At 38.3% G+C, this 72089-nt stretch overlaps 4 protein-coding genes, 1 long non-coding RNA gene and 1 pseudogene across 19 annotated transcripts; 4 read left to right on the forward strand and 2 right to left on the reverse strand.

Moving 5' to 3' along the window:
- Window positions 1-5735: 5735 nt before the first annotated feature.
- Window positions 5736-27381, reverse strand: LOC131320752 (protein PHOTOPERIOD-INDEPENDENT EARLY FLOWERING 1). Of its 14 annotated transcripts, none has more exons than XM_058351592.1 (23): window positions 27272-27301; window positions 24319-24416; window positions 23478-23586; window positions 22602-22694; window positions 20253-20333; window positions 19903-20010; window positions 19675-19755; window positions 19498-19586; window positions 19236-19384; window positions 19084-19145; window positions 18031-18166; window positions 17535-17609; window positions 17385-17458; window positions 17166-17300; window positions 15411-15449; window positions 14659-14727; window positions 14430-14492; window positions 11268-14358; window positions 10843-10907; window positions 10687-10757; window positions 9239-10010; window positions 7833-8365; window positions 5736-6650 (listed from the first exon to the last, which is right to left on the reverse strand). In XM_058351592.1, exons 4-23 carry the CDS (start codon window positions 22659-22661, stop codon window positions 6206-6208), a joined length of 6198 nt encoding a protein of 2065 aa, XP_058207575.1. In that variant the 5' UTR covers window positions 22662-22694; window positions 23478-23586; window positions 24319-24416; window positions 27272-27301; the 3' UTR covers window positions 5736-6205. The 14 variants fall into 14 exon arrangements, with proteins under 14 accessions (XP_058207575.1, XP_058207581.1, XP_058207579.1 ...); XM_058351598.1 differs by lacking the exon at window positions 24319-24416 and adding an exon at window positions 27016-27175 and having other exon boundaries at window positions 23478-23566; window positions 27272-27290; XM_058351596.1 differs by lacking the exon at window positions 24319-24416 and adding an exon at window positions 27016-27175 and having other exon boundaries at window positions 27272-27290.
- LOC131320754 (uncharacterized) lies at window positions 16288-17082 on the forward strand. Its single transcript, XR_009198333.1, has 2 exons — window positions 16288-17013; window positions 17047-17082. It is a non-coding gene; the product is annotated as an uncharacterized LOC131320754 (long non-coding RNA).
- Window positions 27382-33786: 6405 nt separating the features above from the next.
- LOC131320755 (uncharacterized) lies at window positions 33787-38516 on the forward strand. Its single transcript, XM_058351602.1, has 2 exons — window positions 33787-34848; window positions 37832-38516. Exons 1-2 carry the CDS (start codon window positions 34105-34107, stop codon window positions 38183-38185), a joined length of 1098 nt encoding a protein of 365 aa, XP_058207585.1. The 5' UTR covers window positions 33787-34104; the 3' UTR covers window positions 38186-38516.
- Window positions 38517-40947: 2431 nt separating this feature from the next.
- LOC131320756 (uncharacterized) lies at window positions 40948-44914 on the forward strand. Of its 2 annotated transcripts, none has more exons than XM_058351603.1 (3): window positions 40948-41455; window positions 41578-42265; window positions 43576-44914. In XM_058351603.1, the coding sequence occupies exons 1-3, from the start codon at window positions 41109-41111 to the stop codon at window positions 44692-44694; spliced, it is 2154 nt and encodes a 717-aa protein (XP_058207586.1). In that variant the 5' UTR covers window positions 40948-41108; the 3' UTR covers window positions 44695-44914. The 2 variants fall into 2 exon arrangements, with proteins under 2 accessions (XP_058207586.1, XP_058207588.1); XM_058351605.1 differs by having other exon boundaries at window positions 41381-41497.
- A 16210-nt stretch (window positions 44915-61124) lies between these two features.
- LOC131320757 (uncharacterized) lies at window positions 61125-66292 on the forward strand. The gene is made up of 2 exons (XM_058351606.1): window positions 61125-62291; window positions 65587-66292. Exons 1-2 carry the CDS (start codon window positions 61922-61924, stop codon window positions 65952-65954), a joined length of 738 nt encoding a protein of 245 aa, XP_058207589.1. The 5' UTR covers window positions 61125-61921; the 3' UTR covers window positions 65955-66292.
- A 69-nt stretch (window positions 66293-66361) lies between these two features.
- The window catches only part of LOC131319334 (protein EMSY-LIKE 3-like), a 7965-nt pseudogene continuing 2237 nt past the window's right edge, over window positions 66362-72089 (reverse strand).

Genomic DNA, 72089 nt, shown 5'->3' on the forward strand with positions numbered 1-72089 from the left:
ATATATTTTAGAAGTTACTCTATCTATAACCTATTGGTTTTAAAAGAATAAACAAATAGAAAGTGACATGGAAAGTGGTTTGCTGTCTGGCCCAGAATTAAATATTAGGAAAACACTGACTTGGTTCTTACATTGGGGAGAGCCCCCTCCTTTTATAGGCATAAGGAGGGGTTAATTACATCATTGCTGACATCACTTACATAATTACAAGTTACTATCACTAGTTCACGGATCAGACAGAAGTCACACCTTCATACTATTATTTCAACACATATATCTACAACCTACAATCATAATAATAATACCTGCCACACCATATTACATCACCTATGAACAGTACACACCAATAATACGAATACCTGCCACACCATATTACATCCTGCAATGAATAGACTCGAGCCTCACCCTTCGTACTGGGGGGTACAGGAAAGGAGGACAAGGAAAGTAGACTCGAATTAACCTCACCCTTCGTACATACAGAAAAGGAGGACAAGGAAAGTAGACTAGCTCGAGCCTCACCCTTCGTAATATGGCAAATTTTGGAACCTATTCTTCTTCATATCGCAATCAGAATAGGATAAAAGAAAAGAATGAAGAAACAAACAAAACCAGAAGTATTATTGCACCTCTTATATCTATATAAATGTGAACCACAAGGTCAAAAGCCTTACAAGATCATCGACAGCTATTATCCTATTCTGATTGCCATATGAAGAAGAATAGCCGGCCATGGGAAGGAGAGAATATGATGATCTTAATTTATGCTAGCTCCATGTTGAAGAACAACTTGTATTTAATCTTTCCCCTCGATCACGGCCGAAACCATTCCTCGTTGACACTGGCTGCCGAAGGCCAGTTACATAAAAGCCTTTTGGACTTCGTGTAATAATAGATTAAATATCAAGTAGTAACAAATATAAACGACGTCTAACAAGTGTAGTTTAATTGGAGGGCCAAAATATCAATATTTTGATGAACCCCTTATGTAAACAAAAACAAAGAGATAGTACACGGCGTTTACCCCTCCCGATTATCAACCAGTAATGAAAAATGTGTTCGAACTTAAAGACTAGAGAAGTATTTTCCACTTCTAGGCCATTTCCAAGTACCACTAAGACTCCACTTATTGGCATTTTTAGTTCTCCCTAAGTTCTAGATTATCCTATCCCCAAACCTTCTGTACAATAGCCTATCTTTTTAAGCCAGCCGTCAGGCATCGGAGCTTCTCTCGAATAATTATGGAGTTATAGTGGTCCTTTAATCGGACGGAAGAAGTGATAGTCGTAAACTAGGCCCGCACACCTCTTACCGTGTTAAAAACTAATTAATTGTAACAATTTTTCGAATGCTAATGGGAAAAACTGAATTTCTATTTTCCTACTTAATCAATTAATCAAGACTGTCATCTATTTTCGAAGTGGTAAAACACTCCAAATTAAGCCTTTGTAAGTTAACCATCATCTCAAGTCTGGTCAATGTATGTATCCACTACTAATTAATTTCTCAAGCGTTTTCGCATACATTCAGTTTTCGCTAGATGCTTATTTTTTCAGTTTAAAAAATAACAAACTTTACATTCAGTTTAATCATATATACTTTAGCTCTCCTTAATGCATTTTCAAGGGCGTATCTATTCATAGCCATAGCCCGCTTCTTTCAAATTTTGACGTGTTGACCTGCCCATCGCAGTATCCTTATACAGACTCAAATGCGTTTTAGAGTTCAATACAAACAATAAAAAATTAGTCTATGGTCCATTATGGCATGTTGTAACCCATCAAGTCCACCTCCCAAATTTCCACTCAGATAAGGGCCTTGCTAAGACAAAAAAAAATGTATTTTCATTCTTCTTCATTTTTGTATATATACATGGAGCTGGTTTTGCAGAGGATAGATGTGGGAGAGAAAGAAGACGCCAAACCCTTTGCCTGGAAAGGGAAATGAGTATTAAATAATGTGGTTGCATGGGAGCAGAAGACATGAGTGGAGGGGGGGCCGTTCCATTCATGAATTATTGACCCCATCCCACCACATGTTTGCCTTGTGTCTATTCATGTCACACCTCCCTTTCTAAAATTGAAATCCAACATAGTGTAAAGATATTGTTTTCTGTATGCTTGGATTATAAAGTTAGGTGAGAAATGGTGGGAAGTGAGATTATTATAGGGGCCGGAAACGTTTGGTACGCACCATATTTGCACAGATCTAATCAAACTCCTCTCACATACATATAGTTGTTTGTAGGGAGGTCCACTAAAGCACTTTCACAACCCTTCTAGCCCACTTCTTAAGTTCCTAACCCCTCTAGTCCACTAACCTAATAAAAAAATTTCTATGACAAAAATACCCATCTTATATAATCACTCATAAAGAAAAAATCCTAGAATCAAATCTGTAACACCACCTCTCTCTCTCTCTCTTCCGGATCTGTAGCACCGTCTCTTCATCTAAGGTCCGGCATCCCACGATCGCCATCCCATGAAAAATCCAGTGGCGCCGGCTTGATCAACCCCGAACGCCGTTAATTCGTTCGGTTTGGAGGAATCATAGTTGATGGCTGCCATGGAGTGGATGATGTCGAGGGAGGCAAGGTCGAAGTCGGCGACAACGTCGTTGAGGAGGATGTCGTCGTTGTTTAAGTCGCGGAAGAAGCCGAAGCACTTGTGGTCGTCGAACCAACGGACGGTGCCTTTTGATCTTGTTTCGTCAACCATTGATGGATCTCAATCCAAGGATTTCTTTTTGTTTCTTTGTTATTTTTTCCTTCATCTCTATTTTCTGTAGCATATAACGTTATATATGTAAATCAATTATCTATGTCGGGGGCTGACGAGGACTGGATAATTGTATTTTTAGTTTTGTCTTTGTTGAGCAAAACACATATAAGCTTATATGTGGAATTCACTCAAAAAAAGAAGTTATATATGTGAAAAATAAAAATACATGTTTATAAGGTTATATGTGTGATCAGAGATAGCAGAGATATCATATAAATAAATACACAAAAAAAAAAATTAGATGTGACAAAAAAATGAGGTTATATGTGTAATCGGAGATGACGAAGATGTCACATAAATAAATACACACAAACAAAAGGTTATATATATGACAAAAAAATAAACATATAACCTTATATAAGGTTATATGTTTATAAGATTCTATGTGCAGCGACGGAGTGGGTGATATCTAGAAGGTAGAGAGAGAGAGAGAGAGTTGTCAAAATGCTAAAAAAAAAAAAAAATTAGAAAGGGCATTTTTGTCTTGTATTAATTCTTTTTTAGTTTTACAATGGCCTAGTTTGGCTAACACACACACATCTCTCTCTCTCTCTCTCTCTCTCTCTGTGTGATAAAGTAATCCGACAAATATCACGCTTTCCTCTCCCATCTCTGTCTCTCTCAAATAATTATGTAGTTTCTTTTAATCGGACCAAAGAAAGGATAGTTGAAATGCACGTAAATTAACCCACACACCTCTTACCGTGTTAAAAACAAATTGTAACAATCTTTCGAGTGCCAATGGGAAAAACTGAGTATTTCTATTTTGCCTACTTAATCAATCAAAACAGGTTATGAGCAGGAAATGAATAAGTACGTTGAACACACAGAAAATTACTGTTACAAAAGACTCGGTCGCAAATTGGCTTAAGTTCTAGTTGCCGAATTCACATCTATCACACCTTTGTGCTTGACTGCCCTTTGCTTTGTATTCTCAAGCTTTCCAGTTTTCCTTCGGAAATCACCAAAAAACTCTCTCTCTCTCTCTCTCTCTCTCTCTCTCTCTCTCTCTCTCTCTCTCTCTCTCGTCTTACGTAGAAAAGCGCGTACCTCTTGGAGATTTGAAAAGAAAGATCAAACTTCCAAAGATCTAATATATACTCCAAGATACACTCAAAGAAGCGCAGGGTTTTTCTGCTATCAAAACTTTCGATCGATCGATTTCAACACCCGGTCGTTGACCTTAAACCCAATTCATCGTTTTCTTAAAAGCTTTCTGATCAATATAGTCCACACGACATCCGACTAACGTCCGATCGATTGATCCAATTCCGCCCGATCGATTTCTGAATCCGCTCAATCTATTTTCAGATCAATCTACTTGTGAAACCTGTTTGACCCATGTTTTTTACTGTGAAGACCATCTTACACTGCGACCTCACACTCCACTCTTAGTTACAAAGATAAACATGATTCATTCCACTCTAACCTATAGAGATTCACTAGGCTAATAAGATATGCAAACAAGTATTACAACTCATCAACAAAGTGGGATACGAATAAATGTGTGGATTATAAATGAAATAGCTAAGCGAAAGGGAGCCTGACTTTTTAGAGCCAATCATAAAACAAGTGCCGGAACAAACTCGACCAAAGGGAAAAGACAGGCCATATTCACGAGACATGTCATTCTCTCACAATACATCACATTAAGTTTTTATTTCCTTTAGTGAAATGGAGCCTAAATCATTGCGTTTTGATTGCATTCCAAAGATGATCAACCCCATGAGGCTACTAGGGAACAACAATCATCAATTTTCCCAACAAACATTAGGGTCATGTTTGATGCGGGATTGGCTTAAAAGGGAGAAAATATTCACTTTCTTGTCTCAAAGACCAAATAAATAAAAATTAGTCTCATCTAACAATTTGGTAGGCCGAGATTGCAATCAAAGCAGGACAAGACGGCACACGGCGGTACTATTTCGAAAACAATAAATTCTAAATACCCAAAAAAAAAAAAAATACCCTGAAAAGATAAATAACGGTCTCAAATAAAGAGAGTCTGATCCAATCTGTTGGGCAACCACCTCCATTCAAAGGGAGTCCGATCCAGTCCCGAGATTGAGGTTACAACCCCTTTCTTCGAAAATGAATGTCAATCGAAAGAGCTACGATGGTTGGAAAGCAAAGATGGGAACACCTTTTTTTCTCCTTTCGTTGGTCCATTTTCTCCCTCCTGTTGAGATTTGTGTTGTTCTTTTCCTACTTCAATAATGCCTTCATGCGTGATAGTTTGTGTTTCTTCTGGAGCCTTTTTCCTCCCTCCATGAATCCCTTTCTCTCCCTTTCTGTGAATCTTATTGTACTCCGATGTACTTCAATACCCTACGTTTTTATAGCTAATACAACGAGATGCTAAAGAAAATTAATGTCTGGAGGAAACGCCAAAACACGTAGCTATAGGCATTCAAACAAAACTTCAATGCAGAAAAAGAAAGAACTCAAAACCCAATAACCACGAAGTACACCTCAAAAAAACAAACTCCTAGTGATGGTAAAACATAATCACACCCCAAAAATATAACATAACAAAGCAAAAAACTCATGGACAAAATCATAACTTAAAAACAACTTCCCGACAGTATTAAGTTTGCCAAAATTGAGGCTTAAACATTACTATAAGTCAGTTGAAAACACATTTTACTCGACGCAAAACAGTAACTTTGTCAGTTAGTATAATATTTGTACCAAAAAAAAAAAATACTAGTATAATGTAGCAATGGCTATTAGGTCAGCATCACCTTTTACTTTCGAGCCTGAGTATCCAATAACACAAGTCTTCATTGTAATGAAGATACTCCTGCAATTCTCATCCGATCCCCCCAGAAATCCCAAATCCAACAATACAATGTAATTCTTACTCTTGTCCCAGAATAGATACAATTGTGTGTGTTTGTGCGCATGAGAGAGAGAGAGAGAGAGAGAGAGAGAGAGAGAGAGAGAGAGAGAGAGAGATGCTCAATTTCATTTTGAATTAACACTATCTTCCTTTTCTCTATTCTACCTCTGATGGAAATGTGCCAACAGAAATAACAACAAATCATGAACCCGCCAAAAATCATCAGCACAGATTTCTCATCAGGCAATTAGAAATACAAAAGCTAAAGGGCCACTTGCTATACTATCTATATACGTCGTGTTCCCTTGTTTCCTATCCTCCTACCTACTGAAGATCACCCACATCCTCCATGTAAGACCACACTCCATCAAGTGTTACAGTTGGTACCTGCCGAATCTTAGCTTCTTCATTGCCAAGCCAAAAGAAATTTACCTGCTGATTTCCCACACAATGAGAGAGCATGGTATTGATTCCCAAGTCTTGAGCATTTAGTTACTTTCACTGACTGGGTATCGTTTGCCATGAACATTACTGTTCTCCAAAACTTATGACAAAGAATAAGAGGGTTTCAGTTTCCAAAACCATACTACCCAATATCAGTCAATTCAGGCAAAGAGGAACAATCATCTAGGCCCGAGATGAATCCGGGAAGATAGTCATGGGAGACCAGATCAATAACATCCTGCGACTCCAAAGAGAGCCTATCCATGTCAAAGGGGATATCACTGTCAAAAACATCAATTCTAGGATCTGTAAAATGGGGTGGTGTCAGATCAAAACTGGAATCTGCGGGAAACGTTATCGTTGGCCGGACTACTAGATCCGCAAAGGGCGGCCGTGTGATATCGTTGTACTCTGATGTCGTTTTCCTCAATTTTGATTTGGAAGTTTTAACCGATTCAAAAATAGATAGCTTATGTTTTCCCAAGGCCTGGGATTTTGATGGTGTTCGATAGTGGACATCACCACCTACTTGGAAGGCTGCTGAAGCCCAACTCAAAGAACCTTCAGTGCAATCTCTTGATGCAGTCCTGAGAAAAGGAAATAGAATATATAAGATTGTCTCAAGGTAAAAGACTTACATGCATGGTGTAGAATTGGTTTGGGATTGTAAACGGACTAGTTGAGGCATACTATTGCAATTGTCATACTTATTGTAATGGTCCAATTTGTATTTTTTCACACAATTTTATGTACAAATATCCTAGAATTATGAACGAAGACCAGTCGGATCCATCATCAATAATTTACAACAAGCGACGAACCATGGCTACGCTAATAATGCAGAACACCAGCAACACAGGAGAATTCACAGCTGAAGATCGCAAGTAATTACTGGACAAGATGGTCAAGGAGATTAGGGTCTAGCTTGAAAATATCTTAAATAAGGAGGAAGATCAAAACTCAAAAAATCTGAGCTTCTTGGAGTTCAAAACTTATCCTCCTAATTAGAATAATTACATCCTTCTTGTGTAACCTAAAAGTAGTAAAGTGAATCATTCTTTCTATAACTGAAGCTGTAACGAAAATAAAGCAGTTAAAAGTACAATGTTATAACCTCTGTTAGGCTAAAACAGAAAAGGCAAAAGCAGCTAAAGTTCAATGTCATAACCTCTGTTAGGCAAAAACAGAAGGGGACTTTTGCCCGCTTGGGTATCAGGAATCTTGTTGACTAAGATAAGGCCGCCACAATGACATGCTATGGGCATTAAGCAAATTAAAAGACACTTTATGGGCTCATTTGATTGGCCGCATTGGACCAATCTTACAAATATGGGATATAAAATACCTCGGGTGATGTAGTATTAGTAATACCCTCACTAGTAGTCTAGTCAAACAAATATGGCCTTGGGTACAATGGCTTGATACCTAAATGGCCTCTGATTTTTAAACTACCTCAGCTACACAAAACAGAAGTAATTTGAATTGCACTGTTCAAGAGATACCAAAATGCATGAACTCAAGAACATTGATGCTTGAGATTTCATTTCATATCAAAATCTCATGGTTCAGCTGAAGTTCAAGTTGAAAAAGAACAAAAGACCAACTAATCACCAAAGACCTGCTTAGCTCAGCATATACATTTATCAACAATGAGAGAGAGAGAGAGATTTGATTCTCTCGTTTTGACCATGACAACAATCCACCAAAAAGGGACAATGACATCATAACGTAGAGCCCTAAAAAGAGTTTAGCAGGACATGAGGCCATACCTGAAATGGCTCTCAGCCGAACTTTGGACGGATCTAAGATGCTGATTTGCATTTGCAGACATGCTTGCAGATGGACTTGGTGGATCTGGAGCGAATATCGAGAGATTTATGACAGATGGCAAAGGAATCACAGAGTCACCTCTTTCCCTCTGAAGTTCCAGCGTAATTTCCAACCGGTCCACAACACCAGATGCTTCTTCCCTCTGATTCAAAACGGAGACTCCGTCATCTCGTCGCACGCTATCGGCATCACAGAGTGCAGCTGCTACTAAATTGCTACATTGAGTTAAGTTAGTGAATCTCATTGGTTCTGATGACTCCCTTGTGGAATTCAGATCAATCTGGCTAACTATGGAAGTGACATGCCTTCCACCATAATAGAAGCCATTCCGGGAAGAAGAGAGAGACTGACGGCGCTCAAACCGGGATGTCATTCTCCAGACTGAATAAAGAACCGCAAAGAAGTGTTTCTGAAGTAGTGGCTCGTTATCAGGCAGTTCAGTGGCAACATCCAATAGCACCCGAATATTATCCTATCGCATTCATAAAGCTGGTTACCGCAAATGTTAATACAAAATATTGAAACAGGAAAGATGTTCAACTGCTGGATACAATAATCATGTTTTTCAAAGGTACTCCCTCAGTCCCACCATTTTTCCATTTTGGTACGTCCCATAATATTTGCCCACTTTCAAAAGCCAATGGACAAAACTTGACGTTATTCCCGTTTTATCCTTCAAATTTAGATTCAAATTTCAAACTCGCAATGAGTGACTAAAGGGTATATTAGGGTAACATCTAAAGTGCAATCATCTTGTCTCCTTAAACAGTTGAATTCCCCAAAATGGACCAACATTGGGGAATGAAGAGCATGTACATTCACGATTGATGAAATATGTTCCATTTAAAAGCCTGCAGCTACTGCAAACATAACTTTAAGGTTGGCGTACATTCAAAGGAAAGAAATCCATCATATAGCCTGGGATCAAGGTTCTAGGACCTTATTACCAAAACTAGTGGGCCCGACTTTGATTTTGTACCACAAATTTCTTTCAAAATTCAGTCAGACAGCTGGAAACTTACCCGTCCGCCTAGTTACACACTTAATCTACATTTTGCACTAAACCAAGGGAGTGCAGTTAAACATATAACCTTGCTGTTGAAAAATGTCTAAGCACCCAAAAAACACGTGAAAGTGATAATAGTTTGAAATCCCTGGTCAGCAACGACTTTTGGTTGCATTTACAGGAAACAAAGAACCACTTTAAACCCATCACACACTGACAATTGTCACTATACTTATTGCTTAGGAATAATGGTTTGTAACTCATTCCATATTCCCTATCCTGGATTTTTTTTTGTTTACCTACGTTAGGAGGGAGATTAAAGACTACATCTGGCTTTACCTCTGTCACTTTGAGAAGAGCCTTCCCAGAGCAAGTGTTGCCAGCTTTTTCATTGTTAGGATTGTCTGCTGCAGACAAGACATGTCTTTGGATGAGTTCCCTATACCTCTCACAGCAGTGGACAGAGTGGCGGTACCTCCCCCTATAAAGACCGCCTGCTACCATCCCATATAAGGTTTCACTAACCAAACTCCAATGTGGGCCATATTCATGTACAAGAGCACATAACATCGCATCCTCCTCAGGCATCCAAAAATCAGGCAATGGAAGACAATCTCTAGACCAAATATTTCCCTTCTTTTTCAACTTCTCTGGTTTTATCGTCAAGACCCGTTTTACGGGCATTGCAGTGATGGAGACTTTTCCAGCCATCTTGCTCCTGCCTATTGGCTTCTGCTCAAGATCAACACTTCCGCATAATTTTGAGTATTTTGGTTCATCAAGCTGCTCACTAGGTAGATCAGATTCCAAATCTACAGCACATAATTCAGGACGAGCCTTCTTGACCTTTTTGGACTTCCTTGAGCTGTTCTCTTCATCGCCATCTAGTGCTTCTTTACGTTTCTTCTTCACGGTCAAATGGCGCGATACCATTTCCGAAGAGGTAGTGTCGTAAGAGGTGGCCTCGTCATCAATCGACATATGCTCATTTGGCAGGTCTTCCTTCACAGCTTTTGATTCAGATGCAAGAGCTGCTTTCTTTAGAGATTTGAACTTGGCTTTCTTTGGTTTCTTCTTTGACTTGGGTTTAGAAACAGCAAGTACATCATTCCTGCACCAGAGAATAGAATCGACAAATGTCGTAAGTAGTGCATTCAAAATATAACATCAACTTCTCTATTGTACCCACTTTATGATAGATACAAAATAACTTTGCCAGTGTCAACATCTCTTGCCTATCTCAGAAATAAATACAACCCATGTTTCATCAAACTTTAGGTTTCCGAAGGTAACAATGTCATACACCCATTAAGTGCCATCCAACCTGTTACAGCTAGATGGGGAAAAGGTTTTACAAATAGATACAAGCAACGATAAGGTACATCAGTTTATCAGCATTTCCATTATACCATGCAATTTACATAATTTCACTTCTAATGTGAGACAATAGAATTTTCACTAATGTTTGTCAACTTTGGAACGGTCATGTCATGCGGTCGGCCTTTTGACATAAAATCTTATGGGACTCGGATTCCAGTGCTGAAAGAGGCAAATCCATTAAGAAAAAGTATTTCACGTGGATAAGACAAGGGGCTCCCAAATTGCAACAAACTACCAGACCAAAAGCTAAAGCTAGTCGAGATTGAAAAAATTATTTCCGTTTCAATTGTTAGCTTCTGAAACGCTAATGCCTACACCCCGCAAGCAACTAATAAAATCAGGACAACAAAAATGGGGTATGATAAGAAAAGCATATACAGTTAGCTTTGTCCAATGCATCATCTTACCTGATAGAATCAGAATTTTCACGATCCGCCTGTTCCTTCTCTTCAGCTTCACGCGCCAAGTCTTCCATCAGCTACGAGAAGATCAGCAAAACATTCAGCACGAGAAATTAAAAGTTGTGCCCAAAAAAAAAAAAAAATTCAACATATGGTACCGACCTGATGTTGAGCCAAGGCCTCAACTTGCTGTCGATATGCCTCAGTAGCAAAATCAGCATCCCATCCTGTACAAAAGAAATCAGTATCTTAAATGGTAGACTCAATTGGGTAGTGTTCGAATTATACAGTTATTATTTGACAAGCTCCAATCTCTCTCTAGAATTAAGTAAGCTTATCCCATGTCTGACATGATAACATTACAATATTCGCACTAGGAACGTTAGGAAAGCATGGTCCCCATGAAAAGTTTGCTAGTAATGATGAGAGTATGCCAGCTATTTCTAGTTGCAACATGGTATATAGGCAAACCGCAAACATTTGTTTGCCTTACAAAACAAACATTATCCACATAACACTAGTGCACACGGGGTTAAGTTAAAAAATTTCAAAAGAAACAAAACAGAGTAATAGTACTAAGTTCTTACTTTCATAGACGAAAGGTTCCTCATCATCATCAATCTCCGCTTCCATATCCTCCTTTAACTTCTCAATGCGATCCAGCTCCCATTCACTTTCTTCAAACCTAACTTCTGATTCCTTTGATGTTTTATCTATAATTGGGTCCCACAACTCTAGATAACGTATAGCATAGCAATCAATTGGACGTAACTGACTTTCAAAGGACAACATTGCTTGCCCGGCCGCCGCAGCTGCTGCAGCCATCTGTTTGACATCAGCCAGCATGTCAACATCGTCTTCCTTGGCCACAAGAGTCAGAGTTGTCTCTTCATTTACATCACTACCATTTATTATCACCCCATTTTCCTTATTTGAAGTTGAAATCAAGCCATTGGGATCAGCAGCCTCATCAACCTTCAGATCGTCCTCATTTATAAACTCATCATCTTCCAACCTCCCAATACCTTCTTCATTAAACTCCTGATTGTCCACAGCCTCTTCCTCTTCAACTTTCTTCAAAGCCATGTAGTCCACTTCATCTTCTACATGCTTCAAAGCAGCCTCCACATCCGCGTTAGATAAAGAAACCTCACTTCCATTGGTGCAATTTTTCTCTCTCTGCATGTTCCTTGTGGTAATTGCTTGATGGCCCGAAAACAATTCCACCGGATCCAGCTTCTTGAAAAAATCAGTGTTGTACCCTCCACTCTGTATAACCAAATCATCAAGGGCACGCTTCTGCTTTGCCTTCTTTAAAATGTTCTCTTCAATTGTGCTCTGACTGATTAAGCGGTATATATGCACTTCACGTGTCTGTCCTATTCTATGGCACCGATCTTGTGCTTGTTGATCCATAGCAGGATTCCAGTCACTATCATAGAATATAACAGTATCGGCCCCAACAAGGTTGATACCAACACCACCACTACGAGTCGACAATATAAAGAGAAAATATTTCGGGTTTGTATTAAATCGCTGCATCAAGGTTTGCCTCTCTTCTGGCTGGGTGGATCCATCTAAACGCATGTAAGTGTAACCGTATAAATTAATGAAAGCCTCCAAGATATCAAGCATCTTTGTCATTTGAGTGAATATCAGTGCCCGGTGACCTTCTGACTTTAATTGCCTAAGCAAAACTGAAAGCTCCTGCAGCTTACCACAGTCAAATTGTATGAGTCGCCTGTCTGGAAAATACAATTGCCTGCGGACGATTGCAGGGCGCAAAGGTGTTAGAAGGGGTGACAAAAATTCAGTGCATCTCTCCTTGTAAGTTGGGAGCAAAAACACGGAAGTTTTGCTTTTACTGCACCAGCAAACAGGCGGTGGGGCCCGTGCAGCTGGGATTGCAAACATGAAGGATTCGACCTGATTGATCATTTTTTGGAAGTGTTCCACTGGTGACAGTACAATTTCAGCAAGCTTAGAGGAGTTCAAGGGGTTTCCCTTCTGACGCTTAATATCATAAACAGGATTGCTTACGGTGACAAGCTCCTGTAGAGTAGTGGAGTAGACTGGTTTTCTCCTGCACCTCAAGGAATTCCACCATGCAATAGCTGCTGTCCGTTCTTTTGTTTCTCGTTGTCTCTCCTCCAAAATTGCCTTTCGGATATCCTCAAATATGTTTGTTCCATGGAATTTTTTCCAATGCTTGAACCCAGGCTCCAATTCATCAATGTTAACAAGGTCTGCACGCCCCTTGATCAAGCTTGATGGGGTAGCAATAGCCTGAACTTCCTCACTCTCCCAAGAATTCATGCTAAAATCTAGGTGGGTGAATAACAAACCCAAACCACTGAGGTCAATGGTAGAAAGTGAGTCAGGGGTAAGCATAGAGCAAACAGAGGAACTTAATTGGACTTCAATGCCATTCATATCAAAAGAACTAACAATGGGACGACCTTCAAACAAATCAGGATGATTACAAACTTTGCGAAGTTGCATTATGACACTGATCATCCCAAAAAAATTGGAACTCGCTAAAGTAGCCTGTGTTTCTGAGCTAGCAATGAAATCCTCATACAGATTACGCTGCCTCCTAGAGAGTCTACAGTAAAGCACATGCTCATGTTTCATAGGCAGCTGTTTCTCCACATCTCTTTTCAATCGACGAAGAATAAAGGGACGAAGAACATTATGCAAACGGTCAACAACTTCTTTGTTTACTTTTTCCTGCCCCTCTACCATCCCAGATATTGGATTACTGAACCAATCCTTAAACTCTTGATGAGATTGAAATATATGGGGCATCAAGAAATGCATTAGAGACCAGAGTTCCATAAGATCATTTTGCAATGGTGTTCCAGTTAAAAGGATACGCCGCTTTGAATTGAAATTCAAAAGTGTTTGCCATCTCTGGGACTTCCAGTTTTTTATAAGATGAGCTTCATCCAAAATCAAGTACTTCCACTTCTTCCGCTTAAAAATTTTGGAATCCTGTATAACAAGTCGGTATGTCGTTATACACACGTGGAAATAATTTGGTTTCATCCAACCTTGCCTCTTAATTCTCCTTTCTTTTGCACTTCCAAAATACGTTAATATTTTAAAAGCAGGACACCATTTGAGAAACTCTGTTTCCCAGTTGAGCATGACACTTGTCGGGACAACAATGAGATGGGGACCCCATATGCCCTTTTCACATGCAAGGTGAGCTAGAAGAGCAATTGTCATAATAGTCTTGCCTAGCCCCATTTCGTCAGCTAGGATCCCATTAAGTCGCTTCTCGTACATTGTAACAAGCCAGTCCAGTCCAATATGCTGGTACTCACGAAGAGGGTACTTTAGAAGAAAAGGAAATTTTGTACGCACTTTGGTAGTTGAGAATGTGTTGCCAGTTGGCTGTGCAGATCTTGCAGCAGCAGCAGCATCAGCAATTCTGCTCTCACTCTCTCTTCCTTCTTCCAGTGCTATCTTAGGTTCTACTTCTTCTTGATTAATGGGTCCCACAACAGGCTGCAGTTCACTAGGTTCTCCATCATCCTTCGTAGGAACATGCTGCTGCTTTGATTTAACTTCTTCCAGTGCGGCAGATTCCAAATGTTCTACAGAATCCAAGAAATCCTCAGAAGCTGACCCAGACTGAGAGTCATCCTCTGGATCTTCGTCAATATCGGATACCTGACGAATGGAAGTGTATTACTAAGAATATCAGAACATACTAGGAATCATCAAAAGCACCCACAACGTACCTTTTTATACCTCGCAAGCAATTCTTCTAAAGGAATTTCACTTTCCTTCTGCAGTAATGCAACCTGCAAAGTTACAGCTTAATTAAAAAGGAATGTAATTCCAAGTTAAACCCAAATCTATGGGGCGGAAAGGAAAACAACAATCAACTAAGCATCAACACATATAGTGGAAAAAAAACATGTGCATTCCTAGATGATTTGAATCATAGAACTAAAAGATGCAGTCTACCTCATCTACGGGCTCATGTGATTCAGTCTTTGCCAGTTCTTCCTCCTCTGACAACGTTGTCTCATCATCCTGAATAAAGAGTTCAAATGAATGTGTAGACATTACGACATACGAGCATATATTAAAACCATGGTCAGTATAGATATTTGTCAAACAATCTCAACAATGAGTTGGTTGCAAGACTCTTTAGTCACCAATTTCAGCAAGTAAAAAAAAGAAACAACACAAGAACCTTGGTCAACACAGACCTACACATAGCTAACCAAGTAGTAATAGATAATTAAACTGCGCCTGTATAGCACTTTCAACTAGCAACCCGCACAAACAACATATTTACCACAACTCCACAAGTAGTCTAAGACATTGAGTATGGCGCATCCAGAGTTAAATACTACTCCCTCTGTCCCACTTTAAATATCCCCTACGGAAATCCGTCCAATTTCAAACACAAAGAAATATATTTCTACATATTATTTTTTAAAATTTCTTACACCAAAAGCACTTTAATTTGGTGCAAGAAAATAAAAATAACAATATGTAGAAATATATATTTTTTGAGTTTGAAAATGCACGGAATCCCGTAGGGGACATTTAAAGTGGGACAGAGTGAGTACATGTGTGTGTGTGTGTGTGTGTGTGTGTGTGTCTCCCACAATCCCTGGAAACAAGTAATGGCATACCTTGAATGAAAGACAATAAACAGAATACACAACTGAGTTGTATGACATCGGCATGCTTATCAAAGTACATACCTTTTCTTCTCCAGCAGGTAGAACAAAATCACCATCCTCCTACATAAATTGAGACACAAGATGAATGCACTTATTATCAAACCAAAAAGGGACAGCTAAAAGATACCTAGCAGTCAGATTTGATTCACGTAAATAAGGATGACCAAGCTATAAAACCATGAAAGCACAAATATATGACGAAAAGCAATATGGATGACATATTTCACACGAAGAAACATATACAACCATGTGTTACGTAGACTCTTCTGATCTTCAGTCCCAACCCATGCCAGCAAAACAACACAACTTCAGAAATACGTATATATGATCCCACGTATCAGACATGAATCAAAATCAAACAATCAAAAGGCTTTGGTTCAAAAAGATGATATCATGCTCCTTGCTGAAGAGTGAAGATGGAAATATAAACACCTTCCTAACATAGCCTGCCACTCTATTTGTGTTCCATTTTCAATGAAGTAAATCCTTCGGATTACACCTATGTTCACACATAGGCAACCTGTCTCCATGCCAAATGTAATAGGCTCAACCACTCAAGTGCCTCCACATTGACATAGGGTGCCAGAGTGGCACATATGAAGAACTAAACTAACTACCAGCGAGCAAGGCTAGCAGAGCAAATTGCTACAAAATGGTGTACCTGGTGCCAGTTCAAATTCCAACCTCTTCAAATTGATCTCGTCAATATTTCATATCTTGGCATAGAACTGCCCTTGACTAGACCCCCAACTTACCCAAGAGGCTAAGACCACAGATGATCCTTCACATTGAAACCTCATAAACACCCAACTCTTACAGGAACATAGAGATACTTCAGCACATTATTCTGTCCAGTGCCCATTGCAGTATTTTCTTAACCCACAGCAACTGTGATATCACAGGTAAAGGGACAAATTACAAAGCTCTAATCCACATTACACCGTGTTTCATTTTTATAAACAGGAAGAAAAAAAATTCAAACAAGGAAACAATCATTTTCGAAATGCACCAATGTGCTAATCCTCAAAAATACTGCACCCAATCAATATAAGATCAACCAAGAATTCCCTAACAGTACCATTGGAAACTTTTAGTAACTTCAGAAATCTCAACAAGTACAATAGATGGACTTGACAACCACTGTTTTTTTCAACTCTAATTGACTGATATTTCTCTTCCAACAATGCTATGTTGGATATCAACAAAAACAAGATGAAAATAAGAAGACAATTGACATTCATAATCCAACACCCTCCATCGAGAAGTTTATAGGGCACATAGATGGTTTATTTTAGACTTCAAACGCCATAAGCACAGACGTACTGTTTTACCAGATAAATAGATCGATTAGGAATAATACAATTTTCAATTATTTGATACCAAACAGTGTTTCTTTCTTTAGGCAATGGTCAAACCTAATAAGGAAAACAAAGGTCACAGTCATCAAGTGTACAATGTTTAGTATCTTCTCCTCATAAGTGATGAAATAGCTCCAAAGGTTGCAGCCAAGTTGACAATTCGTTTCAGTTAACTCAAATGGAACGACAAAAAACACGAAAGACCTAATTATACCACAAATAGTACCCCATACTCATAGTATCTTTTTATTTCCCTTCTTTTTTTTGTTTGAAGAAAGCTGCAAACGTAACTAATGAAGGATTGAAGAAAGCTGCAAACATAACTCATGAAGGACAAAACAAAACCCAAAAGCAATCCAATAGAAAAAATTCAAAATGATAAAGTTAAAAAAAAAACTTGTGTGCTTATATCTCTAACCTGTTCATCAAGAAAGTCATCTGGAATATGTTTTTTTGCTGACCCTCCAGATCTTTCCGATAGGTTTCCTATTTCGTCTGCCTTAACTTCTGCAATATGATTTTCTAAAATTGAAATGTTACCATTACTTGGACCCTGTGACATGAAAGAAAAACAAATTCAGTTGAGTACAACCTGTCTCGCCAATCAAGACTACAACGACAAACACATACAACTTACACCACGACGACCAGGGACGGCAAGTGAGTGGCCTCTGTTATTCTTTGGGAAAGAAGAACTACCATCGACCTTATCTACAAAACCAATTAATGCACAATCTTAGGGACAAATCACATAGCTATCAAAATCAGGAGGTTGGCTGCTACATACTCTCCCTTTTGTCTTCCCACGCATGAGTTTGCTCAGCTGCAAGCACATTCAATTCTGGACTACCTTCTCTGCTGACTGAGAAATTTCTAATTGTTAGAACTTGTCCGACATCGATTAAATTATGATCTTCCGTACTGGTATAATGAGTTTGGGCAACCTCTCCACTCAATGCCAATTGGTCTTGGATTGGATGCTTTGTCACTCATAATTATCACTCATTGCAAATTCACCTTGAGTTGAATATGATGATCACAAGGTTCTGATAACAAACTAACTAATACACACACACACACAAGGATATGCGTGTGTCATATACACAGGTATGTGCGTGTGCATGCAGAGAGAGAGAGAGAGAGAGAGAGAGAGAGAGAGACTCTTAACTACTTTTGTCACATCCAAAATTAGCACCCTTAGTTGTTTCAATTTATTTGTACAGACATAAAATCATGATGACAATAGCGGGACTTCATAAGAACGTGAACGGAACACGATTCACCTTTCTCAACAGCATAACGTTTGATTAGCTCTTCAAGAGGTAGATCTACTTCATTTTGCAGAGCTGCCAGCTCTTCTTTCCTTTCTTCCTCAGTAATAAGAGCCTCGTCTTCCTCAAGTGTATGCTCATCATCTTCCTAAAGCAGCATCACAACACATGGAAATATTTGTTAGTGCATGCAAAACAGAATTACAAACATTATATGATCGTTCAACATCAGAGTTCAATTGTTTGACAGAAGCAGTTTAATCAGAGGGGACCGCAAGTCCACCTCCACAATTACAAAAGACACTAATATCGGGCAACAACAATAACAAAATCCAGCAGAATTCTATTACAGCCACACAGGGTCATATAGTTCAGACAGAGTAAGAAGTTTGAAAGATGGCATTTATAGAGAAGAATGTAGTATAGAGGACAATGTATGTCAGAATACAAGACATGCTACTACTGAATATAAAATGTGATATGTCACACACATGCACATGTTGAGTTCAGTTACAGGCCCTAATAACCAGGAACAAGGGCTCAAAGTCAACTTTTGTCCATCTCATAGGGGAAGAGCTCTTCAATTTCTTTCCTTGTTTCTAAATAGCTTCTACAAGGGAGATCTAGTAGCAGACAAGTCATTGCAATTGGAAACCTAATTAGCAGAAAGCAGGCCTAGAGAGATCATGCAAAATGCACCTGAATGTTTGCAGTAGCAACTGCTTAAAAATGTTCGCATTAGTAATAGATGTGTTGTATTTATTACGAGTATAGTACATTTATAAAGAAAAGGAAGAAAGATGATCAGAAGACCTTGTCACCGTCCAGTTAACCTCAAAAGTAGGACCTAGCACTGACAAGTAGCTAGTACATTGCTGCAATCAATTGGTCTCAGTCCCATAACCTCTCCAAAACCTTTTCCGGGCTTACCAGTATTCCAAAACAGAAGTGTATCTTTTTCCAATATTGGTTCGCATATGGTGTTAACAACAATCTAAATGTCAATTTCCGCAAAACAGGACAATGGCTTCCAGGGACAGTAAACAAGCAAAGAAGTCCTTATACCGATTCATCTCCAGACCGTACGTCAAAATCTTCATCGACTTCTGCAACATCTGATTGAGATTCTGGCAAATAAAATGTCGAACTTAGATATGAAATTTGCTAAGAAGTAGGTTTCAAGGAAATTGGGTAAAGAAACTGCAGTTTATGCTTACCAACTTCTAATCCAACAGAACTACATGTACCATTTTCATATCCTTCTTCGTGTTGAGTACCAAGTTGTTCCTGAGCAGCAATGCATGAATTTATCGGCTTGCAAGTAATTGGTGAGTTCACAAGGTTTTCTGCTAGCATTGTTGAGTACCTAGTCAAGATTGAAAAGATGAAGCACGGCTTTAGAAATAATGTGCATTACCAAACTGGGATCAAAAGGCCAATGTACCCGAAATAGTTGGAACTTCATGAAAGCAGCTGTACCTTTCAGTTTGCCCCAGAAGAAACTCGAGCTGTTTGTCAAGCGATTTTTTCTTTTTTTCATCAAGTTCTAGTTGATGCTTGTACAGAACCTGGAACGACAATGTTTTGAGAGGAAGGTTTTGAAATGTCACAAGTGTATGGTGAAATTACTAAAACCCATATCCTAAGTAGACTTGCCAGCTTCTCAATTTTCAGCCAAAATTTCTTCACATCTTTAGAAATATTGAGTGCAACTTTTCTCAACCGCTGCTCTTCTTCCTGAGTCATAATGCAAACAATAGTTAGTTGTAAACATAAATAAACAAGACCATGTAAGAAGGTACAATCCTTATGTGAACAATTTCCTATTCTTCTTCCACCAATATAGTATGAAGTGTTTTCATTTGTTGGAAGGGGAAGACGAACCTTCACTCTCTTTTCTCCCCTTGTGGCCGGGTCCAACATGCCCTTGCTGGCTCTTATAGCAACCTTCTTTGCCTGAGCCAATTTCCATTTTCTCTCTGACTCAAAGTCCTGTTAACAATTTCTACAGTGAGCAGAGTGACAATTTTAACCAACCTCTACCTCATAACACAGTGAACGGGATGATGACTGATGTTGATATTTAGTTTGAGTGTGTATCTGTATAGGCATATAATGGGCACAAAAACAACAGCAGAACCCATGTATTCCCCAATCATTGGGGGTAAGCATATAATGGGCAAGAGAATAAATTCGAACATACTGGTTACCCACTTATAAGACTAATTCACTACCTTCGACAACCAAACCATCTCTTCTAAAACATGATCCCAGTGCGTCTTAGGGCGTCGAGGCTCTTTTGGAGGTTCAAGTACCTACAACAGCCAAGTATCCATCAGAAAGGTTAAAAATAAAAAATAGCAGTAGACGAGTAAACTATAGATCTGTTCATGCTTTACCATAATAAGCATGAAGCAAAATGTAAAACCATAACTCGGAAAATAATTCATAACTCCATTCACTATTTTATTCTGTTCAACACGCAGGAAAACTGCAAATGCTTTATTCAACTAATAAGTTACTTTATAACACCACCAATTGCTACCCAGGTGTTATACAGGCCTACAAGAAAGCACGACTGTAAAACACATAAAAGGAAGATTACTAATTCCATGATCTCGGAGACTGAAGTTTGTAGTTTGAAACAATAAAGCAGTCGACTGCATAGGTGCAAGTTGCAACACAGCATGTGCAGCATGGTGCAGTACTGTCATATAATGCAATCCCTTTTCGCTGAACAAAATTTATAATCAAAATATGGCACAGAAGCTCAGATTCATGGAAAAGTCCCAGTATGCCAGTATGGTCATACCAGCATTTCTGCAGTCCAACCGTTGGGCAAATCCATTTAAGCGCATCACACTTTAAACATAAACATAAAGATGTCAAGTCCATGCTCCCTTCACCACAGAATGCCACACTATGAGCACCACAAGTACCAACACAAAGATCTCTAATAGGAACTGGTTCAAATACCCACTCCCCCAGTACCTAGAAAAATGAAGTTCCTCACAATATTGACAATTCTTCCTTCATCGCATCTTGCCTTGTCCTATCATCGTAACCCATTCGTCACAGAAATTGTCTTTGCATCATCTTCCTAAGAGTTAATATGCCATGTGCCTATAAATAATTGTGAGCATTGACCTGGTAGATGAAGTGCTTCAATACGAAACGTGATGCTCCGCCTCCAGTTTTAGAGATACGAGCTACAATTCCTTCTGAATATATAAGCTAAAGAGTAGTGTTATATTCATCAAGGTTCCTAAAATGTTGATAGAGGGATGACGCAATTTGACAAAGGAGCAAGGACGTGGGGAAACTCTGACAAACAAGAACCGATTGAAATGAGAAGTTACTCAAATGTCGCGGGCATTCGTCCCAACACAGCAACAAATTAGAGTGGTTCTTATGTACTTGGCGGTAGGTGGCACAAATTTTTGTGGCTACAAGGAAAGGGTTAGGGGTACACATCATGCTCTCCTTCCCATTAAATAGTCATGCACTTCAGCACACAATTTCATCATGATACTCCATAATGTTCCCACAAAACTTATGCTTCTCCCTTGACACATTCTCAGGCTTGCAAACTGAGCTATGTTGGCTTGAATGAGCTCATTTAACATGAATCTAAGCTAACATGAGGGTACACCTTGGGATTGGCTCAAGCTCAGGTCTGAACAGCAGTCCTAGCTCTTGAGTAAAAGAACTCAAGCTCACTAGGGTTTGCAAAGATATAAGGACAATGACAAATAAACTCCATCCATTTTTAACACAAACGACAAGTTTAAGACTAAATGGGAGGGGTAAAAAATATCTGAAAGCAAAAACATCAAGGGAGAAAGGTCTTTAACAGACCATCTGCATTTGTTTTTACCAGGGCCTTGCATAAACTGCTGCAACCTCAGCCTAACATGCATTCAAAGCAATGAATTGAGCTTCGTGAACAGATTAGCATGAAGTTCAAGCTTGACTCGATCTTTTGGGGCATCTCCAGCCAAAGATAAGAGGAATATACCTTAATGTAGACCAACTTCCAGGCCCTCATTACTAATCACCATCATTAGATACTTCCACGAAGCACAAATAAGAAGGATCGAAATTGGAATACTGAATTCTTCACACTCGAATGAGTGTAATGCATGCAAGAGATATGGAAGTTCAGAGAAAAAGGTTGGTTGTCATCTCGGAATTGTTTGGTTATATACAATTATTAACTGTTATTTTGTAAAAGTTCTTGCCATTTGGCAATATCATTAGAAGCCATGAGAAGCAGAGACCTAAACCAGAGGAGGATGACAAAAAGGACAGAATTTGTGCGAGTAGAGTTTGAGCAGGATGATGCAGCCAAGCTTGAATATTGAAGATGAGACTAAGCATCAAAAGGTGGGGTATAAGATGAAGCTACTACAATAATAATGGAAGGTCTTTCCCTAGCAACAAAGTTGATTAGCCAATATATTTATTCTCTATAGTGGAAAACTCAGCATTGGATGTCAACAGAAACAACACCCTAGAGTACTATCACAAAAACCAAAGGTGGACAAAAAACAAAATCACAAACAATACATCTCAAAACATACCTTCTGTCGCCTAGCCCTTGTTTCATGATCAAGCTTAGACCTTAGACCTTTGGAGGCCATGATTAACTAACAACGTGTAGCATAATGAAATGCCTGAGAATTTTAAAAAAAAAATACCAAAGATATTAGTTCAACCACTCATTTAAGTCAACAATAATAGCAGAGGAGACAACATTAAAAAGTGAAATATCAAGATACAAATGCAATGCAATGCAATGCAACTCTACCATCAACAAAATCCAAGTCTCAACATACTTGCAATAAATGGGGAGATTGAGGATAAGAATGCAAATACAAACATAGATGCGCCAATATGGCAAGGACATGATACCAAATATTTTCTTCATCTGCTGCAAATTCGAGGAATAACTTCTTCATCGTTTACATAGTAACCATATTTGTTGTTTATATTTTTGAAAGTAGTAACTGTGTTACAATCAAAAGGCCCCAAAGAAACGCAACCTTTATAAAACAACTACATTTCAATTTAACTCTTCCAATTTACACTAATTGCAGAAAACAATCGTTCAATCTATATGTTAGGAGAAGGTGTGATCAAAAAACCGGATTCTTATTCCATGAAGCTTATTCATTAATCAATAGAAAGTTAGCAACCTAGAATTCCCAGAAATATACAAGTGCATTGTCATTTATGAGTGTTGATTCATGAGTGTTAAGCAAAGGAAATGACAAATGTCCCCCAATTGTCTGAAGCGTGTCAATTTCCCCTAGAAAAAAGGATTACAAAGGGACAAAAGTTGTCATAAATTGCACAACAAATGTACATATCTGAAATGGACACACTCGAACTTCAAAGTGTTTTTGCTTCTTAGGGTTGAAGTGCAAAGAGAAACAAGCAGCAAAAGGACCACATACACATCAACATCTCCACTTGCCACCCACATGTCTGCTTACCACCATGACTAGATGCCACTGCTGAAGCAAGGTGCTATAAGATAGGACTACTGCAGTGGGCGAAGAAGTCCTTCATACAAATGTAAACTGAAATTTCAAGACATAACCATACAAAATTTAAGAAGCCACGAGGAAGTGCATATAGTTCTTAATTCTAAAAGCAAACAAGAAAAGTGCTTTATGTTACAATGGGGAAAAATTCTCAAAAGGAAAAGACAAAATAGAAGTTCCAAAAAGAAAAGAAAATTTAGTAACTCAACTAGCATGGATAAAAACCTCTTAACCTAATTTTTAATCCCACCAGACATTGAAAAAAGGTAATTGAATCTCTTTATAGTATGTTTTTTAGGTCATAGGTATATCTATGAAGAAAGCACCTTTTGCCAACAAAGGGAAAAAGCTTCAGGTATCAATAGCATAGTACTAGTAACACAATGAAAATATAATCGAACAATCAAATGCCACATCAATAAAAACCAGTGACAAGTGCGCCCATCTCAGGGTCCTAAAAATCGCCTATTACGTGTAGTATTGGCTGTCGTGTGACAAAATTTTGGACCTCCAATATCGATATTTACCTAAGTTAAGGTCATACTATCTAATATCAGTCAATATATGGCCATACAACCAAAAAGAATACGTCTCCTGATATCACAGTTTAGAACAATGGCTCATCTTAACTAGAATTGTTTAATTGGAAGGATGACAAACTAACGCCCCAATTGAGACACACCCATATGGAAGGCAAGGGCTTGACATTCAATCGCCCAATGAAACGAGATAGAATAATAGGACAACAAACCATGAGGCCAGTGAAGTCAAGTACAAAAAGTACTGGTGGGGGCAAGAAATAGGTTGGGCTATTCAACACCTCAAGAAGAAAGGGCTTTCATCTGCTCTCTGCAAGTTAGCAATGGCGTATTACATTAGGAAGGCAAAGAATGACACTGTTTTTGGCAACAAGCAGTACACTTCAGTTGCAATTTATGATATGATTGTCAAGGATGTGTTCTTGGCGGAATTTTAGTCGTAGCCCTGTTAATAGAGCTTTGTGTAGAGCAAGGAACATCTCAGGAAAAAAAATTAATTAGCAGTAGTTGGGCTTCTGTTTATTTTGTGGTTGCTTTTTCTGTCTTGTTTCCAGTAGGTGGCTGGACTTTTTCTGGGGTATGCCCTTGTTTCTTGTATTCATGTCTCTTTTTTTGGTAATAAAATCTCTTTACCCAAAAAAAAAAAAGTACAAAAAGTACCAATGAACTTAATACAACTTCTATGTGCAATGTTGATTTGTTTCCTCTCTTTGTATTCTTTAGCCATTATTTTGGAATCTGAATCAACAGAAACCTTTTCTTATAATCAGCCTCTATCTTTTCGGTGCAGCTACGCAGGGTAGGGTGGATTGGGGCTTGGATCTTCTAAAGGCGGACATGAAATACATTCAAAGTCCTTCCAGTAAATTCTAAATGGATTCCTGAAAAAATATACATGGATTGGTGCACTATGTTTATATCGTATGCAAAATGTAAGCACTGATAGAGCTGATCTTATGCTGCTAAATACAGATAGTTAACGGTACTCCTTGGATTACATAATACTCCGAGAGCCGAGGAGTGCATCCACTTCATCTGTCTATTCTATGAACAAGGTCAACTTCAATATTGCTGTATTTATGTACCATTAACCCAAATGATGTACCACATAAACAGCTCAAGGTTTACCCTTATTTCGAACAAAAAGAAACTCGTTCATTTAAGCATCCTCCGTATTAACTTAATACAACTTTCAATCTCTTATTTGACCATCAAAAACAAACTTTACACAACACAGACAATCAGCCTTCCTAAGTATGACAAGTTCGTCAATGTTACAAAACAGGGCTGAATGCAACTCTTGATGTCCACCTATAATGATTCATACTACAAATCTACCTCCTTCATGTTCCTGAATATGACAACTAAAGTTCACCAAAAATAACCAACAAAGAAGAACGGGCCAATTCGACTCTTGATGTCCACCTATAATGATTCAAACCTCAAACTACAGAACCCTCTCCTTCAATTTTACTCATCGTAACAGCTCCTTCACTCGAAATCAGTACCCAAAGATCACCATACATAACTGGGTACCCTCTTTCGTTCTACTTTATTAGACTTGTCAATCAACCATTTGGATAGAAAGTTAGAAACTCTCCTCCCTTCTATTTTGCTAGACTACTCAATCAACTAAGCGATGGGATAAGCCACATAAAAGGAATCCCTGCCAAGCATAAAATCACCTGACAATTTAATATCCTTGCTAACATGTAGAACCTTTGCTCAACGAGTCAACCAAAAATTCAGACAATGTCCAAACCATCCCAAGGAGATAAAGGAATAGCTTGAACATTCGCATTCAACAATTTGAGTGAAGTTTTACCATCAACTTTGATACACTTAGTCACTTATTCACAACCAACTCAAACATTAGCATGGTCACATAAAAATCCATCATTGAACCAGATACTATTATTTAGCTAATAACACCAAAACACTTGGCCGAGTTTCACCCCCCAAAAAAGCTCAAACTAAACTGCAAGTACTTTGACCATCCTTCATTAGATGTACAGACAATTAAACACAATTCAAAAGCAATGCCTTGAAAGCAATACTCTATCATCATGAGAACCCTATTATCATCTGAAAGTTAGTAACTCTAAGTCTCCAACAAATCAAGAGTATCCAACACCACAACCACCTTTCCCTCACGTGCAACCCCTCTTGGGCTTTGAGATGAAACTACCAAGAAGAGAAAAGCATAACACACATTCAGGAAGGAAGCCTAACATAAATGAGAGCAAAACACAAACAGTTTGACTCGAACCTAAGATCTTCTATAAGCCAAAGCTCCAATACTGTTCCAAGCTATCAATTATTCCAAAAGCTTAAGCTATATTTAGCCCAGCATGTTGCTTATCAAGCTATCCAAGCTAATGTCAACTATATCTCGTCTTTATTTTTGTTGAGGGTACTGCAAGATACAGTTCAAACTGGAAATGCAGCTACATGTCTAGATAGTTAGAATTATTAATAATAATAATAAATAAATAAACAAAACAAGGGTTTTAGAAGAAGCATAATGCAAGTACAATTTTGAATCCCTGAAAATTTACCAAAAATTGATCTCGCTTGAGTGTTTTTTGCTTCTTGAAAAGTTCTACAGCTTTTGGGGTTTTTTCACTTGGGAAGCCATGCCCACTTTTATGGGTACTTTTCTTTTCTTATTTTGAAGAGGTGGTATGGGTCAGGTGGAAAAACTGAATTGTGAGAAGCTCTTCTTCTGGCCTAAGACTTTAAAAAATAACTTCAAAAAAGTAGGGGGAAAAGACTAAATTCTTAGAAGCTCCATTTTGATGCTTTTTTGGCTTTTGTTCCGAAATAAAAGGAAAAAGAAAAGAAAAAAATAACAATCTTTAACACCAAAGACCTAGAGATGACTACTACTATCAGCTCAATGCATGTACCTATTTCCCAGGGCCGGCCCTGCTCAGAAGCCTAGAAACCCACTTCTTCAGGCCCCCAAAAAAAAATGCGAAAAAATAAGTGGGGCCCTGAATGTGCAATACTCCTACGTCTGCGTTGATTTGATTCACTCCTGGTGTGTGGATCGGACATTCCTTACTCCTGAAGGTGTGTTCTTTTAGTAGAACCCAAAAGCATTACGTTTGCGCATCTAAATTACCCATAGAGAAAAAAACAAGAACGGAGAGAGAGAGGTACCTGTTCGACTTGAGATTTCGGGCTGGCTCTGATTCTGGTCGAATGGAAATTGGTAGTACTCGTAATATCTTGCGACAATTACATAGAAAACCCTAGAATTTGATGCTTTATATTGCGACAATTACGTAGAAAACCCCTATAGTTTATACGTGTCACGCATTACTCCCCGTACTCCTATTTTTTTTCAAGTTCGAATCTTTAGACTTCTCTGAAGGACAATGTCAACCCCCCGGGGATCATATATGGCAATGTGACCTAACTTTTTAACACAGTTTTTTAAAAAAAAATTACTTTTAATTCTTGCTAAATTTGGATCAAATTTTCACACCACGTTGTTTGTCTTGATAGGAGGAATCGAAAAAGTATAAAAATTCACACCAAAATTGAAAAAAAAAGAACATATAAGACAACGGAAATTGTCAAAACAAATCTAGTAAAAATTAAGTAATAACAAACAAAAAAATCGTGCCAAAAAGTTAGGTCAAAGAGGCCATTAACTTCTCTATATGGAGAAATAGTATAAATTTTGCATTTTAGTTAACACACAATGTCACAATCAAATCATGTTTACTATCCACTCTACTCGGTTTTTTGCATACCCGATAAACATATTGAGACCTACCAAAGATAAGCAAGTTGGATTTACAAAGGGGATTATATCGGATTCCCCCTCGTCACCTGAGGAATATTAACATGAGATCAACATAATTCAAACCTTTGATCATATGTTTGAGAGATGATATTGGTATTCTGTTTTGTTTATAAATGCACTTCAAAATTTTATTTTTTAGTGCTTACGTGATTTTCAAAGTAGGTGACAAACTTTTAACATACATTTATAAACAATACAAAACTCTAGACGATATTCTCTTGATCAGCAAGTGAAACATATTATGTCGTTCTCTCAAATCCATCTAAACAATGGATTGCAAATTTGCAATACCCCTAAACATATTGCAAATTTGGTTGTTTTGATGGAATTGAGAAAATGCATGAACTCATTTCGCTTGTTGATCAAGGAAAGTTCATCCAACCATGTTTTGTCAAAATGATAGGAATTTTATTAATTGTAACCAAAACCATTAGAACAGGTGAAAGAAGTTGTCATCCTTGGCAGGGAATTGGTTAACCAAGAGGGTTTGGCAGGGAATTGGCTAACCAAGAGGGGGATAAGCCTCCCAAGTACGATAAATTTTTGGGTGCAAATAGGGTACGGCTGACGTGGTATTTGTGCAGCACATCCGAGCCATACAAACATGCAACCAACAGCTCGGATTAAAAGGTACTGAACGGATTTAAAAAAATAAAAAAGAAAATGGAAAAGAGTCCCCAAGTACAGACTCCTAACCATCCGACATCTTCCTTGCAAAAACAATGAGCTATTATTCGTAGTTCTTCTAACAAAATTAAACACACACACGCATCAAGATCTCTGGTATAGTTGAATACCTTGATCATCCAGCCATTTATGTAGGAATTTTGTATTGATTTCTAATGTCCAATTGATCCCAAAAGAAATTAATTTTAGACTACATTTTATCATAAATGTACTTTTCTTCTAACTTGTTTTGGAAATATGTATTATTTTAAGTAATTACAGATAAAATTTGAAGGGGATCTGTAAGAAAGTTGAGTTCGAAAAATCATTACTCAGTAGCTATACATATCATCCAAGATTAAATTAAATTTATCTCAATTCTCATGTTAATATCCCTTACGTAATACAAATGGGATCCGATATGTTTCTATTTGTAAACCCAAGCTGTTGATCTTTTGTAGGTCTCAATGTGTTACAGTCCATGTAAAATCAAGTTGAGTGCTAATAAAAATTATTTGATTGTGACATGGTTTGTTAACAGAAAATACATAAAACTATAATTATAACAAGCTTAAAAGGTTAGATGTAAGATGTCACCTAGTACTCCGTATGATATACAAAGGGTTGACATTGTCATTATATTAGAAGTCTAAAGACTTATCTTAACAAAGTAGAAGTACGAGGAGTAATATATGTGTGACACATATCAATTCCATGGTTTCTATATGTGACTTGCAAATTTGATTGTTTAGATGGATTTGAGAAAATGCCAATATGTTTGTATCGTAAATTAGCGAATTGTCCGTACTTATAGCACTACAATAACGATCCAAGTCACATTGATAGGATCCAAACTCAAATATAATCCAAATTACATAATCACAAGTAATACCATGTTGTGTTTAACTGGATCCACGTTCAACCACAACATCAAAAACACTTGGATAATAAAGTCAAACACGTACACCAAAGTAGCTAAAAAAGGGTGCTCCTAATTAATAAGTTGTGTTATGCAAAAGGATACGATTCCCTGTCTTCAAAAAAGCATGTCTTCATCACTCTTAATTGTTCTTCGAAAAGTATTTGTATGGTGATAGGAATATGCACAACCACCTAACGGCTAACACCACTTACAAAGATAATTGAATGAGTAAAAACCCTTTTATGAAAAAAGAGTCACTTGAAGTTACCTCATGTGAACATGGAGGGAGTGGCGTGCTTGTTTTTAAGCAAAGCTATCACTAAAATTTCACAATCACTTCAAGCAAAATTCAAGTCTTGAAAATGTTATAGTTTTTTCGTCATTGTTAGGAGCCTTAGAGTAAAAATAGTAAAGACCATCAACGAAATGAGTATTATTCATCCCAATCATTCTACCACCACAAACACATACACAAATACACTCACAAGCACTGTGGGCCAGCACAAACTACACACATCTAATTTGTGTGGGTCTTATGGAGGAAGCTATGGTACACAGGGTATACCGTATGCCTAAATTATGACAATTTGTGATTTTCATTATGCCGATTTTTGATTTTTTAATGCATATTTATGATTCTAGTTACGATTTGTACATTAAAATTTACCTGTTGAATAGGTCATTAGCAGGTTACCCATAATTAAAAAATATTGTTATTATGTAACCATAATTATTCGTACCGAAATCCATAATACTTGTTCCCTAACCAAATATATGCGTACAATATCAAAAATTAAATAATGTTACCCACAAATGTTATAACAACATCATAAATTGGCATTATCTTACCACAATGAATCGTATCAAATTTTTTTTGACTCGTATGATATTTCGTAACAAAATCAAAATATGTAGTACCAGAATCAACAATTGTTATACTCAAACCAAAATATTTGTAAAATGCCACAAATTTTATAAAATAACCACAATTATTATGACAACACCTAAAATTGTCATTTTCTTAACACAAGGTGTCGTATCAAAAGAAAACATATTTAAATACCACAAATTATATAACAAACCATAATTATTATGACAATACCATAAATTAACGTTTTCTTACCACAATGTGTCGTACCAAAGGAAATTAATTAAAATATTTCGTAATAACACATGTCTAAAATACCACAAATTCAGTAATATAACCAAATTTGTTATGACAACACCATAAATTGACGTTTTCCTACCCACGTGTCATATAAAAAAAATTCAATCAGAATGTTCAATTAACGATAGTTATAATCAACAAAATATCATACCACAAATTCAGTAATATAACTAAATTTGTCATGACAACACCATAAATTGACGTTTTCATACCCACAACGTGTTGTATAAAAAAAATTCAATTGAAATGCTCAGTTAACGATAGTTATTATTAGAAAAATACCATACCGCAAATTCAATAATATAACCAAATTTGTTATGACAACACCATAAATTGACGTTTTCATATCCACAACGTGTCGTATAAAAAAAATTCAATTGGAATGTTCAATAAACGATAGTTATAATTGGCAAAATACAATACCACTAATTATTTTCAATTCCCGCCACATTATTTTTTTAAATTTAAAATTTCCACCATATTATCTTAATTTTCGATTCCCTCCATACTAGTTTTTCAAATTCTTATTTGTCCCTACACAATACCTCAATAATTTAAACTAAAAATGAAGTTCTCGCCCAAAATTTTCATCCAAGAAATTCACCAAAAAGTAAATACTATACCTAAATTTTTGAATACAACTATAATTTCCTCTCAAAATATTGTCTAAATCAAATTCTTTCTCTACAAAATTTAATTCAAAAAATCAAAATTCCTTCGTGAAAAAATGAGAGGTCACTAAAAATATAATTATCCTATTGTCTCAAATGCATACACTTTTGACACTAAAATGGAGTACAAAAAACATAAGTGTGAATATCAAAAAATAGAGTGTGAAAATTACTCCCCTTTTTGTAATTGGTGAAATTAATTATATTAATATCCAATCTTATTAATATTCAGGGCGGTACACTTAACAATTGGCACTATATATTTGACACATAGATCAGTGTCAAACCTTCACCCTATGCATACCAATCAAAATTTAATGGTGGTCATTGGAACTAAATCGTGGAAGTAAAATCTAAATAACTTTGTAAATTTATTGCCATTGTACTTTCTTTAAAAAAAAATTTATTATAGTCGACATATTGATTTACACCAATGACATAGGCTATAATATGATCTACAAGTGTAGGCCTAACACTAGGACGGAGGCATTTGAGGTCTTTGTTTTCTCAAATTTTTAGCCTGAAAATAAAACCCCTACATACAAGAAAATATTATATAAGTAATTAATAGCCTTTAGAATTACAAATTCTCAATTATGTACCATAGTGATAAAGTGTTGAAATTTGGACATTTATCTAAAAGATCTGGGGTTCAAGTCTTATACCATTCGTTCCTATTTTTTTTAAAAGAATTTGTTATTTTTTAGGATAAATTACATAATTAGTCCTTAAAGTTTCATACTTCAACAAATCTCGTCGTTCAATTTCAATACAACATTAAAATATAATAATGCATCATCTGAGCCTCACGTAAGGTGTTTATTTTATTTTATCAAAATCGTCTATCTTTTACATAATATTAATTAGGTCATTCATACCAAGAATGAAGTTGATGGCTTATAGCTAGACACTATTGGATGAAAAATATCATTCTATTATTCAATTTGCGTGCCGATGATGAAGCTTTCTAAACCTGATTGAGACAAAAATTTATGTAGGTGACTTAATCAACAAACATAAAAAATTCAACGGATTTAATCGTTATTATTGTGTCACAGTCGCATGGCTGTATTATATTCAACTACAACAGAGGACAAGGTTTCATACCAAATACTATAAATTGACTGTACAGTCTAAATGTCGTTAGTGAGTGTATTTTTAAAATGATCGATCAGGACTGTTAGGATGTTAAGTTATACAATATTTAATTTGTGATATTTTAGATATGTATCTTGCTTGGGTATAATAATTATTGATTGTGCTACGATATATTTTGGTCTTGTATCTAATATCTTTTGATCGATTTCTTTTGGTACGATACATTGTGGTAAGAAAGTGTCAATTTTTTGTGTTGTCATAACAATTGTGGTTATGTTATATAATTTGTAGTATTTTACACATGAGGGAGAGAGAGAGAAAGTCAAGGAGAAGAGAATAACCTGTTACCTGCTAAGCCCTTTTTTATTTTATAAATTGATTTAATAAATGGATGGTCCGGATTATTTACTTTGAAATCCAAGGGTTTAAAATTATGATGCGTACGGTACACCCCCTAATAAGGGGCGTGTACCATAGGACTACCCGGGTCTTATAGTGCATGTTAATGGATTTGTGTATTTGTTTTGTGTAAAAATTTGTGGTGCTAAAATTATTCCATCCATCCATGTCAATGACATCTAGGAATCATAAATTAACCAACAATTAGAGATGCAAACTCCAAAACCACTAAATTAAAGGAACACTAAGTCAAACCCAAAACATGATACATGAAAGTCCCGAAATTGCACCATTCTATAATCCTTTGAGCCATCTTTGCAACTAAATAGAATCGATGAAATTACTGCAAAAAAGATGATTTCCACCTAAAAAAATAGTTTCAATGGTTATATCGAAGTGAAAGTTCCTAAGATGAACCCAAAGATCACATCCTATTTAAGTGCTAAGAATTGCAGGGTACATCCAACAACAATGATTGTAGTACTTGGCAATGATGAGTTTTGGAAGTACATAATTTTTCTTGAAAGTAACCGGTAGACTTTGCTCACCAATGTAGAGCACATTAAGATTTTACTCACCGTGAATCACTACTCGTCACTAGTAACATTTTTTTCCTCGAATAAGATGAACTTACACATAAAGTCACTTAAAAAACAATGGCGCTATAAAAAAATTGAAACAAACAAAATTTTGAAAGTGAAATTCAAACAAAACTGGCTAAATGCTGCCAACCAGGACAATGTATGACATAGACAAATACTCCATCCTCTTCAAATTTTAAATTTCATTTCCTTCAGAAAACTTTTGAATTTTGAAATTTCAAAGAAATGTCACTCCATTTCAAAAATCACACAATCTCATTTCTATTTTTTTTTTGGTAAACTTTCAGCCCCTGAAGAGGCCCATATACTTCCACATTATTACACAAAAACCATTCAAAACATTTCCCTCATTTTGCATAAGGTGAAGGGTAATTCCGTATCAACATGTGCTAAATTCAGTGTCCAGATCATACTACCCACAGCGGATACAGTTCATCTTAGCGGAATCTCCCCATGGCAGCGCCTTTCTTTCCCCCCAATCGCTCTAAACCGAGAAATTCAGTACTATAAAATCCCCTTCAATAAAACCCAAATCAAACCATCAAACCAAACCCAGATCAAATCTCTCTCTCTCTCTCTCTCCATTAAACTCAGCAGCGAGTTCTTCAATCCCATCCCCTCAAACCCAATAAAAATTCTCTACCACAATCAAGAAATGAAAGCCTCAATCAAGTTTCGCGAAGACCAAAAACCACTGGTCCGAGCCAAGATCCCTCTCAACATAGCAAACCTCCCGTTCCAATCCTCCATCATCGCCGGTGACTCGAAAGAGCTCTCCCTGAACCTCTCCACGTTCTTCTCCTCAGGCCCGTCTCTCAAACTCGCTTACAAGCCCAACGACTCGCTCAACCCCTTCACCCTCGTGTTCCGAACCGGAATCAGCCACTACGGTTCCCCTGTCAACAGCCCCATGAGCATGAGCGCCGAATTCAACCTGATAGGAACTCAAAACCCTAGGTTCTTCATCCACTTTAAGCCCAAGTTGGGCGATTTCTCTTTCAAGAAGTCTCAGTCTTCGGACTTTGTTATTAAGGGTGTGACGCCCAAGTCGAAGTTGAACGGGGGTAAGTTGGACGACGACGTTCTGGTTGAAACGGCGGAGAAGGGGCTGTTTTACGGGAAGAGGATTGGGGTTTTGCCGGAATCCGGGGCAGCCGGTGGGGTGTTGAGTGGGGCGGCCGGTGGGGTGTTGAGTGGGGCGGAGGCAATTGCGAGGACGGTTTTGCCGGTTATGAATAGGGCGGTGGTGAATTTCCGGTGGGGGGTAAGGTTTCCGAAGGGGGAAATGGCGGCGGCGGCGGCGGGGGGTGGGATTTCGGTTCGGGAGTTGCCGGTTCTCGTGATGAGCAAGATCGGGATTGAACACGTGGCGAATAATGGTGCAAAGGAATCTGATAAGGTGTGCGCTTGTTGTTCATTGTGGTTGTTACTTAAGTTTAAGTTCATAGTACATTATATATGTCCACTGCGTGTGTTTGGATGTCTCTGAAGGGTTTTTGTTGTTTTCTACATAGAAGAGTGAGGTTAAAAGAGTTGGTTTGGACCAAAGTTGTCAATACCGTACCGGCCAGCGTACCGTTTTCACTACTGGAATGGTACGTACCGGTACCGGGCTGTATCCCGGTACCGTTCCGGATTTACCGTAATTAATATTTTATATATATATTTAATATATATCTACCATATTTAAGTATAAACATAAATAAAATGTAAAAAAAAAAAAAAAAAAAGAGGGTAATTTTGTACCGGCCGGAACACCGGAATATGTCCGGAACAGGCCGGTATTGTCCGGTACACCCGGTATTGGCCGGAACAAGCCGGTATTTCAACCGGAACGGAACATGACTTTTTGTGTTCCGTTTACGCACCGGTACGGTACGTACCGGCCGGTACCGGCCGGTACGGAACGGATTTGACAACTTTGGTTTGGACTATAAAGTCAAGTTTTTCTTGGTAGGCTTTTTGAAAAGATTGGGAGCATCTCCAGCCTTGATCCATTTTAAGACTCTAATTTAAAAATGGAGCAAAAATCACAAAAATTTCTCTCCGATCTTTGATCCAAACCCTTCTCCATTTTGGGTTTTACCCATTTTTTTGCCCAAATTTGAGACAACTTTTGCCTTGACCCATTTCTCCAAAGGCTAGTTAGAGAGAGAGAAAGAGGGAGATGTGTAAAATTTGGGTTTGATAGTTGGAGATGTGTCTACCCAAAATTTGACTCAAATTTGAGGAAAAATATGGGTGAAGGCTGGAAATGCTCTTAGGGTCCGTTCCAGAACCGGAATAAGAACTTATTTTTTGTGTAATAATAAAGTGTGTTCCACAAAAGGGTGAATAAGTAATTATTTTTTAAAAAGATAATTTCAAGCTCAAAAATCATGTGCTTACGTAAATAATTTTTCTATCACTATGGATCTTGTTTGATAGATCTCATTGAGATCTTTAATACGATGCAAAAAAAATTAAAAAATTATTTTTTATTTACATTATTTTTTGAGTTTAAAAATGTGAAAATAAACTGTTTATTTGAATTTTGTGGAACAAAGCTTCAAAATAAATATTTATAAAATAAGAAGGTTTCTGGAACGGGCTCTTAGATTTGTGCTTTTAGGTTTCAAAGGCAGGTTTTTAAGGTAATAAGTAGAAAGATAGAGAATGAGTGTAAATTATTGGAGAGAGAACTTTTTGGCGACCGTGCTGAGAGACAGAGAGTGGTTCTGGAAACCTATACTGAATAAACTTGGGTAAATGGGAATAAGGGTACACTCTCGCTCTCTCAGTCCCAAAAGGGTTCAATTTAAATGGGTCCAGGTAAACGGGGGTTCTTTGCGAGGCAAATGTGGGCGTGTCCTGGGTTTATTTTGATGATTCCAATTCTTTTTTAGATCTCGTCAAATGTAAGTTACTAAAAATCACGTCGATCGAGATCATTTAAGAGCACTTTATCTTGAGAAAAATAGGTTGACAGATTGGCATACCAGGGGTTAACACCTTTTATGAGTTTATCTTAATACAGTATTACTTTTTGTTTATCCATGTTCCATCAACATGAATTTTTGACCGAGTTTATGTTTTCGACGGTATTTACAATTGAATGATTTTGGTCATTAAAGTTGGTTTGGGAAAGAATTACATATGCCTCCAAGAGGACTCAGAAGTTCCTGAGAGGATATTCTCCCCTTAAACTATCCATGTTCTTTGTTGTTTGGCGTTTTCATAAGACACGGTTAACAAAATCTTGGCCATTTGGACTTCCCTTTGGAATAAGAATCCATTGTGGTTGCAACTTATACAGTCGAAGACTGGGTCTTTTGTCCTATGATATGGGTCTTTTGTCCTATGATATCGTCTCCAGATTTTTTCTTTCAAGCCTGTCGTTTTGATGGTGGGGGCTGTAGATGATTGGGACTCTTGTTCTATGATACTGCTCCCTTTCTCAGTTTTTATCAAGCTAGCTAACATCAATTATGCTATGGGTTCAAAGCTTGAAGTTTCAGTTTCAATTCTGTTGGTTATGCTGTTCTGAAGGTCCCAAGTTGGTGGATGATTTGTATGTCTCAGATTTATAGCTTCCAGTTACAATATTCCTTTCAAAGCTGTCAAGTTTTTCAGCTTAGGTGTGTATGATTGATGAAGTTATGCTGCTGCTGTCGAGCTATGAATGGGTAACCAAGTGTTCTTGGTTCGGTTATAGCCTCAAAAGTTAAATCCCAGTTTTCATTTTGAAGGTCATTGGTCATACATTTAGGCAAGTTTTGTTAATCCCAGCATGTTTAGGGGATTTGGTTGTTTTGATGTTTATGATGTATGTTATTCGGTTGGTGTTTCGCCAACTTTCTTCTTAGGTAGCAGGTGGCATATAATTGTCCTCAGTCTGGGTGCCAACATAGTTGGGATGTAGGTTGTTGGTTGTGATGCCTCCTTTTCCGTTTCCTTTTAATCTTTGTAACTTCAGTTAGTTGATTAATAAAATTCTTTTTGCTGATCAAAAAAAAAAAAAAAAACTTGTACAGTTGAGGAACTGCGGAAGTGGTGTCTATTTGTAGGTATCCCCTTTTCAAAAAATCTAGGCTATTTTTGGCTCTGCACTTCGCAGCTGATTTTTTACCCCTTGCGTTGCAATTGAAACAGCTAATGCAAACTGGTTAAAGTTTTTGAAAATTTACCCAAAAAATGCAATCCATTTTGGGCTGCCCAGATACAGCGTGAATTCACGCCTCACTGTGCTTTGTACAAGCCATGTTGTTATTTTGGTTTACATTTCCGTGCCCATTGCTTTAGCTTCTTTCCATGGTATGGTCCGCACTGCTGTTATTTGGTATAGAGGTTTGGACATTCAGCTGTTGTTTTAAACTATTAATCAATGGTATTTTTACCTACAGGTTATTTCGGGCTTAAATTTTCAGGGGAGTGGTGGCGTTGGGGAGACCTATTTGCTAGTTAAGCGTCAGTTGGAGCTAATACAAGTTGAGAATGAAATGCTAAAAAAAGCTATGGATGATCTGAAATCAGAGTTTGCTGCGGGTAAATGGACTGTACCAGCAGGTGGTTGTGGCAGCAGCGCTGACTTGGGCAAGTACAGGGAAGGGGACAGAGGAGCAAAGCCTTCTGGTGGGAGAGTTGATCGGTGGAACAGCGGTGGTGATAAGAGATCATCGGAATACAGCGGCAAAGCAAGTGAGGCCGATGTTAATGTGGAGCTGAAGAAGGCGGTCAAAGATGCTACCAGTGCCTGAATATGACATCATTGCCGGAGAATCAATTCTCTTGTTCATTACGGTGCCGGAATTCAACGACATCCCCAGGGATGCTATTTTCTTGTCCAATATAGTGCTGGAGTTTGACGACCATGCCGGAGATGGAATTCTCTTGTTCAATAGCAATATTGGTTTGTGGGTTTTTAGGTCTAATGCCTCAGTTTTGTTCTGGGTTCTGGTTAAGTTTATTATGTAGAAAATGTGGTCTTGTGAAATTTACAGGAGTAATGTATATAGGCAAAGTTTGGGATATGGGGATGTTTTTGCTATTTGAACTTTGGTTATTTACAGGAGCTCAATTACTTGTTCTTTTTTTGGTACACCAGAAAATAAGAGAAGACTAGACTCTTTCATACTGACACTCCGGCAATATCGGCCTCTAGCAAGGGTATGATGTCCTCCAACGGAATAACAAGGGACACCATCTTCTCTTCTTGCGACACCCAAATGGGCTAACTTGTTAGCAACTTTGTTTCTTTCCCGGAGAGTGTGCTTCAACAAACCTTCCATACTGTCCGTCAGCGCTTTGCATTCTTGAGCCAACATTCTGTGGGGCGAATTTAGGGGAGAATCCTCGTTAATCATCTTGACTGCCACAGCCAAGTCAGAATCCACTTCAACAGCAGTCATTCCTTGATCATGGATCAATTCAAAACCCTGCAGGAGACCCCAGAGTTTTGCTTTCAAACTGGTGTACTCCTCCAATTTTCCGAAATACCCTAGAATCTAGTAGCCTCGTTCTTCTCTAAATACTCCTTCGAAACCTGCAGGGCCTCGGTTCCCCCGGCTGCTCCCATCCATGTTGGGTTTCAACTTTCCCGTTCCTGGAAAAGTTCATGACACCAATCTCAGGTGTCTAGGAATAGCACACGACCGCAATCTGAAACTATTCACAATAACAGTCATTGATCTAGCAATTCCATAGCAAATAGCAGCAGGTTCTAACATAACATTTTCAAACACTTTTCGGTTGCTATCAAGCCAAATAAACCAGAGAGTAGTGGTAATAATTAGAAGTTTCAAAGGATAACCCCCTGTTTGTGTATCTTCATGGACCTTTCCATGCATACATAACCAGATGTAGCTATTTGACCGATAAATTATCATTGTGCGAGTTCCAACGAGGAAAATCATTAGAATTAGCCAAGTTTGGGAGGAGAAGAAAATTAGAAACAAACAATGGTAATGGATTGAGAGTTATACTCCGAAGTACCAAAAAAAATAATAAATGGATTGAGCGTTAATCAATTGGTTGAGGAGGCTCAAGTCCCATTTTTTACCACTCGTCGTAAAGTCAGCCACCTTAAGGTTGTCCTAGGGCAAATTGAAGTGACTGTCACCTAAAATCAGGGGTGTTTGGGTCAGCTTATATGCAATCTCATTTCCGGTCCAGTTAAATGCAAGCCATCCACGACGGAACTAGAAAAATCTCAAAAAAATATTTTTTTGTGGCTTGACCTCAACAATTAAACCCGGATCAATTGTGTGAGAAGCACTAACTTAGGGCTTAGTGCCACACCGCCAGCTGTGGCAAAAGGAAATATCATTACCATATGCTTTTACGAGTAATGTCTCTAGCTTGACAATATGACGTCAAATGTGGGGGAAGCTTTGTTGGGCCGGCCATGGTTGGCCAAATTATTAAGGAGCTGGATCATAGGGGTATAAACAAATTTAGCCCAAAAAGAATTAAGTAGAAGAAGGTCCAAGCCCGTACCGCTACCAAGCCTAGCTTGGCCTGGTAGAGTCGGGCGGGTGGGCACAACGCACGTGTGTGGCAAATGGGCCGAAATCCACTTTGTCCATACCCTCTCTGCCTACAATACTTGTCCCAATAACCCAACGCATTAGGCCATACCTGAAGTATACACACCGTACACAATTCTCAATTGTGTGTGGTATATAGGCCGGGTTAGGCTTGATTTTAAAGAGAAATTTCAAGGGAAAATGACAGTCAATAACGTGTTTTGATAATTAATACACATTAAGAATATTTTCAGTATTAACAATTATTCTCAGCATGTCCTTGGTGGGTATTAATTATCAAAACATGTCCTGGGCCGTCATTTTTCCAAATTTCAATCCCATCTATTCATTTAGCAGGCTTAAAAAGACAACTACACCTAACCCAACCAAATAAATCCATCCTATAGTATTCAATCTTGAACCATTTAAAAAATGGGCTGGACTGTGCGGGCCAGGAATTTTTTTTATTTTTTTTGGTGTGCAATAACTTTAGCCATCCCGAATAACAAAATGCTATCACTTTTTTTTTTAGACCGGGTGAGTTTCTCCTAAACTTTTTGTCTGTTATTTTTTTTTGTAATTTTTTATTTTATTTTTTCATCATAATTTTTGAGATTATTCAAGCCCCGTTCCATTAAGATTTTTATTTCTTAAGTACTTATTACTTATTTTTCGAGACAGATCATTCTCTCATAAAATATTTTATTTAATTCAAAAAATAAATGCTTATTTTAGTTAACGGGACATGATTAGTCTCAATGAGAGAAATAAAAACACGTGAATTGAAGTTGCAAAAATTTCATATATAACACTATAAAGACAATAAAATATCAGATGTTTGGCATTATTCTTTGGTGAATTTTTTTCCCCCCATTACTTTTGGTTCAAATATTGATTTTTACAGTATTCCTGTCAAAATGAATGATTAATTTAAATAATATGTAATTTAATTTTAAAAAAAAGGGGGCTCAAATACAAAAGGGCGTAAGGGACGAGCCATCTTTCCACACCAGTTGCGTGCTCACTGTGTCGCGACCCGGTGTGTCTTCTTCCATCCAAGCCGAGCCGACGATACAGAGAGAGAGAGAGAGCCCTAGTTTTTTTTTAAAACAAATGGACGAATTGCAGATACCACAGTAATCACGTTACCATTTTCATGGACAAACCAAACGAAACAGCAGAGAACATCACAGGACCAGACGCCTCGCCGCCGTGGGGGACGTGGGAGGAGCTCCTCCTGTCCTGCGCCGTCCACCGCCACGGCACCGACAACTGGGACTCCGTCGCCGTCGAGATACAGAAGCGGAGCTCCGCCCCTTCCTCCCTCCTCCACCTCACCCCCTCCCACTGCAAGCAAAAGTACCGCGACCTCAAACAACGCTACAGCCACCCAAGCGACGACGCCGTTAAGGCCGCCGACGCCGTCCCTTGGCTCGACGAGTTGAGGAAACTCCGCGTCGCCGAGCTCAGGCGCGAAGTCGAACGCTACGATGCCTCCATCGTGTAATGAACAGAACAAATCTATAAAGACTTGTATACTTACATGTATATGTATAAACAAATCTACCGGTTTATTCTAGATCTGAAGGTTTGGAGTGGATGTGTTGATTTGATTGTTTGTTCAGGTCGTTGCAACTGAAGGTGAAGAGGTTGAAAGAGGAGCGAGAAGAAGAGGACGAGAAATCGAATGGCGGAGAGAAGTCGGATCCGGAGAAGACTGTAGAGAGAGAAAGAGAAGAGGAACACGGAAAAGTCTCGCCGGAATCGGTGGCCGGTGGACCGGTCTCCGGCGGAGATGACGGGTCGGTGAACGAGTCGAATTCAACGGAACCAAACAAGACCGGGAAAGACGGTGGTGGTGAAGAGCCGGAACTGGTTCGAACAGGAGGAGGTGAACCGGATGGTGGAGCTGGTTTGGCGAAGCCGGTGGGGGAGAACTCGTGTAACGGGAGCTCTAACAGTATAGCGAAAGAGGAGGAACCGGTGAGGGAATCGGTGAAGGATGAACCGGGTGGAGGACGGGGTGACTCGGCCGAGTTGGGGGAATCGGTGGCCGAGTCGAAGGGCGCCGCGGCGGCGAAGGAGGTTAGTAGCGACGTGCAGAGTTCAGCGAGCAACTCGAGGAAGGAGGAGGAGTTGGGCGATGATAAGGTGCGGTCAGGTTGTGTTAGCGGTGGTGATGAACCCGAGGACGTGGATCAATCGCGCGCCGTTGAACGAGCCTCCGTCGAATCGCGTTCGTTGGTGGAGTTCCTCGAGATTGTTTGCTCTCACAAGCTCGGCTCGGTCTTTGAGCGGCGGCTCGAGCGGCAGGTATGCAGAAGAAATTATTTTATTGTTTGAAAAAAAATTCTGACCGGGTTTTTGTTTAGGTCGCAGGTTTAAAACGTGCATCTACCCCCTTGGAGCAAATTCATAATGGTATTGGTATTTTAGTTAGGCATTCACTAGTGGATTTTTTTCAAAATACCAATACCACTATAAATTTGCGTGTCCTCGACTGAAATTTTTTTTTTAATGATATTTTTGTTAGGTCGTATGTATTTTAGTTATGGTATTTGAGCGAACAATCTTGAGGAATTCACCAACGAACGCGAGTTACTCCACATTATAGTGCTGTGGGCCCGCATGTTGTTGTCTGCTTATGAGTTGATTTTTTTATAACCACGTATCTCGGCTAACTTATGCACACCTCGACTAATTCTGGAGACCATAAACCCGCCGTTCACTAGCGGGGTGTTTTGAGTTGATTATATTCTCTAGAATAGAACCTAGTAAATTGTCATTGAATTATTATGTTCGCTGCCAGTACCATTGAAAAACTACTTTATGGGGCAAAACAGTTGGTCCCTGCTGTTGGGTGTTTGTTTCTCTTGATGAAAATCTTGCCAAAGAAAAAAACAAAAAACAGTTGGATTTTCTTTTATCTGCTCCTTTGGTGGCAATTCTTTATTTCTCTGCTCTAGACCTTTCTCTGTGTAAACTGTAAAGGTTTTCAATCGACTTTATGGTTTTTCATTTTTGTACTTCTAATATTTGTTGGGTGTTTATCATTCACAAAGTTGTCCACTTTCCAATAGAATGAAGTTTTGGTACTACCCAGATAATGACCCGTCCTATGATGTGTCTTGGTAGGTCATGCATGTTGTATATGGGAAATAATTCACCACTTATGGATACTCCGGTACAGTCATTTAATGTCTCCAAATATGTGTGCTAAAAATCTCAGTTCTCGTATTCCATTTGGTACACACATTTTGGTGTTGGTAACTATGTTTTTGTATGTGCTAGGATAGTATAGTTTATGTGTCTTCTATGCTGTATGGAATTGTGTTTCAAACGTCACGGGCAATTTTCCTTAACTGTAACTGTATGTATTCAAGAGCGTCCTACTTTGGGGCTCTGGTCCATTTTAGGAGCAAGGCAACGCGATTTGGTTGCGTTTTGGCGAGGTCTTTGGACTTTCGGTGTCTGCATGTTTGGTTTGTTTCCAATTGTTGGCCTATTTACAAATCTTAATCCAAATCACTCAGCATAGTGCCACCAGAATTATATTTGATGTGATTTATGGTGGTTTTACTCGAAGCATAAATCACTTTGATGAATTGCCCTCAACCTTGCAGGAAACCCCAGAGTACAAGGACTTGGTTCGGCAACATGTAGATCTCGAAAGTATTCAAACAAGGCTCAAAGAAGGATGGTACTCAAGTTTCAATAGCAAGTTCTTTCGCGATCTGCTGCTTCTCTTCAACAATGCCATCCTCTTCTTCCGCAAAGAGTCCAGGGAATCTGCAGCTGCCATCGAGCTTCGGCAGCTTGTTTCCAAAGAGATGACCCGAACAAATCTGAAGTTCGATTCTTCAGCCGAAGAACAAACTCCTACACCATCCCAACTAGTCCTTTCCTCAAAACCGGAGCCCGAACCATCATCTGATTCTTTGCTACCAAAACCAAAAATGATATCAGGCCCAATGATAGTTTGCCGCAAGCGCAGCTCAATTGCTGCAAAAGCACTGATTGGATCATCCAATTCTGGAGGAGCCGATAGAAAGAGGGAGCAAAAAGCCGAAGAAAAACCAATTTTGGATTGGAAGCAATCTAACAAGAAATCGTCGGGAAATAATGCTGAAGAAAATAATCGGGTGACAAAGAAGAGGACAAGTGACAGATTCGCTTCAGGTGGTTCAAGAAGCTCGAAGAAGAATGGCAAGAATCGAGCCAGTCCAAACCCTAGCAAGAATTCAGAACCCCTTTCCAGTGAACACTCAGAGCCTAGAAGTGAGAAAAACGCCGCTGCCCCTACCACTGTATCAGGTGGTGCGAAGAAGAGAAGTGCAGCTAATTTCTTGAGCAGAATGAAGCGAAGCTCGACCACCACAAATAATAACGGCTCGACATTGCTAGATACGCTGAAGAGCTCAGGAATTAGTTCCGGCATGAATACCCGAGGAGGGGGTGGTGAGCAGAAGAGAAGTGGTGGCAATGGCAAGGGTGGCGATGGGAAGAAAGAACAGGTGGTGACTTCGAGGAGGGGTTCAGGAGCGGGGAGACAAGCGAAGGAGAAGGAGAAGGAGAAGGAGCAAGGGAGCCCCGCAAAGAGAAACGTCGGGCGGCCCAAAAGAGCGGCGGCACCACCACCTTCTACGCCTGCGGCAGTATCTGGCAAACGGAGTAGGGAAGGAGGAGGTGGTGATAAAGAGGCTGGGGCTTCAAGACAGCCAAAGAAAAGATCAAGGAGGTGAAAGATGGGTGTTATTTGTGTGTACATTATTTGCAGGGAGTTGAAGGTCTTTAGAAGCAACTGATTTCTTTTCTCTTCTTTTCTTTGTTCTTTTCATTTTGTCTTCTTCTTCTTTTTTAAAATTTTTTTAATTGTAGTATTTAATCACACGTTGCTGTGCCCATAATGTATTTTTGTGATCTATTTGTAATGCCAATGAAAGGAAAAAAGAGACTTTGGAAGGATTTGGTTTCTCTATGTCTGAAACAAGTGTATGAATCCGTCGATCTGAGACTGTTTGGGAGTCACTTTTCTTTTGGATAATAGATTCTAATGTGTTTATGTTATATGGAATGTGGAAGTAGTAAGATTGTGGAAAATGGTTGGATTATTTATGCTGAATTTTTTTTGGGAGCAGAGTAGTGTTAAAATCAAAATACAAATAAAGAAGAGGGTATGATATGCTTTTGACTATGTTGCCCTTGTAAGAATGCTACTGAAAGCTCGGCTCGAGCTTGGCAAAACTCAGCTCGGCTCGTTAATGGCGCTAATTGCGATATATGGACAATCTAATTGCTTGATAAAAGAAAGAAGCTGTACTATGTTGGAGAAGGATAACCGTTGTAAAATCAAATAACTGTTCATAGAATTTGTTGGTACGGGAGTACGTAGTTTCAACCTTTCATGGAGTTAATGATGTGTTTGGTGGATCCAACATCAACTTTTGTACACGAGATATCGAGAATTGTACCGAATGTTTGGAATGAAGTCAGACTAATGTGCAGACACTTACCATCAGGCATCAGCTTGGGTTTTTTATTTTAAGAAAGAGAAATGCCACGGTCTCCTTGAACTTTATATGTGATTCAAAAGACTTGTGAATTTGTGATACTTAACTGAATTACAGGACTCGCGATCACGCCAAAACTGGATGATGGCGGGCCAGGACCTACCCCGTCGTGACGACGGAGGAGGAAGTTCGTCTGGGGGATTCTTCCTTTTTTGGCTTTCTTCTTCTCCTAAGCTATCTAAAGGACCTGGAAAGTGAGAAGAAGTATAGTAATAGTAGTTGAGAAGTTACCGCGTGAAGTTATTGCAGAAAATGCAGTCTATCTGTCTAGTATGTTCTGCTTCCTTCTGCGTTTGCTTTACTGATTCGTCTCGCAACACCAGATAGAGTCCTAGTAATGTTCATTAGCTACATACTAGTATATACTTACATGCAATCAAATGGAAGCAATTCTGAGCAACTGAAAAGTAGGATCAACATTTGTTATTTGGCATTTATATCGGGTCTCATACAAATAATCTAAACTGTTTATTTTGTAAGCTTTAATCTTTTGATTAATCCTCGGCAAAAACATATGAATTGCCCATTTGTAAATGCTTGAGCAAATTCTACAAATCTTTTTGTCTAACCATAATTTCAAAGCAAGACATGTGTTATTCGATCAATTAGTAACAGATATAGGAATTAACTAATTTTTTCTTGAATAGTGTAAAAATCAAGCCCGCAATGGATGTTTTATTGCTATCTCAAAGTAAAAATCCAAGATGGACTACGCAAATTTGAGTAATTTCTAAACAAAATAACACTCTCCACAAGCCTAAAGCTCCCCTTCATTTCTCACACCGTAAGACGCATGCCACCTTCGCATTGCTAACAACCATTAACTCATGAGTGTCGGAGCTTGGCTATCGTCGAAGTTCTTGTGACATAGTGCTCCCACTAATACACATTCCTAGCTACGCCACTGTTTTGTTTTGCCCTACCTATAAACATTTCATCTCCACGTTCAAGATGAAATTGCACAAGAGGAATGATGTTGAAGAGCTTGATATATATTGTTAGAATCAATTTTCTCACGGCTTTACTTTTGGAGTTACTTGTAACTCTTAACAAAGCCTTCTCTAAATACTACTCCGTACTTAACTAATTTACTTTAAACTTGTTACCCAAATTATGCAACCTAGAGGGGGGGTGAATAGGATTGCTAGTAATAATTACCAATAAAAATTTATCTCTAACAATATATGCAAACAATAAGTATGCAATCAAAATAGAGAGATAGAGAGATAGAACCCGTTTATAGTGGTTCGGTCCGGATTTGTCCACGGTCCGGCCCTACTCCACTTCTCCTCAAGCAATTACTTGAAGGTTAGACTAATCTTTAAAAGATTACAACTTGTAAGTCTTGCGGGTGCTTACAAGAACCGAATGCCTCTAGCTTTCCCGAGGAGCTAGCACAACCGCAAGAATTTTCTCCGAAAACTTCTCAAAAACAATAACACCCAAATTCCAACCCGAATTTGGTCTTCTAAGCTTTCAAGTGTTTGACTCAAACACTCACTTAGGAAATACAAGTATGTGAAGAAGGTATGAAAATTATCGCTCACGACTTGTACAAATTTTCTCTCAAGAATAATATGAAAGTGGAAGAACAATGAGAATTTTTGGCTTTGATCTTTTGAGAATTTGCTCTTGCAATAATATGGAATGTTGTGGCTTGTGTATGTATACTCATTAATGAGTTCTTGATGCCTTATATAGCCATCCATATGCTTCCTAGCCGTTGGAAACTAGCCGTTGGAACTAGCCGTTGGAAACTAGCCGTTGGAACTAGCCGTTGGAACTAGCCGTTGGAAACTAGCCGTTGGAACTAGCCGTTGGAAACTAGCCGTTTGATAGAGTGGTCATCCGGGTGGTCGTCCGGTTGTCACAGCTTTCTGTTCAGACAGCCGGCTTGTCAGCCGGTTCGTCAACCTGTGGCTCACAATTTCATCTAAATAAACCGTTAAAGCATGTATTGAGCTCAATAAAGTCTTTGTAAATATAAATCATGAATCCAAGAGACTTTATGCTATATTTCAAGGTCACGAAAATATTTAATTCGGGAATCGACTTTTCGATAATTTTGTATTTGCCGAATAAAAATATCATTGAATTAATCATCAAAATAATTAATAGAGATGCATATAAATTTTCACAAATTATAATGCATACATTTTTCAACAATCTCCCCCTTTTTGATGATGACACAAAATGATAGTTTTTATTCAAGTAGGAGTTATGCCAATCTCCCCCTTAATACATGCACCAAAGCAGTTATCTATGATCAACGAGAAATAGCAATAATCATCAGATCATAGCAAGCAATTTTTTTAAATCAACAGATCATAGCGAGCAATTTTTTTAAATTAGCCCACAACGGTTAAAAATATTAAAAATGGCAAGATAGATCAATTAAAACTTGGCTTTTTCTCCCCCTGTGACATCATCAAAAAAAAAAAAAAAAACTAAAAAGAGAAAAACAATGGTTCTAGCACCATGCCGCTCTTGCCCTGTAGCACTCTATCTTCGTTCATTGAGAGCTTGGCGTCCTTGATTTTCGTATTCTCGAATAATGGCTGCTACAACGGCAGCTATAATGCCAATCCAATACCACAGAGTATCCACATTTACATTCCATCCGAACCATGGTGGTATTCTCATGGTAAGTAACGTACACAGCAGAATGAAGATAAAGAGTTGCATCCAAATGGTTTGGATAAACAACCTGAACTCTGCTCGTTCGGCATCTCTTTCGTAAAACTCAAACGGTAACCCTTGCGGTATGTTTGCCATTGCTTGATGAGAGATTTAGGCCGAGAGAGAAGGAAAGATAGATAGATGAGGAGATAGAGAGAGTGTTGTGGAATTTATAGAGTATGAGAGAAGTGTTTGGAATGCTGCGCCGAATTGTTTGAAATGCTGCGCCGAATTGTTTGAAATGCTGCGCCGAAAGAGAGATAGATGAAGAGATAGAGATAGGATAGGGGATGCGGTAGAGATGCGGCGCCGAAAGAGATAGAGATAGGGGTGGCGCCGAATAGAGATAGGATAGGGGATGCGGCGCCGAATAGGACAAGAATAGGGGTGGCGCCGAAAAGAACAAGAATAGGGGAAGAAAATTGTGTTCGGGTGTTTATTGTTGTGTCCCCTTAATACATGCTCCCCCTAAAAGAGAGCTTTTTAAAGAATGCGAGGGGTATTACCGAGAATGATTATCCCTGCAAGCTTAGAGACAAGAAATTCATATCGGCGAAGTATATAAGAGACAATTTAAGCACTAAGCCATGAAGTTCATACAAACTAAGTGTAACAGACTTAATAAATCAGAGTTAGCAACGCAAAAGCTTGAATAAGTCTCAACCTCACGGTCGTCCGGTTGGACATCCGCTTGGACATCCGACTGACTGTCACGACCCTGACCCGCCCCTTGAGGTCTTAATCATGACAAATGCCAGTGATTTCTAGCAGAGGGCTCCCAAAAGACAGATTTCCAAAACCCACGAAATTATCAGCATATAACAGATTTGTTCAAGACTCAAAATAAATGATCAAACTTGATTCTTGTACATCTAACCAACACTTAAACATGTAAAGAAGGTAGGAGATCCCTACCTCGAGGGTTAGAAGCAAGCCCGAACATGGAGGAAACCTCAAAGTGCTCCGATCATGATTCTTCTTCGATCAATAGGAAGATCTCGTCGCGTAGAACAACTTTAGTACTTGGGATTTTTCCGAAATCTCATTCTAAGGCGATGAAATCGAAGAGAGAAGTTTGGAGGAGAGGTGAGAAAGAGAGAGAGTCGGTCGAGGGAGTAGAGAGAGAGAAACGTGTGTGTGTCTGCCCGGAAAAGAAAAGAAATATATGTGGGGGAGAATTATCCCCTACACACACCTTCACTTATACACCCATGCATATTACACTTGCATCCCGAACTTCTAAATTCTAGCACATTCGACATCCGAACTCATTCTCCATTTTATATCACAACTCATGCCTTAATAAAACATAAAGAATTATGGAAATAAAATACGGGTCTCTACACTGACAAATGCAGGTTAAGTCCAGAAAACGTTTAAGAGGAGTAGCATTAAAGACCATAAAACTGTTTTTCTGCATACCAAACACAGGAAAATGAATCATATGATAAAATGTTTGGAGGGTGATTTCTTTATCAAGATCATTTGTACTCTCCATCAAGTATGATATTTACGAATTCAATCAACTCAACATTGAATCCAAAAAAAAACTTTTGACATCAAGAACACAACTTTTTCATAAATGATTAGACATGCCGAGTTCTCGTCGAATGAAACAAAATTGTTCTTCACCAAGGGGTTTTGTGAAAATGTCCGCCAATTGCTTGTCGGTACTAATAAAGTTAAGTTCAATATCCCCTTTTTGAACATGATCTCTTATAAAATGATGTCTAATCTCAATATGTTTTGTTCGAGAATGTTGAATTGGATTCTTGGTTAAGCTAATTGCACTAGTATTATCACATTTAATAGGAATATGATCATATTGCAAATTGAAATCCTCCATTTGTTGTTTGATCCACAATATTTGGGCACAACAACTTCCGGCCGCTACATATTCCGCCTCGGCGGTAGATAGAGCTACGGAATTTTGTTTCTTGCTATGCCAAGACACTAGAGAGTGCCCTAGAAATTGGCAAGTCCCACTTGTACTTTTACGATCAACTTTGAAACCTCCAAAATCCGCATCCGAATAACCAATTAAATCAAATGCAACTCCACGTGGATAAAACAATCCTAAGTCATGAGAACCGGCAACATATTTAAAAATACGTTTAATAGCTTTTAAATGCGATTCTTTAGGACATGATTGAAATCTAGCACACATGCAAACACTAAACATTATATCCGGTCTCCTTGCCGTGAGATAAAGTAATGAGCCGATCATACCTCGATACATCTTTTCATTGACGGCCTTACCATTCTCATCTTTGTCTAGCTTAGTTGATGTGCTCATTGGTGTGCTCGTTGGCTTTGATCCTTCCATGCCAAACTTCTTAATAAGTTCTTTCGCATACTTGGCTTGGTTGATTAGGATCCCCTCATTAGTTTGCTTGATTTGAAGTCCGAGGAAGAAGTTAAGCTCCCCCATCATACTCATTTCAAATTCACCTTGCATACACTTAGCAAACTCTTTGCACATATTATCATTAGTGGCACCAAAGACAATATCATCAACATATATTTGAATAATGAGCATATCTTTACCTTTGGCTTTAATGAAAAGAGTAGTATCAATTTTTCCACGAGTAAAGCCATTGTCAAGCAAGAATGAACTAAGTCTATCATACCATGCACGTGGTGCTTGCTTCAAACCATATAAAGCTTTTGAGAGTTTAAAAACATGATCGGGGTATACATGATCTTCAAAGCCGGGAGGTTGTTTGACATAAACTTCTTCATTTATGAACCCATTCAAAAATGCACTTTTCACATCCATTTGATAAAGCTTGAAATTTTTGAAAGATGCAAAGGCAAGTAATATGCGAATAACCTCTAATCTAGCTACCGGTGCAAAAGTTTCTTCAAAATCAATACCTTCTTCTTGATTATAATCTTGAGCAACAAGTCTAGCTTTATTCCTAACAATATTTCCGGATTCATCTAGCTTGTTACGAAAAACCCATTTAGTACCTATAATAGTGTGATCAAGAGGCTTAGGTACTAATGCCCAAACTTTATTCCTTTCAAATTGATTTAACTCATCTTGCATGGCCAAAATCCAATTTTCATCATCTTGAGCTTCCGGAAAGTTTTTAGGCTCAATTTGAGAAACAAAAGCTTGATTTTCACAAAAATTTCTATGAGACGAGCGAGTGGTTACCCCTTTCGAAACTTCTCCAAGAATCAAGTCCTTTGGATGGTTTTGCACGAATCTCCAATCCTTGGAAAGATCTTGGTTGTCTCCCATGGCATCTTGAGGTTGATTAATAACTTCATCTTCTTTGATTTGAGAGCTTTCTACTTGAGTATCACCATCAACTTTTTCTTGAATTGTCAAGTCATGAATCTTATGTGTAATCTCTAAGTCATCATTATCAACAACATCCTTAGTAGCACAAGGATTAGATTCATCAAAGGAAACGTGAATAGATTCTTCAACAAGATTAGTGCGCTTATTATAAATTCTATATGCTTTGCTAGTAAGAGAGTAACCAATAAAGATGCCTTCATCCGATTTTGAATCAAATTTACCCAAGTTATCTTTTCCATTGTTTAATACATAACATTTACAACCGAAGGCATGAAAGTAATTAATGTTGGGTATTCTACCATTCCAAAGCTCATAAGGAGTTTTCTTGAGGATAGGCCTAATTAAAACTCGATTCAAAATATAGCATGAGGTATTAACGGCTTCCGCCCAAAAATATTTTGGCAAAGAGTTTTCACAAAGCATAGTGCGGGCCATTTCTTCCAGAGTACGATTTTTTCTCTCTACTACTCCATTTTGTTGAGGAGTACGAGGTACGGAAAAGTTATGACCAATACCATGTTCATCACAAAACTTTTCATATAAAGAATTGTCAAGTTCTTTTCCATGATCCGTACGAATGTTAGAAATAACAAAGCCTTTTTCATTTTGAACTCTTCTACAAAGTTTAGTGAAATTAGGATAAGCCTCATTCTTATGAGCTAGGAACATCACCCATGTATATCTAGAGAAATCATCAACAACAACAAGACAATAATAGTTTCCACAAAGACTTGGAGAGCGAGTTGGTCCAAACAAATCCATATGAAGTAATTGCAAAGGTCTAGAAGTTGAAACAACATTTTTGGACTTAAAAGAAACCTTGGTTTGTTTTCCTTGTTGGCAAGGACCACAAAGTCTATCTTTTTCAAATTTGATTTTAGGAAGACCTTTTACCAAATTTTTTCTAGAGAGTTTTGAAATAGCATCCATACTTGCATGTCCTAGGCGCTTATGCCAAAGCCAACTATTTTCACTCAAAGCGGAAAAACATTTTATATCACAATTACTTAAATCATTGAGATTAAAAACATATACATTTTCAAATCTTTGTCCAACGAAGAGTGTCTTGTTGCTTTTGTCATTTTCAATGATACATTTGGATTTTTCAAAGATAACACGATTTCCTCTATCACATAATTGACTTATGCTAAGAAGATTGTGTTTTAAACCATTAACAAGTAAAACATCTTCAATAATAGGAGAATTACCTATATCACCGATTCCTATGATTTTGCCTTTGTTGTTGTCTCCAAATGTGACATGTCCACCATCTTTAGACGAAAGAGAATTGAAAGCCCTCTTGTCACCGGTCATGTGTCTTGAACATCCACTATCAAGGTACCAACTTCCTTCCTTGAGAGAACTTTTGAAGCATACCTACAATAGCACATCAATTCTTGACTTTTGGTACCCAAATCATCTTGGGTCCTTGAAGGTTAGCATTGATACGGTTCTTAGGAACCCAAACCTTTTTTGCATTAGAAGATGAGTATCCTTTCATAGGACATGTAGGAGAAATATGACCAATTTTACCACAATAATGACATGTCAATTTAGAATGGCTAGAAGGAGGAACATCTTTTTCAAAAAGATTTTTGTGTTGAGTGGGATTATAACCAATTCCGGCCTTGTGAAAAGAAACCATTTGTTTTCCAAGAAGAATGTCTAAACTTTCTTTTCCATTAGTGAGTTTTGAAAGAGAATTAGTTAAATCATCAATTTGTTTTTCTAAAGATTCGTTTTTGGAAGTATCCTTCAAATACTCTTTTTCTTTTTCCAAAGAGGTTCTTAAACTTTCATTTTCTTCCTCCAAAATATATTTCTCTTCAATTAAATCATCTATTTCTAGTGAAAGATCTTTAGCAACCTTTTTAAGAAATTTGTTTTTAGAAACAACCTTTTCAAATTCTACTTTCAACTCTTTATAGGCAATAAATAATTCATCAAAGGAATAGGATGAGTCGAGATCTACCTCGTTTTCTTCGATGGCCATGAAACACAAGTTAGCGACCTCTTGTTGCTCATCGTCCTCATCGGAGCTACTATCGTCACTATTGTCCCATGCGGCCATCATAGCTCTCTTTTTGTCCTTCTTTGAATATTTTTTTGCATATGGACATTCACTTTTGATGTGGCCGGGCTTCTTGCACTCGTAGCAAATGATTGGATCCTTTTTACTATTTTCTTCTTTGCCTCCATCTTTTCTTGAAAATCCTCTGCCTTTGTGAGATGCTCTATTTTTGAGGAGTTTCTTGAACGTTTTTGTGATGAGCGCCATTTCATCATCCTCACTTTCGTTGCTTGAATCCTCCTTGCTTTTTGATTTGCTTGTTGTACTTTTGAAGGCAAGATCCTTAACTTTCTTCTCTTTTTCACCCTTGAGGTTGTGATGCATTTCCTCCGTCATGAGAGATCCCATGAGCTTGTCCATCGTGTATGTTGAGAAATCTTTGGATTGTAGGATGATGGAGGTGGTAGTGTCCCAATTGGTTGGCATGGAACGGAGCACCTTCCTTGTCATTTCGGATTGACTGTAAATCTTTCCAAGAGCTTTTAAACCGTTAGTAATACTAGCAAATCTAGCAAACATTTGAGATATAGATTCATCCGGTTTCATTTTGAAGAGCTCATAGCTATGCACAAGAATATCAATTTTGGACTCCTTAACTTGACTATCTCCTTCATGTGACATTTCTAACTTATCCCATATTTCTTTAGCCGATTCACATGCGGAAACACAATCATATTCATTGGGAGTAATAGCACAAAAAAGAAGGTTCATAGCTCTATAGTTCTTTTCTATTGAAGCCTTTTCCAAATGACTCCACTCATAATCTGGTTTAGGCATAGTCTCTTCTCCAACTTTCTTAGTAGGAATAATGGGACCATTTTTGATAATTTTCCATAGATCATAATCCGTGGATTGAATAAAGATCATCATTCTATTTTTCCAATGAGAGTAATTTTCTCCGGTGAACAAGGGAGGTCTATTGGACGATTGACCTTCGATACAAGAAACATTACTAGTGGTTGCCATGGATCTTAACTCTTAGATGGTTAAATCTACAAACAAGAGCCGAGGCTCTGATACCAATTGTTACCCAAATTATGCAACCTAGAGGGGGGGTGAATAGGATTGCTAGTAATAATTACCAATAAAAATTTATCTCTAACAATATATGCAAACAATAAGTATGCAATCAAAATAGAGAGATAGAGAGATAGAACCCGTTTATAGTGGTTCGGTCCGGATTTGTCCACGGTCCGGCCCTACTCCACTTCTCCTCAAGCAATTACTTGAAGGTTAGACTAATCTTTAAAAGATTACAACTTGTAAGTCTTGCGGGTGCTTACAAGAACCGAATGCCTCTAGCTTTCCCGAGGAGCTAGCACAACCGCAAGAATTTTCTCCGAAAACTTCTCAAAAACAATAACACCCAAATTCCAACCCGAATTTGGTCTTCTAAGCTTTCAAGTGTTTGACTCAAACACTCACTTAGGAAATACAAGTATGTGAAGAAGGTATGAAAATTATCGCTCACGACTTGTACAAATTTTCTCTCAAGAATAATATGAAAGTGGAAGAACAATGAGAATTTTTGGCTTTGATCTTTTGAGAATTTGCTCTTGCAATAATATGGAATGTTGTGGCTTGTGTATGTATACTCATTAATGAGTTCTTGATGCCTTATATAGCCATCCATATGCTTCCTAGCCGTTGGAAACTAGCCGTTGGAACTAGCCGTTGGAAACTAGCCGTTGGAACTAGCCGTTGGAACTAGCCGTTGGAAACTAGCCGTTGGAACTAGCCGTTGGAAACTAGCCGTTTGATAGAGTGGTCATCCGGGTGGTCGTCCGGTTGTCACAGCTTTCTGTTCAGACAGCCGGCTTGTCAGCCGGTTCGTCAACCTGTGGCTCACAATTTCATCTAAATAAACCGTTAAAGCATGTATTGAGCTCAATAAAGTCTTTGTAAATATAAATCATGAATCCAAGAGACTTTATGCTATATTTCAAGGTCACGAAAATATTTAATTCGGGAATCGACTTTTCGATAATTTTGTATTTGCCGAATAAAAATATCATTGAATTAATCATCAAAATAATTAATAGAGATGCATATAAATTTTCACAAATTATAATGCATACATTTTTCAACAAAACTCTTTGGGGTTTAATATGCTTTCTGCTCTAAACAATTGAAGAGGACTAAAAAATTTCATTTCAGACACAAGTATTCTAATCAACACCATTGTTTTAGCCTAATGTTGTGGCTCCATGTGAAGTTATTTGTGTTGTCGAAATCTTCTCAAGATTAAAATTGTGTATCTTACAATTTGATAATTTTGAAGGTAAAATTGATAGGTATCTTTAAATGTATCTTATGTTTAAAAAATTCTCACGCTGCACCTATGATACGATACATAACTCGCAACTCGGTATGTTTAGTTGTAAAATCAGTGCATATCTCTTTAATCATCTTACACTCTATGTAATGCTTGTAATATATTTGTAATACTAATATGATCTCTAACACCAAAAAAAATGGCATTTCAACAAATGATTGAAGACCTATTATATTCTCAAAACGGCACAACGAGCCACATATACTACTATTCATCCACTACATCATCTACTACATTTTTTGTAGGGCTCACCCCGGGTCCCAAAAAAATACAAAAAAATGTCCATAAATTTTAGAATAATATTTTATGAGGCCCTGTAAAAAATCAGCTCCAACGGATATCGGTAAGTATTATTTCTTGATTTGTAGAGGCAAAACTGTTCAACTGCACAGTTTCACCCCTACGAATAAAAAAATAATACTTACCGATATTTGTTGGAGTTGATTTTTTATAGGGCCCCATAATATATTATTTTAAAATTTATGAACATTTTTTTGTATTTTTTTGAAACCCAGAGTGGGTCTTACAAAAAATGTAGTGGATGATGTAGTGGTTAGATGTAGTGTACCTAGACTTAGTGATTGGGCTATTAAACCGTGGTTTGCCGTTTGCGTAATCAATGTACTCATTTACGAGTAGGAGCAGTATTTATGCAACACAAGGCGCAAGTACTTCGCACTCCCTGTTAGCTCGAGTGGAGAAACAGCTGAACCACCCCTCCTTTTAACGAGTTTTTGGCCGAAATGACCATAAATTGTAATCAAATTGGAAGAATATCCATCTTTTTAAATGTTTTGTAAAAATAGGTCATCACTCATTTTCAAAAGGCGTTATAACGGTTAGGTGTCATGTGGCCGCCACGTAGGTAGCGCCTTTTGAAAAGGAGCTATAATTAACCCTAATAGCTCCTTTTGAAAAGGAGCTATAATTGTAACCCTAATAGCGCCTTTTGAGAAGGAGCTATAATTCTAAAACACATTCTTAAAAGACGTTATATCCCAATTTTTTTAATACAAAGTGTGAGAATTTGTAATATCATATGTTCAAAGATATTAATAGACTAGCCATAGAGCTATTAAAAATTCTTACGATTGTGTTAAAAAAATTAGAATTATTATTAATTTGGAAAAGATTGGTTATAAAAGAGTTGAGTGATATGGTATAGAAATTTTCAAATTAACTTCCTCAAGAAATGAGAGAGGAAGAGTCCGAATTGGTGATTTAAATGTGGTACATAGTTAAAGGGAGGATTGGTTGATTATTAGTTATTTGTTGATTATGTAATTTGTTTACAAATATGTATGGTGGGATGTACTAACTAGTGTGAGAGAAAAACCCCATAAAGAGGGAGAAGAGTTAAAGAGAGAAATCCACTGCATGGGTTTGTTCTACAAGGGTGACATTTTGTTGTAGTAATGATAATAAGGGTGACAACATAAATCAAAACTGTGTAATGATAACTTTCACCGTTTAGGAAGTCCTCGCTAAGCCTAGATTGTAAAAAAATGATGATTTATGTTATTTGCACAGGCAGGCAACCAGCACACAGGAAAAATTTAAAACCGTTCTTATACAAGAGTGGTGAAATATACCACTCCTAGGAAATGGAGGAGAGGCCCCCCTATGTAACCGCAATTTAAGTTGATTTCACATATGGTGATCAGAACAAGAACAAGAACAGGAATGTAGAGACCCGTATTTTCGAAAATAGTTTAAAGGATTTATTAATATTAGAATATGGAATAAATGAGGAATTTGTTGGATTTATTTGATTTGGGGCTTAAATGATAAAGATTGAAAGTGGAGGGAGTGCAAGTGTGATAGTGTGTGTGTCCTAGTATATATATGTGTGTGTGTGTAGGGGCGCAGGGGATTAAAATCCCCAATCCCATTCTCTCTCTACTCTCCCGATCTCTCTCTCCCCTCTCACGGCTCCTCTCCCTCTCTCACTCCTCCACCCAAATTTCACCAAAACAACTCGAAACCCAAGACAACCAACCTCCAATCCATCATCTACGCGCGTATTGGAGCTCGTACATCGTTGGCTAGTGCTCGGTGGAGGTGTATTGCTCTCGGAGTTGATTTTGGAAGCTAGGGTTCGATCTCTCGTTGGGATTCGGTTTTGATGCTTGAGGTAGGGATTTCTTGCACTCTCTATACGTTTATGAGATGAGTTTGTGCCATAAATCGTGCTTGTGGTTGTTATTGTTGTAGTTGTAGTGGGATTCCTTGAAATCTGCAGAAAATCTGCTCGAACACCCATCTATGTCGATACTGCTCTGCTCAGTATCGATACAAGAATCTCTGAAACGAATTTAGCTACTGCTGTATCGCTACTGATTAAATCAGTATCGATACAATAGCCTCAGGAACGATTTTAAGCATGGTTGTATAGATACTGAAATTCGTAGTATCTATACAACAGAGCCTAAGGCCAATTTTGCTGCCTTGTCTCAAACTCCATTGTTTTGACCCCCGATCACTTCCAACACCTCTAAAATACCTATAAACCATCTCGTAGCTTGGCTGTTCTTTGAGTATGGATTTGTTGATCGTTCCTATCCCTGAGACACTCGTTGGGCGTAATCGTAGTACCGTTGTGAAAGAAAAACGTATCGTATCACTGTTTAGGAGTACCGTAGGCCCCACGAGGTGTTGTGTTGGGTATGATTGATAGAGGTGAGCTGACTGAGTGAATCGAAAGGTGTCATAGAAATTCGTGTCCTCATGATCCGTCTTGTTGTTTTCTTTCAATTCTTTGGGTGCTTATCCCATGAGGTCTAGGCGTCAACAATAGCAAGAGATATGCCGTAGGATGGTGATGGGTTAGTACGTAACGTGTGGTATTATGGTCTACTTAAAGGGAAGGATAAGTATTAATTTATTAGTCGGAGTCATGCTATGGTTGACAGTTTGGAACGTTTCGAAATGTAATCAATGTAGTGTATTGTTAGATTGTTTAGAATACTTGAAGTTTAATCGATGTCGTGATAGAGCTGTTTGGGATGATTAGGTTGTGATTGATTAAACGGCCTTTGAATTCGATTGAATGATTTGATGTTTGTGAAATGGGAATGTGGAAAGAATGTAAATGTTAAATGGACATAAAGAGGAATGTTTGTGAAATGGGAATGTGGAAAGAATGTAAATGTTAAATGGACACAAAGAGGACTTCAGGGCTTTTAAATGAGTAAATGACTGGCAGGAGCTAAATGCTCATATTATATGCTTTCAGGGCTCTTAAATGAGTAAATGTCTGGCAGGAGCTAAATGCTCATATTGTATGCTTTCAGGGCTCTTAAATGAGTAAATGCCTGGCAGGAGCTAAACGCTCATATCATTTGTCTTCAGGGCTCGTTGTCGAGTAAGTGCCTGGCAGGAGCTTCGGCTCAGACTTTTAATGATACGTTATTGGTTTATGAAGTTAATGAGAGGATTTTGGTCATGGTAAAAGGATTTTGATGAAAATCCTTCGATATTCTTGAGCGAATCACGATTTTCGGTATTTGGGCACAAATGAATAGATTCCAGTATTCAAGCTCGAATTGCGGAGCTTGACTCATAATGGTCTGATTTTATTTTCACAAGTCATTTCACAATTCAAGGGAAAGTTTCAAGGGAAAGAGATTTGATATTCAGTAATGTGAAATTGAGACAGATTGTGGTGTTCGCGCATGAAGTAAATGAAGTGGTTGAGAGTTTGTTGTAGGTTTGTTTAGCTTGATGTGAACTTAGTACAGTTTCTAGTTTGACATGTGCCATGATAGGAATCTCGATAAGATGCTTAGAGCTTTGTAGTCGAAGTCTGTTTGTCTTTTGTGGCAAATCTCCGTTGTTCGTGTTTGTTCATTGAAAACTCATTCATCTCTGGTGTATATTTCATCGCATTTTCTTATAGCTTGTGTAAAGATTTATCTACTAGGCGCGTGTTTGCTCAAACCTATTATCATTTCAGGTACAATACAGGAGCAGTGATGTGAAGTGCATGACTGACATCTTTGTTTTAAAGGTTGTTTTCATGTGCTACCTATATGTTTGTAAAATAAATTGTATTGTACTGTACTGGAATGCCATAATTTGGAACGTTGTAATTGTGAACAAGTTTGAGGACTTGGGAATAGTATTGTATTTGGGGATTATATATACTATTGTGAGGATTTATATTTCAAATGGTATTGTTATTTATGTTGGAAATCGAGGGCGTGACAAGGAATATATGAACAAATAACATGAAAATTTCATAAATTTAAACTAGTCAGATACAGAGAGATTATATTCAGCCAGTTCCAAATGGTAGCTTGGTTTCTCATAAGTTTGGGTTGGCAGGGTCCTAATCCTTCAACCGACTGTAGGTACATGTCAGAGATTAAAGTTTTTGTGTTCAAATGCATTCAAAACAGAAATATATGTGTTCTTGGACTTCTGACATTTGTGTTCAAATTTTTCTTGTACTTCGGAATATTTTTGTGTTTGAATGGATTCTTCCTCATTGAGAATTTTATTGTTTTTAAGGGTTGTGGTTTTATTTCACTCGAGAATTTACTCGTTTTTTGCAAGGAATTTTGCAAGGAATTATCCGGTATTATTATTTTTATCTGCTTGATAAACGTAAATTCTTATCCTTTTTATTCTCTGTCCCTGGAAAAAATAAGAGTTATTACTAATTGCCTGAAATTCAAATGAAGGCTTCTTTTCATAGGTTATTGTTCAAGAAAGGAGGGAAACGAGCAACCTGGGTGAAACCAGGAAGATGAAGAGACAAATTGCATCTTCAAAATTACCTATTGAGCCGAATCCTAGAATAGACATACATATATACATATACACATACATGAGACATGGAAGATGGAGAGAGAGAGACTTACTGTAAGTGACAACAGAGGGTGGAGAGCACGCCGGAGATGAGAGAGGGTGGAGGGTGGCTGGAGGAGATTGCGCAAGTTCAGAAGTCGTGATCGACGTGGAGAAAAAAAGGAAAAGATCAGATAGGAGGAGAAAAGAGGAGGGGTTGATCAATACGTGGGTTTTCAACTTATAGCTCCTTTAATACGCTTTTAAAAAAGACAGTTATTACCACGCACGAGTTGGCCTAAATCCCATAATTCCTTTTGAAAAGTAGCGATAACATATTTTTGCAAAATGCTTGAAAAGATGGATATTCTTTCAATTTGATTATAATTTATAGCCATTTCGGCCAAAAACACTCCTTTTAAGAGCATCTCCAGCAGACTCGGGTAAGTCGCCGGCGAGATCAAACTGGCGAGAAAACCCCTCTTTTCCCGTTTCCAGTAGCCTCGGCTAGGCCTCGCCAGTTTGGTCCCTCGCTCCAACACCTCGCCCAACCCAGCGAGTACGGAAGGCTCGCTCCAGACCCTCTCCCTGAAAATAGATCGGCGGCGGAATATTTCTCACTCCGACGAGTCAAATCCGCTTGCTCCTGCGAGGTGGGTATTAAGGTGCGATCTCTCTCTCTCTCTGAATGGTTTTGAGGTGCTGCGAGGTGGGTTTTTTCGGTGAGGATGTTGGTGGGTTTGGTTGCCGTTGTCGTCGATTAAGCGGTGGTGGAGCTACCATTATGGAATTGACTACTTGAGGATGACATTGGCGAAGATCCAGCGTGAACGGGGTGGAGGAGGAGGGCGACGGTGGTGCAGATCAAGTGGGTTTGCAGATTTCGGAGAGATAGAGATGAATTTGGTATTTGTGCATTTCTTGGTTCTGGGTTTGCAGGAATTTTCGAGGTGAGAGAGAAAGAAAAAGAAAGAGATGGGTTGTAATCTGGTACAAGTGGAGTTTGGATGACTTCAAAAGCCTAGGATGTTGGATACCCGTATGTTAAATGGCTAGCTAATGGGACTTTTCCTAGGCATTTTGGCTAGAACTCTTTTGAGGCTCCTGGAGATGCTCTAACACCCAAAAAACAAACGCTAATTCCATACCCATCTCTCTCTTTCTCTCTCCCTCTCTCTGACTCTCTCCAGAACTCCCCGCCTTACCAATAATGTCAAGAGAAACCCAGACAATCGAGACCGCCGATGGAATCAAACTCGACGCCAGGATCTTCAGACCACCAACACAAGAGGAAAACCCAAACCCAGAACCTGAATCAGAAGAGGAAGGCTCTTTGGCAATCGTGCTGGTCCATCCCTACTCGGTGCTGGGCGGATGCCAAGGCCTGATGAAGGGCATCGCACTTGGCCTCGCCCGCAGAGGATTCCACGCCGTTACCTTCGACATGAGGGGCGTCGGTAAGTCCTCCGGTAGGCCTTCTCTCACCGGATCCTCTGAAGTGCGCGACGTCGTTTCTGTGTGCAAATGGGTCGCCCAGAATTTCAGCGTGAGACGAATTTTGTTGGTGGGTTCCTCTGCAGGTACTGTTTCCTTTCTTCTATTTGTTCTGTTTTTTTTTTTTTGATAATTAAAGGCCCTGTCTTTGGATTGTGAGAAGAGGGTGAGAAAAGAAAAGGGTTGTGGTGGTGAGAAATTTGGTGGTAATTTTAAAGGTATTGTTTCTTTTCTTTCTTATGTTGGTTTTGTTTTGGTAATTAAAGGCCCTTTCTTTAGATTGTGAGAAGAAAAGCGTTGTGGTGGTGAGATTTGGTGAGAAATAAATTTGGGTTTGTTTGGATATTGGGGAAAAGAAGGGAAAATCTGAAAAAAACTTTTTCTTCCCTTGTCTGGTTTGAGACGAAAAATAGAAAAACGAAGGGTTGAGCATCGTACACTCTTCTCCACATTTTACTCGCACTTTGTTCGTTAACAATTATCTCTTCCCTTCCCCCTTCTTTTTTCACATGTTCCAAACCGACTGAAAAGGAACCGATTCATTTCTTGTCCAAACAAGTGATTGATAGGATTCCCTTTTCTTTTTCCGTTTTCTTTTTCGTTCTTAGATGCAATCCATAGGGGCTGTTGATATACGCACGAAAACATGTTTTGAAGAGCAATAGGTGTGTACTGGTGGGTTCTTTTAGGATCCGTTCTGGGAGATGGGGATTTCTAAAATGAAAGAATTTGACATAAAGGTTCAGTAAGAATTGCTGGATTTAGATTTGGTAGTTTATATATGCATTTTGACATTGAGTTCGATATGGACTTGAAATGGTTACTGAGTAAGAGTGATTTGAGATTGTAGTTGCATAAGGATTCCAATATCATCATCTATGCTATTGCTAACCCTGTTCAAAACTTTAATTTCACCACACTTGTTACTGTACTAATCATCCTGTATTTATGATAAAACTGAACGTTCAAAAGACAACTATAGCTGAGGCTCCTATATTAAACTCAACACTAAGTCCCCTCATGGAGTTGATCTCTATCTGAGCTGACCTTTAGGGTAGTTTGCAAATTTCTGTTGCTTTTCTGATCTGGAGAGATGATCCATGAGATCTACACACCTTAGGCAGATATTTGTCTATGTGTGCACATATTCTGTCGAAATGGGTGTGTCTAATACTTTTGGTCGGGTTCTTTACATGGTTTCTTTTTTGAGTTGAAAGTGGGGATGACGGGACTGTATGTCTTTTTGGTTGAATTTGATTAGTAATCCTCAAGCTATGATCGATCGAAGCTATGAAGGTTTTGGTGGTTGTTAAGGTTAGCTGTGAGACATGTGAGGCATTGGAACCTAGCTTCTGGAAGTTGGTTTAATGGATGTCTGTAGGTGTACAGTGATTTGTGCTCATTCAGGTTAGGTTTCTCTTCAGGAATTGTTTATTCTTCTGTGATTTGGCTTGTAGGAATAAGCTTGTGTTAAACTTTCTGTTCTTATTTGGCTTGTAGGAATAACCTTGTGTAAACTTTATATTCTTACTTACAGGTTGTGTGGAAAGTAATTTGCGTACAATTTTCGGCTTTGCTTTGGTGATTACTCTTAGTTGATCGAATAATGGATGGACTTAGGCAATTGTTTCAACGATTGACGGTGCCTCCACAGTCCACATCTTTGAAAGTCCCCCTCTTCAGGATTATTTTTCCGAAACCAGATTACTAGCTTTCTTAAGTTTGATGTGTGATAATTTCGAACGAAGCTCCAACGTACAAGGTTATTGGAAGTACTTTTGCATACAGACAGTTAAATATGTTGAACCTTTGGTTTGTGGAATCGGTATACTGTCTGGTGTATGCCATTTGTTGTGTACATTTTTTTTTTTGGATTTAAAATTTGATTTGATGAAGGCTCTGACATTAGAATTTATCAACTTCCATCTGGCCGATATGGACAGTGATTTTGTGTGGCCAATGGTTAATGTAAGGAAGAAGTAGGCCACGTGTTTTGATAGCTGTCGTCTACCTTCTGTGTTTGTGTGCGTATGTGCGGGAGTGGAAGGAGGGGGAGAGGGGGGTAGAAGGGTTGTTTTACGAACTCATCTTTGGCGAACATAAAAAGATAAAAACCTTCAAATCTGGTAATGCGTGGTTATTGATTAATTGAGCCCTTGTTTCTTGACTGAGCTCATTGACTCTTTTATCTATTACTTATGTGTGCCATGCCATTCTTGTAATTTGTGGTTTGAAGTTTGAACCTCTAGATGTGGGTGGGGAAGCTATTGATCGTTAATCTTCTGACAGCGTTTGTGTATATGGTTCTCTTAGGTTTCTCACTTAGGTGCTTCAGGAGGTAGAATGCTGAGCTTGGTCGTATTAGCCAAGTTAAAGTTGCAGGACTATTTGAACACACTTTTGCCTTACTTTTGACAGAATTCTCTTAAAAAACTTAATACGTGTGATTGCCACTGCACATCAGCATTCAATCAGGTGGTTTTACAATGTTGTCTTGCATGTAGTGAAATGCACTCAAGTCCAAACTCAATGAATTTTCAGTTAAGAGCCAATCAAGTAGTATATTGAACAATTCCCGTCTCTGTAGTGTTTGTTGTTATGTAGGACCTCAACTGAGAGCTGTATAGATAACTGTTAGCTTACGAGTAGAGGTTGGAATTATCGGAAACATAGCTGAAGGAAAAAGGAGAGAAAACCAAAATCTCATGCCTAGACACTGAATGTTGCTTGTCAACGCTAAATGCACAATGCGAAAGTGTTCGCCTCCTAATTTGTTGCCTTTTTTAGTTGTCCAAATATCTTGGAAGGTAAAACTCTTTGTACACCGAAGTGGGAAATTATTTCCACTTTGACAACTTGGTTTGGTTGCGACATCTTATTTCTCTCCTGTTCCATAAAATCATAATTTGGGATCTTCCCACTGGTTGTATCGGTGTTAGACTAATATTTCTTGATTTGGTATTTAGTGCTAGTGAAACACTTGTTCCAAATTACTTACAGGGTCAACCTGTTTCCGAAGTTTCCAATTGGTGATTTTGATTATGACTTTAGGTTTCCCTCCATGGTTTTCATTAGCTTTAAGACATACTCTCTTTTGTAAACTTCCAAAAACTATGATATGAGATGGCTTCAGCCTTCAGGCTTGGTATGCACTTTGATCTGTAGAACTAAAACATACTTGTGAAGGCCATCCGCTGACATATAAATACATACGTGATCTCATGTTCCTTAGGGTCTACTTCTGCATTGTAGCAGTTTGTACTCCATTTCTAATTTGTCATCAATTATACTGTTACAGGAGACGACAATAAAAATGTGGATTTCTACGTGATAATAATTTACAAAGACTGTTTAAATATTTACTGTTTCCCTTCCCTACAGGTGCTCCAATTGCTGGCTCAGCAGTCGACCAGTTAGACAAAGTCGTGGGTTATGTGAGTTTGGGTTATCCTTTTGGTCTCACTGCCTCCATTCTCTTTGGAAGACACCACAAAGCCATTCTACAATCTCCTAAACCGAAGCTCTTTGTTATGGGTACCCGAGATGGATTCACTAGCGTTAAACAATTGCAAAACAAATTGAAATCTGCCGCAGGTCGTGTTGAAACTCATCTTATCGAAGGAGTAAGCCATTTCCAAATGGAAGGACCAGAATTCGATGCTCAGATGGTCGATCTAATTGTTCGATTCGTTAGGTCATTGTCCAATTTGGCTAGCCCACTTGCTCTTGATCAACTTGCTGATGAATGAACAATTGCACAAGTCCTAGGTGTTGAACTTTGTACTTGGCACAAGAGATGGTGACATTTGATAAACCTCATCTGGTAAAGTTCCTCCAACGAGGCTTCCGGAGAAGGTGGGTCTCAAGTGGATGGAGACACGAGTCCTGCTTTGTCCAAGTGTCTAATCAAGAGTGTTTAAGATCAAGTGTCATGTTGATCTCGGGTGTGCGGTTGTATGTAGCTCGGAGATGGGAGCTATCGGTTAGTCCGTTGTATCTTGTATTTTTGTGCTAGCACGAACTAGGAAGTTTACTTGTGGATTCTGTTGTATGTTTGTTTGAATTGCAGAAATTTGATTTCATTCAATCGTGGTAGCAAATCAACCAAAAAGGAGACAACGAAGCACAACTCCAGGACTACCAGGACTACAGCATATGAAGGAATGTTGAACAGATTTATAGCAATGACTGTCCTTCCAAGTGGGGCATGAAGACATTCAGATTAGCTACATACAAAGATAAAAAGAAAATAAATAGTCATCACATCATCGTTTGCTATGCTATCGCAGCTCCTAAACAATCACATCTATTCAACACCGCCTTGAACTCAGGATTGGATTTCAGTGTAGTGCATGCTTCTCCATCCTCCATTCATCCGTGTGAGATTTGCGGCTCCCCATCTGAATTTGAAACAAAGCAATAGAGAAAGGGAAACAGGAAAAAACAAACCAAACTTTAATTATAATCGCTGGAATCAAGACATCAAGATCACATTCTCAGAAAGGTAAAAAGCAATGGTATTGAGTACACCATGGTATGTTATTTTTTTTGGTCAAGCGGAAAGTTACCATGGTATGTTATTACAAAAACAAGAACAAGAAGAAATTTTTTTCATTTGACGACAGATGAGGACAGATTATTGGACGGTTTCTGCAAAAAGTAGTCTCATTTACAATTGTAATACTCTACTTGACAAGAAAAAAACAGCTAAGGTGAAAGAAAAATAAAAGTTCCTCAAAATGTTATTTTTATCATCACCAGTAAACTTCTTTCCCAACAGATTAAAAAATTTATACAACATTGATTTTTGTTTATCTACACATGTTTTTATTACCACTTTCACTGTCGGATGCATCTGCTAGCTTTTCGATCACATCGATCAGTGCTTGTTCGTGTTCCTGTGTTACAAATTATGGTCAAATCCTGAGTGCAAAACAAAAAATGGCGACTTTGTGAAGGATGCATCTCAGTTCATACCTTAAGCATTTTCTTTGCCTTTTCAATTTCAAGAATATCAGGCTGACTTGCACCAAATACTTTCTCAACCTGCCAATGTTAAAAGGTTACATAAACAAAGGACAGCTCAACCCCCAGAACTTAAGGCCTGTTTGTTTGCCTAGAGTTAAGCTTGGATGACTGTACTGTATAGATTCAAAAAAACCGCACATCTTATGTCTGGTACAAATAGCTAGGAATAAATATCCATTCGGTACAATATCCACAGAATATCTTGGTATACGTTAGTCCGAAGGAATTACTTATTCTGTATGATTATTTATCATTCCACTATTAATCAAGCAAACGGAACAATGGAGCATAAGTGTAGAGGGATTATTTGGTGCTCTTGGAGCAAAGAATAATTTCCCAACTGTGTGGACTACATTTTCGTATGTCCCACAATACCCAATACACCAAGGTTGAATATATGGTTTTGGAATTTGTTTGCTGGATTCTCCTTTTGTGGTTAAGTCCATTCATATAGACTTTTTCTAAAACGAACTTCACTAAAATAAATGGAGTATACAGAATCATACAAAATATACCTCCTTTAATAATGTTTCAGTGTGAAGTATTTCAATTTCATCTGAATTCCTAACCTATTTTGTAACCGAGGCAATTCCTTTGCTGCCCCTCTTCCTCTTCCAGCAAGTGGAGTAGCACCAAGGCTTAATGAATTATTCACTCCTCTATGAGGAATTCCCGGATCATCACCTACCCAACATATATCGTCAGGGGAAATCTGCCATAGTAAAGACAAAAGCGAAACGATTCTCATCAAATTTCAGCCTCAAGAAATTATCAGATTCACTAAGTTATATGAAGCACCACTAGTCCTCAAACAATACAAAAAATTTAACACAGGGCTGCAAATAGACAATAGACCAAAGGAATGCCAAAAACGAACAAATCTCTTTCCTCCACATTACCTCAGAATTTTGTGACAAGACTCAATTCGGAATCAGAGGACATTAATTTCCACAACACATGCATGGAACACCAAAGTACAACTTCCATAAATCAAAGTGGGAAATTTCCAGTCTATTCAAAGTTTCTCCGTTTGGGCAAGCAGCAAACATATGGAACAAAGAAACTATGCTCTCTTTAGCATGATTACTCGCCCTAAAATTGAGAGAGACAAAGACCAAAACAACTTAACACGGATTTAGTGTACAGGGTTGTCATTTACAATTTTCCATTCAGATCATCAAATTAATGTAGAGGCAAGAGCCAATAGAAGAAGCCAATATGTTCTCCAAATAATCCATCCATTTGTAAATTGAAGCCAAACTTTCCGACAGAGGAAACATAAAACTGGTGCCAGCCAAATCTGTACTCTGTAGAAATATTTCCAGAATGTTCCTCACTTCATCTCATTAGTACACAAGGGGCAGATGAAGCATATTGGCACAAGGTTAAACATAAACCTCTGAAGCCTTATTGTGAACATACATGCAAGTTTAGGTACAATAATAATAATGAAAGAAAAACGTAATTCTTTTCCTATACAGATCTCGAACCTATTTCACCAAGCAGTGCTAAATTGCTAATTTCTAACTTTCTATAATGGCTTCAGTGGCCACATTTCTGTTAAGTCTGGCAGCTCAGGCACTTTTAGAAAAAGGGTCATAACCATGAAAGTAAAAAAAAATGTGGAGGCAATATGGGTCCCTCCCTACGTTACCCTGGCACCTGTTTGGTACATGGAGTTGATGGGAGAAAGGTTATGCAAATGATTCCCCTCACAAAACTCGAGTGTTAAATAAAAAATGGACGGGCATCAGGAAAATGCATGGGAAAATCATATCTGCAATCCATAATTTATCCTTGTTTCCCTCCTATTTTCCAGATTTTGGTGGTAGTAAAACAAGGAAAAACTTCCTGGTACATAGTATTTTCCCTTGCTTTCCTACCTGAAAACACAATGAGCTGCAACTCCCACAAGTTTCTTCTATGACCCATGAATTCTTGGCAATTTTCCTCAACAAGTTTCTGGGAAATATGATGTGGGGCTGTGGGCTTTACCCTAACTAAGACCCTGGAACTACGACTCCCTTGATCTTGGGTTTACAACAAAGAAAGAGCAAGATGTTTTCTGAAAAGAAGACTAGCATAACAAATCACACCTCTTTCCAACATCCGAGATGCAAATGACAGTATGGTGCCTCCAAGTGCATTTTATGCACAAGCCGCAAAACAACTAAACACATCACTTTAGTTGTTTTTTTGTGTGTGTGATAAGTACATCACTTTAGTTGAGGCATGATAATGAAAGAATGCAACACTTCTCTGATTCTTAGAGAAGGCCTAACAAAGAAAGATCTCAGCCATAAAGAAATCACATCATGCACAACTATTCGCTCTCCTTCGGTTAAATCTTGCACATACATTGGCAGTTACTCAAATTGTGATAGCTATTGCAGATTTCCACAAATCATGAGGAATGATCACGCCACTTGTGTGTGCAATGGCTCTAGTTATCAACCATTCATTTGAGTATTCTCACTAATGGCATGACAGAAAATTGGTCCAAAGCTTTCAAACTGGATGCATTAAAAATCATGATTTCAAAATTGTTCCATATTGTCAACTTTTCATTACACTTAAAACTGAGAAGAAGTTGGGCTGGTTTTATAGCTCAGCTTATTCAACTTCAGGTCTTCAGCTCAAAAATTTATGCACTTCAGCAGGATTGAAGTGAAGTTAGAAATCAGAAACCACAAGAGAATCTTAAGTGAAGACCTAAAGTAATCAAAGTTGCACAGAATATCCCATCCCGACCACCTTAGCTAGCGAGGAGTAGTTTCATACATTGGCGTCTTAGCAATTTGAAGGTTACTACAACAATATGGAACATATTGCTGCAGAGAAGTAGCTACAAGAAATGTGTTAACTGCTGGAAATAATGCTTGAGACTTGCCTCTTTAAGATTAACCCACTCCCATGTCTCCTTCGCTGTATGTATATCATAGACCAGAGCATGTCGACCCTGAAAATAACAATAAAAATATAAAACAAGTTAAGCCTACAAAGTCACAATGTGAGTCGTCAAAACATGTCAAGTTTAATTAATTGAGGTCGATGTTTTAGAGATTGAAACTAGGAACCAAAGAAAAGAAATGATTACTAAAGCATGACCAACTTTTTCCAGTAAAAGTTAACTTGCCTAGGTTCTAATTTACTTAAAAACAAAAGCAGCCAACTGGAGCATAAATCTCACACAAGAGCCAGAAATATACAAAGATGCTTGCTTCACCATCACTCCAACGGATTTAAAAGCCAAAAAGGTGAATTATAACTGCCTTGTCCAAATATCACTGTTGGCCTATAAGATATTTGCTTCACCATCACTCCAATAGATATAAAAACCAAAAGGTGATTTATAACTGCTTTGTCCACAGAGCATTGTTTCTAACCTGTCTTCTTAAGACCTTGAACATACCTCAATTGGGTTGTAGTTAGTTATAACAGCCTAATAGAAGTTGTCATCCTCTGGCCATCTTGTCATCACTTTCCTTCCAATTAATGGATCATTTACTGCTGCTTTCGCAGTTTCATTTGTCACGATAGCATCAGAAGAACAACGATTAGGGTACTACATGGAATTCACCGACGATAAACCAGTAAATGGCTGACCCTGCCGATGAACGGTCCAAACAGAGATCAAAATACAACTATATTTATGCTGATAGCACAAATAATCAACGTACAGGTTTATGCCTTTTGCCACCACTTCCAAATGGATGTCCTCGTTTTGCAGCTGCAGGTGATGGCTGCATGGATGCAGCATCCCCCTGAGAATGCAAAGGCCGCAGTGGCACACCAGCTGATAGGGCACCTGATTGGGATTTTTTCTGTTTCTTGTGTGCTGTTGTTGGACTGGGTAATAGATCCTGAACAGCCTGGGGTGTGCTCAGCATAGAGCCGTTGTGTCCACCTGATTGTCTCCACTCCCTATTATTACCAACGATGATATCAAATCATTACAGACCTGATAAAATCTGGTTTATATCTCATCAATTATAGCTCAAACCTTATCCTACAGATAATGCCATCAAAATTAACCCTGGTAAGAGCATCTACAATGTAATAATCAAAATCAAAAGGTTGCTAAAGTTAGCAATGTTTGCTCAAAAAAGTGCTCACATTGTAATAACCAAACTTAGCAACCTCTTAGCAACTCATCAAATTTTGACTTTTGAATAACCAAATTTAATAACTTTTACCAATAACCAAAATTCAATAACCAAACTCAATAACCAAATTCAAAACTAAAAAATTAAAAAACACTTCACATTAGAATCGTCTCATCGAGACGAATAATTTGGTGTGGTCGGGTGCGTGATTGGAACTCGTTTGCAATTGGACATAGGTGCATTGCGTATTGTGGGGGTTTTTTTTATAGGGATACAAAAATAACCAATGTGGAGATCAAGTTTGTTAGGTTTGATTATGAACTAAATGGATAATCAAATGCTGACGTGGCACATTTTGGTTATCGATTTTGATTATTCCCATTGCGGATGCTCTAAGTAGTTCTCTGTGTTCATCATCTGACACCCTAAGCTCTTTCCCAAGTTCAGTAATTAATCCTTCCTTTTCCTGCCAATTGGAAGTATGAACAGCATTAAAAAGGGAAGAGGAATATAAAAATCCAAAGTAAACAAAGCAAAAATATATACCCATGTAAGGGCATTGGACTGTGCTTTAAAAGCCCGCAGGACTGAACTGTACGCTTCTTTCTCAAGTTGGTGAATTTCAGAGTCCATATCAATATGCATCCTATTAAATGGGACAGAACCTCCAAAAGATCTTCCATTTCCTGCGACCCGGCCACCTCTTGCATGTCTAAAATGGTGTGATGGCGGAAGATCATCATCTGTACC

The sequence above is a fragment of the Rhododendron vialii genome, chromosome 3a (assembly GCF_030253575.1).
Source record: "Rhododendron vialii isolate Sample 1 chromosome 3a, ASM3025357v1".
Taxonomy (NCBI): Eukaryota; Viridiplantae; Streptophyta; class Magnoliopsida; order Ericales; family Ericaceae; genus Rhododendron; species Rhododendron vialii.

Bases quoted from the DNA above. Each gene is read 5' to 3' on its own strand.
- LOC131320752 (XM_058351586.1), bottom strand. From the start codon at position 22,661: ATGGCCTCCAAAGGTCTAAGGTCTAAGCTTGATCATGAAACAAGGGCT. The intron at 17,610-18,030 runs GTGAATCGTGTT...GAAATTTCTCAG, and splicing joins ACGTTATGCTGTTGAGAAAG to TCAGCAGAGAAGGTAGTCCA. The intron at 17,301-17,384 runs GTAAGTTGTATG...TTCATGTCACAG, and splicing joins CCGTCCCTGGTCGTCGTGGT to GGTCCAAGTAATGGTAACAT.
- LOC131320755 (XM_058351602.1), top strand. From the start codon at position 34,105: ATGAAAGCCTCAATCAAGTTTCGCGAAGACCAAAAACCACTGGTCCGA. The intron at 34,849-37,831 runs GTGTGCGCTTGT...TTTTACCTACAG, and splicing joins GTGCAAAGGAATCTGATAAG to GTTATTTCGGGCTTAAATTT.
- LOC131320756 (XM_058351603.1), top strand. From the start codon at position 41,109: ATGGACAAACCAAACGAAACAGCAGAGAACATCACAGGACCAGACGCC. The intron at 41,456-41,577 runs GTAATGAACAGA...TTGTTTGTTCAG, and splicing joins CGCTACGATGCCTCCATCGT to GTCGTTGCAACTGAAGGTGA. The intron at 42,266-43,575 runs GTATGCAGAAGA...TCAACCTTGCAG, and splicing joins AGCGGCGGCTCGAGCGGCAG to GAAACCCCAGAGTACAAGGA.
- LOC131320757 (XM_058351606.1), top strand. From the start codon at position 61,922: ATGTCAAGAGAAACCCAGACAATCGAGACCGCCGATGGAATCAAACTC. The intron at 62,292-65,586 runs GTACTGTTTCCT...CCTTCCCTACAG, and splicing joins GTTGGTGGGTTCCTCTGCAG to GTGCTCCAATTGCTGGCTCA.